Consider the following 72,089-nt stretch of genomic DNA (forward strand, 5'->3'; position numbering starts at 1 on the left):
AGTCCAAACAACTGCAACGACATCAAAATTTAGACCCCAAAAAATAAAATCCTCAAAAATTATAATTTCTAGTGTGTAGTACACAGGCACAATTATTTTTATGTCATAATGAGAACTTATAATTATAAGAACAAAATTTAGATATAGTTTCTCATGTGCAATGTTAGGTTCCTCAATTAAATTCCAATGCATGTCACCAATACAACACAAGTAATATGTTTTTTAAGGAGAATTAAATTCAATCCATTATGTGTTTGAATTTAATTGAAGAATCTAGTATACTATATTCAGGTTTTGGTTAAAAGCAGTGAAATATAAAATGGAAACCCCCAACAGCTGTGGTGTTGAAGACTAACTTTGATGGGGCAATGTTTGCAGACTCTAATCAAGCCAGAGTTAGAGTAGTAATCCAAAATGAGTAGTGATAGGTCATGGCGGCGTTTTCCATAAAAAACACAAAACCACCATCGAGTGAAATCCTGGAGATGTTGGCAGCACGTAGGGCAGTTCAATTTGCCTTAGAACTTGGTTTTGAGCACTTTGTGTTTGAAGGTGATTCCGAGGTCATTATCAAGGCTTTGGTAGATGGTAATTTTTCCCTTGCTAGCATAGGACACCTTGTAAAAGACATTATGTCTATTTCAAGTTTACTACAAACCCAATCCTTCTCTTATGTAAGGAGGCAGAACAACGTTGTGGCCTATGCCTTAGCTTTGAGAGTTAGGCTTTTTTTTTTTTTTTTTTTCCTTTATTGGTCTGGATGGAGGATGTTCCAACAAACATTAATAAATTGTATCTACTAATATACCAGTTAATTAATAAATTGTTGAAAAAAGAGGTTTTGGTTAATTTATAATTAGAAAGTGCCAGTGGGTGAGTTAGAATCATTATTATTATTTTATATATAAAAAATAGCTTAAATTTATGTTTTTATTATTTATTTGTCTTATCTATTTCTCCCAAATTTGTTTTTGTTAGGTCTGTGATCTATGACTTTGTGCATGAGCACTATGGCATTGTTAATAGGCTTCTAAATAGACTTCCTCATATTGTTTTTGTAGAGACACAATTTTGTGCCTAAGCCCAAAGGAAGAAAGGGGCTAGGCCCAAAGAGCCCAATACAATGAATTTGTAGAGAGTGGATCAGAAAACTAGGTTCTAATGAGTTTAAACAACAATCGTAGTGGGTTAAGATCACAATAGAATAAAGATGAACTGAATTTGGCTAAAGAAAATCGTCCTCGGACACAATTTGAGGTGGGTGGTTCTTATATTTTTCTCTTTTGGGACTGATTACAAATATTCTTCTTCACACCACAGTGTTTTCTCTCTTTTTCTCCGATGCCCTCTTCTTTGGATCTTTCCACTATTTTATACTATCTTCCTCCTCTATCTCTACCCTCCACGTGTAGATTAGACTGCTGGTGTTGATCCTTGTCACATTAGCACCTTCCTGAAGTCTTTGGGAGTAGCTGTAAGGCTAAAAAACCACTGTTTAGCTATCACTTCCTCATTGATGCGACTAGAGAGTTAGCTACAGAGCATTTAATGTGGTGGTAGCAGCTTTCTCTTAGTTATTTCATAACTTTCTTTTCTCCTGTATTCTCACGATGTATGTTCTTATCAACAAAATCTCTTGGAATGTTGCTTCTGGGTGGCAGATCGTATCTTCTGGCCTCTGCTTCATTCAGCCAAGGAGATATCTCTCATCGGACCCCCTCCTTGGACCATCGTAACTTGAACTCTATCTTCATTCATCAACGCTAACCTTCCTAACAATATTTACCCTGTCCTCGAACAATTAAGTATCCTCGAATCGGGCCTCTGACCCAATATACACTACTGGGCCTATTCTCCCCGCAATAGCCCCTCGAAATCCTCCGTTTTAGCTCCTCATGAAGAAAATGGGGATTTTGATACTACCCCAAATATCCTATTCTCATCATATATTAGTCTTGTTTATGTAGGTACCTTTTTAACTACCCAACGGATGCTCCTGTTGCTTTGGCATCCGAGACGCGCCTTCATTAAATTTCTGCAGCTCCATGCTCCCCATATTCTACGATGTGATATAGATCCAACGGCCAAGGATTTTCTTGGACTTCGGGCGGGAATTTTCTTGCTTATCTCCCTCCTTGATACAAATATCAGTTAAACCCTTCCTTTCCTTCATTTTTGCACTCATAAATATCAAGAGCTAGTCCAAGGAGAGTTTCTTTGCACTCATAAGTCTTTTCCTCCCTTTCTACTTACTTTTATTTCTACTTTTCTTTATACAATCCTCTTTACTCCTCGGCACCCTCAATTTCCCTCCACCATCCTGGTATCTTCATCCTTCTTTCACATATGGGTAGATTCTCTTACTTGGTAGACTCCGCGGAGAATATAGAGAGCTTTAAAGCTCAATATAGAATCCCGCCAGGAGTCTCCATTAGGTATTATAAGCAAGGGGATTGGCTCATTCAAAGGCAAAAGGGAGAAGTGGTAATCCTGATAATTGCCTTTATAGAAGGAGGGATGAAAATTCCTATGGGTATGATCACTAGGGATTACCTTAGGGCTCACAGATTAGCTCCTACCCAATGTGCCCCAAACATGTTTAGAATTTTGGGTAGCGTAGATGCTCTTAATGAGAAAATGGGCGTAGGTCTTACCCATCACGATGTCAATTGGGTCTATAACCTTCACCACTTAAAAGGGCAGGGATACTACCTAAAAACTAGGTACCCCGAGTTTAGACTCATTTCTTGCCTCCCTAAATCCAACAAAGGGATGAATAAAGACTTTCTTATCGTCTCTAAGGAGTGGCACGATGGCCTCCCCTATCCGACGTGAGAGGGGAAACCAGGTGGGGGTGTAGGTTTAGATTTTCTGTTTCTAATTCGTCTTTTGTTTTTCTTTGCCATACTATGTATCCATCTTTCCTTGTGTGTGCTGTTCTATTACTGACACTTTTTTGTTTTCTTAATGGTTTCACAGATAAGCATGCCGCCGAACCGAACCTAAGCCTCGTCAAGAAGCAAAGTCTAGACCGAATATTTTAAGCCGAGGTGTTTGTCCACACAGACAGTTAACTACAAGCGGCGCACTTGATCCTTGGCTACACCCCGCTCTCATTCGGCTTCCAAGCACCAAAGAATGTGATAAAGGTGAAGGACCTGTGCCTTCCCTTAATCAATGTCACCGTCCCTAGTTTCCTCAACCCAGGTCCGGGATCATAAGGTGTATTGAAGGTAGAACCACTCCTTCAATACAAGGCCGAGGACGAAGCAACACCCTCACAGCCAGCCACTTCAAAGGGAGAAAAAGAAGAAGAAGAAGAAAAAGAAATAGAAGTGGTTGAAGTGACTAACTCTAAGGACGAGTTCACCATCTTTGACTAGCCTCAATCTTCAGAGCCTCAGATCTACGACCCTTGTCACCTCCCCTTGGCTCAAGTAAGCAGCATCCAAGAAGACACAAAAATTCCTGAAGCGATGGGGATTCAGTGCAAACCCAGGGTTAGGCTGATGGAAATGATGAAGTCCTAAGTTGGGGGTAAGGTGCCCGAGGTTGTCGGCCAAGCTAAACCCTCTCCCCACGTCGTATGATCCTCAGCAGGAAGCTGCAGACAAGAGGAGAAAAAGGGAACAGAGGGGGAAGGATGTGGTAGAAGAAAGTCAGGCTATTCCCTCCAAGGAGGATGAGCCCTAAAAAGGGGTCAAGGTAGCCAAGACTACCCAGACAAGGTCCCTGAGTGATGGGGCGCCTGGTGATAGAGGGCGCGATCTTCGCACTAGGTTTCCAATCTGGAACCCTCCCTTGGTGCTAGACGGGTCTCCTTTCCCTGCAAACTCCTCAATCAGGGACTGTCAGCACGGAAAGGCTGGGTATATGGCAGACGCTCTATAACAAGCTCTACTTCTACCTAACGATATGACCGAACTACGAACTCTCAAGAAACACAAGGTGTTTCTAAATCTGAAGCGAGACCTGGCCCTAGTAAGTCATTCAAGCTAAACCTATTTATTCATTTGCTCACTTTTTTCATTATTATTTATATTTCATTTTACTTCTGCCTTTACTTACTCGCTAAATTCTCTTTGTAGGTTGTCTAAGCTGCTTTCAAGGCCGAAGAGTTGGTGGATTATTCTCACCGATAGTATAAGGATGAGGAGAGCAAGCAAATTGCTGCTATTGAGGCTTTCAACGTGGCCGAGAAGAGGGCAAAAAAGCTGAACCCCCAACTCATTGAGGCCAAGAGGGATAGGAAAAGCGCCGAGGCGGCAATGGAGGGGGCGGAGAGACAGGGTAAGACACAGCGCAAACAGCTCCGCCAGACTGAGAGTGACCATGCTGCTGCCAGGGAGCAAATCAAGCAACTAAAGAAAAGGCTAGATGAGGCTGAGAAAGCCAAGGACCAGGCTGAACAAGATGACTACAATATGGGGGTAGCTGAGATTGAAGAGGCCTTTAGGTCTGAGGTTACGGGGGTGTGTGGAATATACTGCCTCCAGTTGTTGAACGAGGCCCTCAACCAGGTAGGGGTTGAGGCCTCCTTTACACTTAGGAGGGCAGAAAACGTATACCATCCCCTTGAAATTAGGGCACCAAGCTCCTCAGCCTTTTAAAAGTATACAGTCCCCAACGTTACAAGCCCTATTGAAGAGGTTTTGACCAAAGACCCTCCTCCTCCCAACAGTCCTCAAAAAGGGGCAGAGTAAACTGGCACACTTGACAAGGAGCAAGAAGCCCCCAAGGAAGCCCCCTTCGAGATGACAAAGCCCTCAGATGCACCCAAGGATTCTTCCAAAGGGGGGTGGTTTCTTAGAGCCATGAGCTGACCCTGGTAACCCTCCTCATCCCTGCCAAGGAAGATCCGAAGGGCAAGGGTGTGGCATCCTCAACAACAGCAACCACTCAGCCTACTAAGACTCCCAAGGACAAGCTTGTAATAAAGATGAAGCCATGAGTTGTCCTTCTTTTGTTTTTTGAACTGTTTTTTTTTTTCTTAAATTTGTAATACAAGCAGTGTTGAAAAATCTGGTTTTGTATCTCATACAAAACACACAGAGGAAGCAACAAATATAGATCTATTTCATTCATGATTAATAACATGCACTATGTAAATTTCAGAATTTAAGAACAAGATAGCGTACCTTGGAGTGATGAAATTCAAAACAAAAGATTATAAGTACTTGGGAACACTTTTAATTTTCACTCCAATTCTACTTTACACCCAAGAAGTGTGGTCTTTCAATCAGTTTCCAAAAGAGAATAATTGAGTGGCTTCACTCACACATACACACCATTTCACAATGATGTCTCTCTTTTTTCAATAAAAATTCTGTATGTTTTTTCCTTTATAACTAACTGATTATCTAATTGGGCTGGCCTATTGAGCCTTTTCAATTGGGGTTTAGTGTGTGGCTTGGAGTGGGACCAATAAGACACTAGCTCCAACGGGCCTTGGGATTTTCTATCAACTCTTGACAAGTCCAAAGTTACCATTAATTATATTTAATACCACTATATAAATATAATTACACTCTAGGCCTTATCAATAAATTATATCCCAAGACTTTCTTATACATGCAACCCCTTTATAAAATATTCGTAGTAATGCAAAGTCATGAATGTAGACTACCACTTTGAAGATTACTACATCTTTATCTTTGAGTACCCGGTTTAATTCTTTAAGTTATTCATCATATATTTATGAAATCCAATTTCATAAATATATACTTTAGTAACTCCTTATAAAAGTGGTTAGGCCTAACACTCTGAATAACCAAACTCATTAAACTTATCTCAATGGAATATTTTATATCTCCGTTAAGAGATTATGAATTCCATCTTGAGAATATATGTTCCATCAACACTAAATGTGGCTACCCAACATACTGAGGTTTTGATCGTGACTTTAAATCTCACTCCTAATATAGCAAAGCAACCTATACCTTATGATCAGGTCCATTAGTCTCTCAGGATTAAGAGTTCATGCAAATAGAAGTCGTGAGATTTATTATTCATTTGACAGTCGTTAGGAAAATAATAAATCTCATAGCGGTCCAGTTTAATATGTCTTAACTCTTAAAACATATCAACATATCAACTAGAAGTCTCCACTTCCATGATCAAGACAAATCATCTTAGTTGATACGTTATAGTCTTTGCAAATGAAATGCCCAATTTCATTACCGACAACGAACTATAATTCTGAGTTTGCAACGAACTTGTGATTTATATCTTCTGTGACTTTTCACATAAATCACATACTATGCATCTCATGGACTATATGATAATGTCCAAATATTCATGTTACCATTATATTAGATAATAATAAAACAACTTTATTTATCATAACATTAAGTCATGCATAATGTCATACATAGCATCATACAATAAGATTTAAGGGCACCTATCTTAACAATCTCTCATTTGCTCTAAAAACTATTGTGCACTAATCTAACTCCCATTCCCTCCAAATGTGACTCAAAAGTCCTTTGGGGGCAAGGTTTTGGTAAAGGGATCCACTAGATTACTTGCACTATCAATCTTTGCTACTTCTACATCTCCTTGAGCAATAAGGTCTTGAATAATGTGGTACTTTATCTCAATGTGCTTTCCTTTCTTGTGATAGGAACTTGCTCCATTCTCACAACACCAAGATCAGAAAGGAATTTTTTGAGACAAACAGCTTCTTTTGCTGCCTCACAAGCAGTAATATATTCAACTTCCATGGTGGAGTCTGCAATACAAGATTGTCTAACACTCCTCCAACTTATGGCTTCACCTCCAAAGGTGAACACACAACCTAAAGTGGACATTCTGAAATCAAGATCTGACTGAAAACCTGAATCTATATAACTAATGGGAATCAAATCCTCACTATGGTAAACAAGCATATAATCTCTCGATCTCCATAGATACTTGAGAATATGTTTTACAGCTTGCCAATGTTTAAATCCTAGATTTGATTGATATCGGCTGACCATGCCAACTAAATAACAAATATTTGGTCTAGTACATAGCATGGCATACATGAGACTTCCCACTGCAGAAGCATAAGGAACTTATCTCATGGTATTTTCTTCCTCAAGAGTCTTAGGCCTTTGGTCATTAGACAGAGGAACTCCATGTCTAAAAGGTAGTAATCATTTCTTGGAGTTTTGCATGATAAACCGTTCTAAAACCTTATCTATATACCCAGTTTATGATAAACCTAACATCTTATTCTTGCGATCTCGCCAAAGCTTGATCCTTAGAATTAAGTTAGCTTCACCCAAGTCCTTCATTTGAAATTGGCTTGACGATCAAACCTTTACGGATGACATTACCCCCACATCATTTCCAATGAGTAGAATATCATCAACATAAAGCACTAGGAACATTACTACTTTGTCTCAATGTCTTTTGTACACACATGGTTCATCAAGATTTTGTTCAAAACCAAATGATTTGATTGCTTGATCAAATCTGATGTTCCATGACCTAGATGCTTGCGTAAGTCCATAAATGGACCTTTTCAACTTGCATACCATATGTTATTGGTTCTTTGCTATGAAACCTTCCGGTTGCATCATGTAGATCTCTTCTTCAAGATTGCCATTAAGAAATACAGTCTTGACATCCATTTGCCAAATCTCATAATCATATTGAGCAGCAATGGATAAGAGAATTCTGATAGATTTAAGTATGGCTACTAGCGAAAAAGTTTCATCATAGTCAATACCTTCTTTTTGTGTATACCCTTTTGCCACTAGTCTTGCTGTAAAGGTTTCAACCTTTCCATCTATCCCTCTCTTCCTCTTGTAAACCCATTTGTAACCAACATGTTTAATGCTGTTAGGTGCCTTTACAAGATCCCGTACTTGATTGAAATACATAGAATCCAATTCAGATTTCATAGCTTGGACCCAATGATGTGCATCTATATCATTCATTGCCTTTTCATAAGTGTAGGGATCCGATTCAGCTTTTTCTGGAATAGCTTCATAAGTTTCTCCCAAACCTATAAATCTTATAGGAGGTTGAACAATTCTCCCACTACGACGAGGCACCTGTGTACTTGTCATCTCATGAGTAGTATCTTGTGGTGTATCGAATACAATCACATCATCCCTAGTTTCATCTAAGTGTTTTTCACTTACAGGTTCATTCATTGCAGCCAATACAACTCTACTTTTAGGAGTAAAATTATTTATATAGTCATTTTCCAAAAATTTAGCATTTGTGCTAACAAAAACTTTGTTATCATTTCGACTATAGAATAAATAACCTCTAGTTTCTTTTGGATAACCCAGAAATAAACATACTTCTAATTTTGGTTCCAACTTATCAGGCTTCCCTTTTAGCATATGTGTTAGACAACCCCAAATGTGGAGATATCTCATACTAGGCTTACGCCCACTCTACAATTCCATGGGTGTTTTGGGAACAGATTTTGATGGAACTAAATTCAAAAGATGTATTGCTATGTCTAAGGCATACCCTCAAAAAGAAATTGGTAAAGTTGAGTAACTCATCATGGAGCTAACCATTTTCAAAAGAGTCCTATTCCTTCTCTCTACTACACTAGTTTGTTGAGGAGTTCCAGGTGCAGTCAATTGAGATATAATCCCATTCTGAATTAGGTAATCCTTGAAATCCCCAAGAAGGTATTCGCCACCTCGAGCAAATCGAATGGCCTTTATGCATTTACCCAATTGATTCTCAACTTCAGCCCTAAACTCTTTGAACTTTTCAAAGGCTTCGGACTTCTGTGTGTTGGGGTTTATGCCTTAAAATCCAATTTATTGGCATGTTATAAATAATTAAATTGTTTAATTATATGAGACTATTTATAAATGAACTAATGAGACATTATCTTAGTCCATGAGATGCATTGTATGTGATTTAGTCACAGAAGATGTAAATCACAAGTTCCTTGTAAACTCAAAATGTAGTTCATAGTCGGTGATGAAATTGGGCATATCATCTGTGAAGACTATAACATATCAACTAAGATGATTTATCTTGATCATGGAAATGGAGATTTCTAGTTGGTATGTTGATATGTTTTAAGAGTTAAGACATATTGAACTGGACCGTTGTGAGATTTATTATTCTCCTAACGAATGTCAAATGAATAATAAATCTCACGACTTCTATTTAAATCAACTCTAAATCCTGAGAGAATAATGGACCTGATTATGAGATGTAGGTTGCTTTGATATATCAGGAGTGAGATCTATTAGTCACGATCAAAACCTCAGTATGTTGGACAGCCACATTTAGTGTTGATGGAACATGTATTCTCAAGGTGAAATTCATAGTCTCTTAATGGAGACACAAAATATTCCCTTGAGATAAGTTTAATGGGTTTGGTTATTCAGAGAGTTGGGCCCAACCACTTTAGTAAAGAGTTACTAAAGTATATATCTATGGAATTGGATTTCATAAATATATAATGAATAACTTAAAGGATTAAACCGGGTACTCAAGGATAAGATGTAGTAATTTACAAAGTGGCAGTCTACATTCATGACTTTGTATTACTACGAATATTTTATGAAGGGGTTGCATGTACAATAAAGTCTTAGGATATAATTTATAGATAAGACCTAGAGTGCAACTATATTTATATAGTGGAATTAAATATAGTTAATGGTAACTTTGGACTTGTCAAGAGTTGACAGAAAAGCCCAAGGCCCATTGGAGTTAGTATCTTATTGGTCCCTTTTGGTCCCACTCCAAGCCACACACAAGAGCCCAATTGGAATGGCCCAAAAGGCTAGCCCAATTAGATAATCAGTTATATATAAGGAGAGAAACATACAGAATTTGATTAAGGGTTTTCATGAGAACTTTTCATAAGTGTTTTTCATACAAGGAATGAAATGGTTTGTATGTGAGTGTTGGACACTCTTCTATTCTCTCCTTGGAAATTGATTGAGAGACCACATAGCCAATGGGGTCCAGTTAACCTATAATAACCTGAGGTTAGAAGAAGGATATCCTAAGGAAAATGCATAAAGAAGCATGAAAAATTAGAACTCTTGAACTTACCTCAGAAGTCAACCCAACAAGGTCGACCCTCACTCAAGGAAACTCCCTCAAAATTAGGGCAGTGCTTAGGGTTATGAGGCCATACATAACCACCCACTGCTACAAAAAGAAGCACAAGCCACAAGTTAAATGCAAGATCATGGTTTGCAAGATGGTAGACGCGAGATGACAGTTTTTAAGATAGTACAGTTTGCAAGACTATAAGCTACGAATGAAAATGCGAGAAATGGAAAAGAAAACTTACCTCAAAGAGCTTCTAAGACCCCACAAACTGTCATAAAGTGCCCCAACTGAGAGCGTCGAGGGTGGAGTAAAGGTGAGTGAGACATGCCTGCCCCTAATTGGCCCTCTGTGTCTCTCCAAAGTCTTAAAAGAAGGTCAACCACCTCAAGGACACCATTTGCCCACCATTAGCAAAGAGATAAGCCCCCAACAAGTGAAGAAGGAAAGCCCTAGCCATGCGGACATGCTTCTCTGTAATCTTCTATGGGATAAGCATGTAATCTAATATTAAGTTGAAGTAGTGGATGGTCTCAATAGAGTACTTCCTCCCCAACATGTTGAGACCCAGCTGGATGCCCGACACACCATCCAAGTTGATGATGGCCCCTTCAAAGCTAAGGCCAGTCATGCGGTAGAAATCGTAGGGAATCTTCGCCATCTCCCACTCAGCAATATGAAAGGTGTGGGTAGTATCCCACCACCTCTCAATGAGGCACTGCACCAAAGTGGCACTTGTGTATCTTTTTGGAAGGAGGCCAATGATGGGCTCGAAGCCCGCTTCTTGGATGTAAGCCTTGGTTTCAGAGGCAAAAAGGTTATACCATTCTACCACCTTATTAGTACTTCCCTTCCCAGTATAAGGGGATGATGCCTACAAAAAAGTAAGACAACATTTGATTCTTAAAAATGATGTTTTCAATGCAAGAACAAAGATTAAAAAAAAAAAATACAGTGATATTCAAGTGCAAAAATAACAAAAAGGTGTGTTAGGATTGCATATGGAAGCAAAACAATTGAAAAAGGAGTGAAAATGGGTAGAGTTGGGCTTCTACCAAGCATCTCACGTACACAGGTCAAAGCCCACGTATGCAGACAAGACCCCACATATGTAAGCTTATCCCCATGTACATAGAACCTCAAGAATATACCTGTGTACATAAGGATAGGGCTACATACAAATGAATGTAAGCTACATATGCAGGCCCAAGCCCACGCACCCAGAAGCACAAACAGAAGCAGTTCTTTGACATTTTCAAGCATACATCATCCAAAATCAATCCTAAACATGTTCTTACCCCTCCTAATGTGTCAGGTTTTCATCTAAACCCATACCATAGCAAAACCTAAGCATTTACATGGCCAAAAACACATTAAAACGGATGATCAAAGAGGAACTTGAAAATGAGAAAAGTTTGAAAACTTATAGATTCAGCCATTGGATTCTCTAGCCAGTATGTCAACAATGGAGGCCCCATCAACCTCGTTGCCATACTCTAGTGGGTGAGGTGGAATGCATCAAAAGAAAGGACATAGGAGGCCTTCTTGGACTTGGGTGCCATTGGAGGAGATGAATAGAGTTGGAGAGAAAATGAGAGAATGAGGGAGTTTGAGAGAGTCAACAAGTAAGAGGAAAAGGGAGGAGAATGAGGGTTTTATAGAGAGAAAAAAAAAAGGAGTTCTAGAGAGTGTGAAGAAACGGTTAGTAGTCATTGGAGAAAAAAATGAAAAGGCGGGAACACACCTGATGGCTAAACTACGTGTAGTTTAGGCCTCACTACTAAACTATGTGTAGTTTAGTCATGAACAGTGAAAAAAAAATTCCTTCTTTCAAAAAAGGGAAAACATCTCAAGATTGCTCCAATTAGGCATAAAATCAACAAAGGATTTCCTAATGAGAAGTAAAGGAAGTAAAAGACTCTTCCCCTAATGAAGCACGTACATCCCAAAGCCATTTTCAAGCAGATAACACAAAATCAGGAACATCATCCTTATTGAGGAGGTAAAAGATTCTTCCCCAATGGACCAAGTATACCAAGAACACTATCCCATGAAGGAAGTAAAAGACTCTTCCCCAATGGTTCAAATATATCTAGAACATCATCCCTCTAGAGGAGGCAGAAGATTCTTCACTGATGGACCCCAAGCACATTTAAATAATCCCAGTGAGGAAGTAGATGATTCTTCCCCAAAGTATCCCCAGTGAATCAAGTGATGGAAATATGCATGTGCGCAGCGGAAAAAAACAGATCTACTTCATTCATAAAAGTTAACATGTACTACATAAGTTTCAGAATTTAAGAATAAGAAAGTGTACCTTGGAGCGGTGAATTTCAAAACCAAAGATCAGAAACGCTTGGGAACACTTTCAATCTTCACTCCAATTCCACTAACGCCCAAGATGTGTGGTCTCTCAATCAGTTCCAAAAGGAGAATGTCAAGGAATGTCTAACACTTCTTACACCACTTCACAATAGTGTTCTTACAATTCTCTACAGAAAATTATGTATGTTTCTCCCTTTATGTCTAACCGATTATCTAATTGGGCTAGCCTTTTGGGCCTTTCCAATTGGGCTTAAGTGTGTGGCTTGGAATGGGACCAAAAGGGACCAATAAGACATAACTCCAATGGGCCTTGGGCTTTTCTGTCAACTCTTGAAAAGTCTAAAGTTACCATTAATTATATTTAATACCACTATATAAATATATTTACACTCTAGACCTTATTTATAAATTATATCCCAAGACTTTATTGTACATGCAACCCCTTCATAAAATATTCGTAGTAATACAAAGTCATGCATGTAGACTGCCACTTTGTAAATTACTACATCTTATCCTTGAGTACCCGGTTTAATCCTTAAAGTTATTCATCATATATTTATGAAATCCAATACCATAAATATATACTCTAGTAACTATTTACTAAAGTAGTTAGGCCTAACATTCTGAATAACAAACCCATTAAACTTATCTCAAGGGAATATTTTGTATCTCCGTTAAGAGATTATGAATTCCATCTTGAGAATATATGTTCCATTAACACTAAATGTGGTTGCCCAACATACTGAGGTTTTGACCATTACTCTAGATCTCACTCCTGATATATCAAAGCAACCTACACCTCATGATCAAGTCCATTATTCTCTCAAGATTAAGAGTTCATGCAAATATAAGTCGTGAGTTTATTATTCATTTGACAGTCGTTGAAAGAATAATAAATCTCACACGGTCTAGTTCAATATGTTTTAACTCTTAAAACATATCAACATACCAACTAGAAATCTCCATTTCCATGATCAAGACAAATCATCTTAATTGATATGTTATAGTCTTCGCAGATGAAATGCCCAATTTTCATTACCGACTACAAACTACATTTTGAGTTTACACGGAACTTGTGAATTACATCTTCTGTGACTAAATCACATACAATGTATTTCATGGACTATATGATAATGTCTCAATATTCATGTTACCATTATTTTTAGATAATAATAAAACAACTTTATTAAACACAACATTAAGTCATACATAATAAAATACATAACATCATACAATAGGATTTAAGGGCACTAATCCTAACAATCTCCCACTTGCCTTAAAGACTATTGTGCACTAATCTAACTCCCATCTCCTCCAAATGAGACTCGAAAGTCCTTTAGGGCAAGGCTTTGGTAAAGGAATCCGCTAGATTTTTTGCACCATCAATCTTTGCTATACCACATCTCCACGAGCAACAATGTCTCGAATGATGTGATACTTTCTCTCAATGTGCTTTCCTTTCTTGTGATTCCTTGGATCTTTAGATTGTGCAACCGCTCCATTATTGACGCAGAACAATGTAATAGGAACTTGCTCAATTTTCATAACACCAAGATCAGAAAGGAACTTCTTGAGTCAAACAGCCTCCTTTGCTGCCTCACAAGCAGCAACATACTCGGCTTCCATGGTGGAGTCAGCAATACAAGATTGCTTAACACTCCTCCAACTTATGGCTCCACTTCCCAAGGTGAAAACACATCCCAACGTGGATTATCTGAAATCTAGATCCGACTGAAAATCCGAATCTGTATAGCCAATGGGAATCAAATCCTCACAACGGTAAACAAGCATATAATCTCTCGTTCTTCGTAAATACTTGAGAATATGCTTTACAGCTTGCCAATGTTTTGGTCCTGGATTTGATTGATATCGGTTGACCATACCAACTGAATAACAAATATCTGGTCCAGTACAAAGCATGGCATACATGAGACTTCCCACTGCAGAAGCATAAGGAACTTGTCTCATCATATTTTCTTCCTCTTGAGTCTTAGGCCTTTGGTCATCAGACAGAGGAACTCCATGTCTAAAAGGAAGTAAACCTTTCTTGAAGTTTTGCATGCTAAACTGTTCTAGAACCTTATCTATATCCAGCTTGTGACAAACCTAACATCCTATTCTTTTGATCTCGCCAAAGCTTGATCCCTAGAATATAGTTAGCTTCACCCAAGTCTTTCATATCAAATTGGCTTGACAACCAAACTTTAACCGATGACATTACTCCTACATCATTTTCAATAAGTAGAATGTCATCAACATAAAGCACTAGGAACATTACTACTTTGTCTTGATGTCTCTTGTACACACATGGTTCATCAAGATTTTGTTCAAAACGAAATGATTTGATTGCCTGATCAAATCTGATGTTCCATGACCTAGATGCTTGCTTAAGACCATAAATGGACCTTTTCAACTTGCATACCATATGCTCTTAGTTCTTTGCTATGAAACCTTCCGGTTGCAACATGTAGATTTCTTCTTCAAGATTGCCATTAAGAAATGCAGTCTTGACATCCATTTGCCAAATCTCATAATCATAATAAGCAGCAATGGATAAGAGAATTCTGATAGATTTAAGCATGTCTACTGGCGAAAAAGTTTCATCATAGTCAATGCCTTCTTTTTGTGTATACCCTTTCGCCACTAGTCTTGCTTTAAAGGTTTCAACCTTCCCATCTATCCCTCTCTTCCTCTTATAAACCTATTTGCAACCAACAGGTTTAATGTCGTTAGGCGCCTCTACAAGATCCCACACATGATTGGAATACATAAAATCCAATTTAGATTTCATAGCTTAGACCCAATGATGTGCATCTATATCATTTATTGCTTCATCATAAGTGTAGGGATCCGATTCAGCCTCTTTAGAGATAGCTTCATAAGTTTCTCCCAAACCTATGAATCTCACAGGAGGCCGAACAATTCTCCCACTACGACGAGGCTCCTGTGTACTAGACATCTCATAAGTAGTATCTTGTGGTGTATCTAATACAACCACATCATCCCTAGTTTTATCCAATGGTTGTTGATTTACAAATTTATTCATTTCAGCCAATACAACTCTACTTCTAGGAGTAAAATTATTCATATAGTCATTTTCCAAAAATCTAGCATTTGTACTAACAAAAACTTTGTTATCATTTCGACTATAGAATAAATAACCCCTAGTTTCTTTTGGATAACCGACAAGCAAACATACTTCTGGTTTTGGTTCCAACTTATCAATCTTCCCCTTTAGCACATGTGTTGGACAACCCCAAATGTGGAGATACCTCATACTAGGCTTACACCCACTCCACAATTCCATGGGTGTTTTGGGAACAAATTTTGATGGAACTAAATTCAAAAGATGTATTGCTGTATCTAAGGAATACCCCCAAAAAGAAATTGGTAAAGTTGAGTAACTCATCATGGACCTAACCATTTCCAAAAGAGTCCTATTCCCTCTCTCCGCTACACCATTTTGTTGAGGAGTTCCAGGTGCACTCAATTGGGATACAATCCCATTTTGAATTAGGTAATCCTTGAAATCCCCAAAAAGGTATTCGCCACCTCGATCAAATCAAATGGCCTTTATGTGTTTGCCTAATTGATTCTCAACTTCAGCCCTAAACTCTTTGAACTTTTTAAAAGTTTCGGACTTCCGTCTCATTAGGTACACATAACCATATCTTGAGTAATCATCTGTGAAAGTGATGAAATACTCATAACCTCCTTTTGCTTGGGTTGACATAGGACCACATACATCTGTATGAACTAATTCAAGCAACTCTTGGGCTCTTCTACCTTTTGTATTAAAAGGTCGTTTGGTCATTTTACCTTCCAAACAAGATTCACAAACTGGAAATTCATCAAAGTCCATGGGCTCTAAGAGTCCATCTTTGATCAGTCTTTGAATTCTATTTGAATTAATATGACCTAAACGCAAGTGCCAAAGATATGCATCACTAGAAGGAAACTTTCTCTTTAATGATTTTACATGAGAGTTATCATCTAATTCAGAATTATGTAATTCATGCTTATCAGGAGTTAAAATATAAAGATCATCCGCAATATCGCCAGAACAGATAAACGTTTTATCCTTCTTTATTACAACATTGTCTTTTAGGATAATACAATACCCATGTTTACCCAAATAAGTTGTAGAAATCAAATTCCTACGAACGTTAGGTACAAACAAAAAGTCTTGCAATATTAAAACCCTAGACTCAAAACACAAATTAACAATACCAACAGCTTCAACCGGAATTCTGCTCCCATCAGCCAAAGTAAGAAACAATTCCCTTTCACTCAGCTTTCTGGTCTCCTGAAACCCCTGCAAAGAATTGCAGATATGATTAGTACAACCTAAATCCATACACCAGGAATCCGTAGGATTCTGTACCAAACATATTTCAATAAGAAAGGAAGTTTTCATACCCTTGTTCTTGGCAACCTTAAACTTTGGACAATTCCTCTTCCAATGTCCTTTCTCACCACAATGGAAACACTTTCCTTTGAGCTTCTTTCCTTTATCGGCAACCCCTAAGGCAATTTGCTTACCTTCTTGCTTAGTAAAGTCCTTCTTCTTCTTCTTCTTCTTACCCTTGCCTTTCGACTTAGGTTGAAAAGTAGAAGCTTCACCCACATTGGCTTCAACACTAGAAGTACCAAGGATGCCTTCCACCGCCACTAACTCATTTATTAATTCAGACAAAGAATAAACCTTTTTATTCATATTATAATTCAGTCTGAATTCCTTGAATGATTCCGGTAGTGACTGGAGTATCATATCCACTTGAGATTCTCCATAAATGTCAACACCTAAAACCTCTAATGTATTCAGATTAGAGATCATTGTAAGACAAGCCCATCCCTACGTACACAACTAGGGTTTCAAAAGCATGAAAAAGACAAGTTTTCTACAATAACGGTTGAAGTTTGGAATGAATCCCACATCGTCTAGGAGCCATTCCAAACCCCGTTTTTTCACTATAAAAAGCTTTACTAGATCTTACTAGAAAAACCTAAGATCCACTAGAAAATAGTGAATCAAAAGGGAGTTTTTCACAAAACACCCTCAAGTAAATTTTATATGATTGAGACCTTTTGTGACCCTAATCCTTTGATCAAAATCAAAGCTTGGGAATTCCTTTTTGAGGTATCAAGCTTTTACTCTTTCTTTTTATTTTTTGTTGCTCTTCCTATGTTTTAGTCTTGTTTTTTGCTTAGTTTATATTAATGCATGTTTGTCTAGGTTATTTTTATAGTTCTTCGATGTTCTGAGCATGTTTGACCGCTAGAATTAGGGTTTTTTTGTTTGTGCTCTATTTTTTTGTTTTGTGTTTCTGTGTTAGGGTTTTGAACAAGTCCCACGCACGCATGCCATAAGCATTCATACGTAGGTTAAATCCTGCGTACGCAAGCCTTTAGCTACGTACGCAACTACTTGCCCAAAAACCCTAATCTAGATTTCTTATGTTATTTGATTTGCTTGTTTCACAAGTCTTGTCTCTTTTTAAACCCTTTTCATATGTTTATATGTATCTCAGTCTCTATCTTGTATGCTTGTTTATCTTTAATATGCTTAAATTAGGGTTTTTATGTTCATGCCTTGTTTAAATACCATGTCATACATTCACATGTCCATGCATTAATGTCATAGGTGCTACATCACTGAAAGGTAAGTAAAGGTGAGTCATAGCTAGTATATGTTGTTGAATGTTCATTTTGCATCTTTCAATTCTAATTGTATGCTTTACATGATTGTGTGATTGCCATGATATGCTTGCTGCCATGTTTGGGCTTGCTGCCATGTTTGGTGTTGCCGCCTTGTTTTAGATATAATAAGGTTTTCACATGCTAGATGAATGTTAGGGTTTGTATATGTGTGTGGTTTAACTCTCTCTTGCTTTATGGATAGATATGTTGTTTGGGGATGAAAGATGCCATGTTGTATGCTTAGATGTATGCTAGTATGTGTGTGTGTGTATGTGAGTTAGGATACAAAGTGTTGAAATTGTTCTTGATAAGGTTAAGAAGTAAGACACAATGATGGGAGGCCAACCTTAGGGTTGGACAATCTTGGGTTCTTAACACCTTTCAAAGAGCGTACCTAAACTCCTAATCCATACTTTGGTAGTAAGGACAAAGGTTCTTCCTTGAAAGGATGTTATATATATGGTTCTTAGACCATTGCAAAAACTAGGTGGCGACTCCCCCCTTTTCCCCAATCCTTACATGGTACAGTTTCAAAACACACAGAAATCTCATGGGAAAAACGTAAGACTCACTGGAAAATAGTGAATCAAAAGGGAGTTTTTCACAAAACACCCTTAAGTCAATTTTATTTGATTTGGACCTTTTATGACCCCAATCCTTTGAGTTTAAGATTACTAACCATGTGTTTATTGACTGTGATAAATTTGACTGAGGGAAATGGTAAAAAACAAAGCTTGGGAACTCCTTTTTGAGGTATCAAGCTTCAACTCTTTCTTTTTATCTTCTACTTTTCTTTCTATGTTTTAATCTCATTTTTTGCTTAGTTTATGTTTGTACATGTTTGATTAGGTTAGTTTTATATTTTTGTTTATGTTCTGAGCATTTTAGATTGTTAGAATTAGGGTTTTTTGTTTGTGCTTTGTTTTTTGTTTCATGCTTTTGGGTTAGGTTTTTGAACAAGTCCCACGCATGCATGTCATAAGCATGCGTGCAGAGGTTAAATCCTGCGTACGCAGGCCTCTAGCTGCGTACGTAGGTACTTGCCCAAAAACCCTAGTTCAGATTTCTTGTGTTGTTTGGTTTGCTTGTTTCACATGTTTTGCTTCTGTTTAAACCTTTTTCTTATGTTTATACATATCTAAGTCTCTGCCTTATATGCTTGTTTGTTTTCAATATTCTTAGATTACGGTTTCATGATTGTTTTTTACTTTAACGTAATGAACATGCATTCACATGCCCATTCATGATGCCATAGGTGCTAAGTGGCTACAAGGTAAGTAAAGGTAAGTCATGTTTTAACATGACCATGCATCTTTTGTGATGAAGATTTTTATATGATGTTGAACATAAAGGTTTCCATGACTACGATATGATTTGCTTGCTGCCATATTGATGTTAATGCTTGCTACCATGTTTGAGTTGCTACCTTGTTTAGATATATGCTAGGATTTCTTTTGTGTTTGGGTTTGGCTCTCTCTTGCTTTGGGTTGATATATATATATATATATATATATATATATATATATATATATATGTTGTTTTGGGATAAAGATGCCATGATTGTATGTTAGATGCATGCTAGTGTGTGTGTGTGTGTGTGTGTGTGTGTGTGAGTTTAAGACCCAAGTATTGAAATTGTTTTTAATAAGGTTAAGGTATAAGACACAATGATAGGAGACCAACCTTAAGGTTGGACGATCTTGCTTGCCTAACACCTTCCTAAGAATGTACCTAAACTCTATACCCATACTCTGGTAGTAAGATCAAAGGTCCTTCCCCGAAAGGATGCTATATATATAGTTCCCAAACCATTGTAAAAATTAGATGACAACTCCGAGACCCCTTGCGTCCACAACAGGCTTTTTTGTCGGGTGACATTTAAACGATGTTCTATTACACTATCGTCTATACCCAACATATCCTTATGGGTCCAGGCAAAGATGTCCAAATTCTTCTTCAGAAATTCCACCATCTCTCCTTTTCATCGACGGGTCGAGTTCCCCACCTACCTTGGTGACTGTCGAAGGATCCCCTTCCACCAGTTCTACATCCTCCACATCTTTGGTTGGTTTCACGAGTTCTTCCTCTACCATCTAGGTGTGATTTTCTTTGGAAGCATGCACTGCCTAGTAATATTCTCGAGCTAACAACTGGTCCCCACATATTCTCCCAATCCCTTGAGGGATTTGGAATTTTACTTTGAGTTAGTAAGTTGAAGTTGCAACTTTGAGCCGATTCAGCGTGGGTTGTCCTAAGATCACATTGTATGATGAAGGGCAATTAACGACCAAAAAATCCACCTTTTCAATTATCTATATGGGATATGCCCCTGCTGTGACTAAAATAGAAATGATACCCTTTAGGTAAATGCGATCTCTTCTGAAACTAACTAAGGGTGATTCAAAGAGTCGAAGCTGTTTAGGGTCTAGTCTCAACTACTGATATCAACTAACACCCTCCTTATGTTGAACCCTTCTATTGCCAACATGATGACGAGTGGATCGTCATGTGGCTGCCTGATCCCATTGGCATCACACTCAGTGAAGGTGATGTCGTCATCACCTAAAAGACAGTACTTCACGAAAGGATGCTTGATGTGGCTGCTATTGATCTGTCTCTGGTATGCCTTCTCAAGGACTTGTATGACCCTCTAGTGACTGGCCCTCCAGTGATCATCCTTATTTCCTCCACTGCTTGTTTTGGATGATCTCATTCACCGTCTTTATGGTCGTCATGGGATTTATCCTCTGCCCTTAATCGAGATTGATGGTCTTTTTTTACAAACTTCTGAAGTTTTCCTCTCTAAATTAATTCTTCAATTGGCTCCTTCAAATCATGACATTCATCAATGTAATGATTGTGATCTCTATGGAAGTGACAATACTTCTTCAGATCTCATTTCTTAGAAGACGAGCTTAACAGATTCAGCCATTTTAGGCCGGGTTTGTCTTTGATCTGCATCAGGATATTACCTGCAGGCATCACTAGAGGAGTGAAGTTGAACTTTTTCCTTGAAGCCTCTGGACTACTGTTGCTGGACATAGTGTCCGAAGAGTAATCTTCTCAGTCCTTCTTTTTATTCTAGGAGTCACTACTTTCCTCCTTCTTTCGTTTGCTGGTCAGACCCTTTGTAGTTAGAGCATCCTCCTCATTCATATACTTCTAAGCCTTGAATAACAAATCTGTAATGAAGGTTGGTAGCATCTTTCCAAGCGAAACAATGAGATCAGGATTGTTTAGCCCAGCTTGGAAGGTCATCATGATAACCTGATCATTGACCTCGTCAATCTCGAGAACAACTTTATTGAAACATTTCACATACTCCCTTAGGTTCTTTCCTTCCTGCTGCTATACAGTTAACAGGTAAGAAGTAGGCCTTTTATGACGCTGACCCTCAATAAAGTGTCGGACAAATGAGTCGTTTAACTGCTCAAAGTTTGCGATTAATGATGTAGGTAATTTGATAAACCACACCCTCGTGAATCCTCTAAGGTTAGCGGGGAAAAACCTGCATATTACCTCGTCTGGAGTTTGCTGAAGATTCAGTATCATCTTGAAGGCCCCTATATGGTCGTGGGGATCTTTTGTACCATCATAGAATTCTAGTTGTGGGAGGCAAAACTTAGGAGGTAAGGGGCACTCCAAAACACTGGTGGTGATAGGCGAGTCTGTCCTCCTGAGCATGTCATCAAGGTTCATGGTTGTCTTTCCTTTCATAGCTTTCTTTACCTCGTCTAGTTCCCTTCTCAAGCTTTTCATCATTTGATCAACCTTGTATGTCGACTGCTCTGTGTGCTCGGAAGTGTCTCTTCCTTTGCTATTTTGAGGGCTATTAGCTTCACTGTCATTACGGCAGCGATTACGTCGTTGAAGGGAAGTATTACTATGTTGGAAAAATTGGTTTTCTATCTCATACAAAACACATAGCGGAAGCAACACAAGTATCTTGTTCATTCATGTGAGATAACATGAAATATCTAGAATTTTAGAAACAAAAAATAGAAAGGCGTACTTTGATGAAGTAAAATTTAAAACAAAAGAAGTTCGAACTTGGGAAGACCTTCAGTCTTCACCCCAAATCCACATATACCCAAGATGTGTGGTCTCTCAATCAGTTATGTACGCACTTGTTCAAGAGAGAATAATAAAGAGAAAACTGTATTTTTCTCTATTAATCGTACGTAAGTTTTTAACTATCAAAAAGCAATTACTTTATTTAATAACTCTTATTAAATAAATGATTGACTATCTAATTGGGCTAACCTTTTAGGCCAACCCAATTGGGCTTTAGTATGTGGCCTAGAATAGGACCAAAGGGACAAATAAAACTCTAACTCCAATGGGTTTCGGGCTTATCTGTCAACTCTTGACAAGCCCAAAGTTACCATTAATTATATTTAATACCACTATATAAATATATTTGCACTCTAGGCTTTATAAATAAAATTAAATCCCTAGACTATTGAAGAGGATAAAATTAAGATAGACAGTCAAATTTTACAGAAACTACCATGGATAACTACACTAGGTTGACGAACAAAGAAAGGAGGCAACACGATGACGCATGTAGTAGGTGGACAGATTACCTGTGTAGGACGAACAAGGCAATAGACGGATACAAAGTGGATGGTGGCAAAGCCACGTGATGCCCCCATGGTTTAATTGGTCCTCAAGGAACTTTGAATGGAAATGACTTGTGCTCCACGATTAACCCTAGACAATAGAATCTCTATATGGAAAGGATCCCATAAAATACGTGCATTTATGAGGATCTTCTCTGCAAGGAAATATTCCTCTTCGCCAAAAAACCAAGGTTGGTTCTACATGACAATAAAAACCCAAAACTCTCAAAAACCAAGGTACGCATAATTCACCCCAACTCTGGCACTCTAGAGTTGTGAAAACTTTCTGACTTGACCTTCGGAAGGTATTTGGCTAGTATCACACCGGTACTCTTCGTAGGGTATTCTTCTTCTCTTTGTGTTGTGCAGGTCTTGTCTAGGGCACGTGGGGACTGTGTAACTTACTGACGATTTTCAGCATCATCAATCGACGCCATCTGTGGGAAACCTTGAGGTAAGCCATATTACCGCTTTTTGGACAAAAAGTTGCATGGTGCTTACTCGCTCGATAGAAACCACCAACAATAACCAAGGAGACGAGCCATGTACGACTCAAAAGACACATTCAGACTCTTGCCGCTGCTGTTGAATGCCTCACCAAGCAAAACCATAACTTAGAAGAGCAGCTATGCCAAAGGAACACCGAGCCCCAAAATCAAGAGGAGGAACAGGAGGGCGACAACCTTCAGCGTGCTAACGGTAGGCAGAATGGGGAAGGGCTAGAAGGCAGCAACGCTGTGAGTAGATCGACAGCCACAAATATCGCCCCACCAAACCTAGTCGCAGATATGCAGATGATGAGGGAACAAATGGACCTGATGATGAACGCCCTCAGTGGACGGGTGTCAAGCAATCTTGATGAACTGGTGCATAGGATGGATTCACCCTTCACTGCACCCGTTACTTCGTTCCCTCTCCCACTGAAGTTCCGTATGCCACAAGTAGAAGCCTACGACAGATCAAGAGATCCTTTGGACCATCTAGAGACGTTCAAGACCCTCATGCACTTGCAAGGCGTAGTGGACGAGATCATGTGTCAAGCCTTTCCCACCATATTGAAAGGTCCTGCAAGGGTATGGTTTAGCAGGTAAACTTTATAAGTACCTTCAAGGAGTTGAGCGCCCAGTTTGCCTCACACTTTGTCGGGGGACATAGGTATAAGAAGTCAAACGATGGAAAAATACATGTTTGTATCGCATACAAAACATACGAAACGGAAAAATAACGGATCTACTTCATTCGCAATTGATAACATGTAATATGTAAATTTTAGAATAAAAGAGCAAGAGAGAGTACCTTGGTGTGACGAATTTCAAAAATCAAAGATTGGAAATACTCAGGAACACTTTTAATCTTCACTCCAATTCCACTAACGCCCAAGAAGTGTGGTCTCTCAATTAGTTTCTATGAATTTGTTAAAGAGAGAATGAGTGTTCAACCCTTACATACACACCATCTCATGTTCTTACTAAAATCTGTATGTTTCTATCCTTAAACTGATTATCTAATTGGGCTAGCCTTTTGGGCCTTTCCAACTGGGCTTTAGTATGTGGCTTGGAGTGGGACCAAAAGGGACCAATAAGACACTAGCTCCGATGGGCCTTGGGCTTTTCTGCCAACTCTTGACAAGTCCAAAGTTACCATTAACTATATTTAATACCATTATATAAATATAGTTACACTCTAGGCCTCATTTATAAATTATATCCTAAGACTTTATTATACATGCAACCCCTTCATAAAATATTCGTAGTTATACAAAGCCATGAATGTAGACTACCACTTTGTAAATTACTACATCTTAATTTCTTGAGTACCCGGTTTAATCCTTTAAAGTTATTCATCATATATTTATGAAATCCAATTTCATAAATATATACTTTGGTAACTTCTTACCAAAGTGGTTAGGCCTAACTCTCTAAATAACTGAACTCATTAAACTTATCTTAAGGGAATATTTTATATCTCCGTTAAGAGACTATGAATTTCATCTTGAGAATATATGTTCCATCAACACTAAATGTGGTTGCCCAACATACTAAGGTTTTGACCATTACTATAGATCTCACTCCTGATATATCAACGCAACCTACACTTCATGATCAGGTCCATTATCCTCTCAGAATTAAGAGTTCATGTAAATAGAAGTCGTGAGATTTAGTATTCATTTGACAGTCGTTAGGAGAATAATAAATCTCACAACGGTCTTGCTTAATATATCTTAACTCTTAAAGGACGACACCAATTACCTACTACCTAAAGGATGGCGTGCTGCTTGACGATAAGGAAGCTGCAAGGAAGTTGAAGGTCTATACTACACGATTTGTACTGATCAAAGATATCTTATACAAGAGAGGTTTCTCCCGGCCATACCTGAGGTGCCTTATCCCCGAGGAAGCAGACTATGCCATGCGAGAAGTTCACGAAGGAATCTGTAGAAACCATTCCGAATCTCGGTCGTTGGTGCACAAACTAATCTGCGCAGGATACTATTGGCCCACTATGTAGAAGGACGCCCTTGCATACGTCAAAACTTGTGACAAGTGTCAAAGGTTCAGCAACATTATCTGACAACCAGCAGAGGAACTCACCCCAATGATGACTCCATGGCCTTTTGCTCAGTGGGGTTTGGACATCATGGGTCCGTTCCCGATGGCTATTCGGCAACTTAAATTCCTGATGGTCAGTATAGATTATTTCACCAAATGGGTAGAGGCAGAAGCCCTGGCTACCATCACGGAGAAGAATGTACGCGACTTCATATGGAGAAACATCATGTGCAGGTATGGTATACCTAGAGTGATGGTTTCAGACAATGGGAAGCAATTCGATAATGACGCATTTAGGGACTTTTGCTCACAGCTTGGGATCAAGAACCACTACTCGTCACTTGCCCACCCTCAGGCCAACAGGCAGGTTGAGGTCACGAACCGATCCTTGCTCAAAATCACCAAGACCTGGCTCAAGGGGGCAAAGGGTATCTGGTTGAAAGAATTTCCAAGTGTACTATGGGCATACAGGATGACGATAAGAACGCCTACATGAGAGACGCAGTTTCAACTTGTGTATGGAAGTAAGGCGATCATCCCAGCTGAAGTGGGACTCACAAGCTATAGAGTGGCGAACCATGACGAGGAGAAGAATGATGACACATTACGCCTACAGCTTGATATGGTGGATAAGGTCAGAGCAACAGCTGAACAAAGGTTAGCACGGTACCAAAACCTCATGGCCAAACACTACAACTCTAAAACACAGGGACTTCTAGGTTAGGGACCTCATCTTAAGGAAAGTAACAGGCGCTACAAAAGACCTCTCTCAGGGGAAGTTAGGACCCAATTGGGAAGGACCGTACAAGATCACATCTTGGCATAGGAAGGGCACCTACCACCTCGAGACACTAGACATGCAAAAGATGCACCATCCATGAAACACGGAGCACCTAAAGAAATACTACCAGTAGACAAAGGGAACGAATGACGACACTTCTCATTTTCAATTTATTTCTTTTTAGTTAGTTTTTATTATCTGCAATACTTTTAAGCCCACTAGGCAGTTTGTTATTTTTTGAAAAAAACAATTTCTACTTGCGTATTTATCATAATAAAAGGAGTTATTCAGAAACAACATATGTGCATCTATAGGATTATATTTATCAAGTCCATAAAGCGGACGACACCATCTTAAAAGGATGGCTTATATTTATTAAGTCCACAAGGTGGACGGGTTCGTCTTGATGAGCTATGTTTACTGTCCACAAAGTTGGCAGGATTATCCTGAGAGGATGAATTATATGAAGTCCACAAGGTGGATAGGCTCATCCTAAAGGGATAATCCATATTTACTAAGTCCACAAGGTGGATGAGCTTATCCTAAAGGGATAAGCCTTATTTACTAAGTCCACAAGGTGGACGGGCTCATCCTAATGGGATAAGCTATATTTACTAAGTACACAAAGTGGATAGGATCATCCTGAAAGGGGGAATTATTTTAAGTCCACAAAGCAAACAGAATCATACTAAATAAATATTTATTAAGTCCACAAAGTGGGCAGTTTCATCCTAAAGGGGTTGGCTATATTTACTAAGTCCACAAAGTGGACGGGATCATCCCACAAGGATAAATTATATAATAAAAAAAATTTGGGATCTTACCAAGTCCACAAGGTGAACGGATTCACTCGACGAATAGGTTGTATCTTTTAAGTTCACAAGGACGGGTTCAGCCGTTGAGCACAAAGTAGACGGATATATGGCAAACATATATTAACAAATACATGATCAAAATACCAATATATTATAAAAAGCCTAGTAAAAGGCAAATGTCAACATGTCAGGCCTAAAAAATAATAGGCGACGGTAAAATAAAAACATTGTTCTGCCAAGACATCTTTACAAAAGAAAGAAAGAAAATTTAAGTCTAAGCTAAGACAAATTTAGTTCTAGTCGGTAGGGTTTCCTCTGTCCTTGGTCGTCTGGTCCCTCTCAAGTTGACGGGCATCATCATCGACGAAGGTGGCTTGATCTGCAGGAGTTGTCTCTTCTTCACGTTGGGGTCAATGACAGCGTCATCAGCGAACAGCTCGTTGGTGCTTTCGGAGTAAACGGGTTGGGCTGGTGTCTGGGCCTGGGGGTCGATGGAGATGTGAGAAAGATCCAGGTTAGGATAGGACGCCTTCACCTAACGGAAGTAGTCATTAAAACCATTGGCAAATGAGCTACGAAGCTCCGCTAGTAGGGGTCGAAGTCACGATAATCCTATATCACATCCTCCTTAGCCTGACGGAGCTAGTCTTTAATTTCCTTTTCCTTCTCCTCAAAGACCTTTCCCAACACCTTCGTCTGTTTCTCCAGTTCGCCCCGAAGTTGCGCTGATGCCAGAAGTTTTCTCTCTTGGGCTACCTTCCAGCCCTTCAACTCCTCCAACTCCACTGCTGTTGCCTTTGCCTTTACCCTCACCTGGTCCAAAGCTATCTCAGGGGAGAGGCAACGGTCCATTAGACCCTTCATCATTACCACCCCTACTAAACAAAAAAGGGTGAAAAAGAGGACAGAGATAATTTAACTAAAAAGAAAAGGGCAACGGATGGGAAAATTTACCTGTGCAATGTTGAAGAGACCTGTTTCCCCCATCGCCTCTGTTGTGTGATTGCTTAACTCCTCGTAGTCATTAGCTTTGATGATGGACGACAGCTGCTCGAGGGCATATTTGGGGTCCTCGCGAAGGAGGACGGGTGGCTTTTGGGCGTCGGGGACATGACCTGTCATCAAACCCTTGCCCTTCCTCGGACCAGGCAGAGTAGCCATTTTCTTTGTTTCAACTCTCACATCGATGGTGGACTCTGCCACCTTAGGCTTTTTAGGGGGACGGTCAAGCTTCTCTGGCGGTCTTTCCTTTGTTGTATAGACGGGTAGCTTCGCTAAGTTTGGGACCGTCGCAATACCAATGGATTGTCTCCAAGGTGACGAGCTTAGCCCATGTCCTCTTCTTCAACTTAATTGCAAAAAAATTCTCCAAAAAGCTCCACTGCTCTAAGGTCACTTATAGACAGTCTCAAGCTGCAAAGAAAGGGATGGTTAGATTAGAGACGGTAAATAAAAGTTAAATTTAAAGAGGATGGATTCTCACTAGACGGAGGCATTATGCCCCAAGTTTTGTCTACAGGTATGAACTCCTGTTCATTAGGGTGACACATCCAGTCGTCACTCTACATAAAGAAATAACGACTCTTCCAATTCTTGTTGGAGTCAAGAGTGTCACAAACCAGCCTAAGTACAAGCTTCCTTGGCAGGAAGTTGTACATACCTTTAGACTGGATGATCTCTGGCAGACGGTAACAGTGGAAGAACTCCTCCACCGTCATCCTTCGCTCCATGTCGCTCAAGACTCCATATAGAACTTCAACACCAAGGAAGACCCTCCAAGTGTTTGGAGAGATCTGGGTGATGGCAACTCCGAGGTACTGAAGAAGGCAATGGTGAAGAGCACTTAAAGGGAACCAAAGTCCCTCTTTAAACATCTGTTCATATACCCCGACATCCTTGATGCCATCGTAGTAACATTTTTCAGATTTACGAGGTAGACAGATGGGTATGTTGGCAGGGATCTAGTACCTCTCCCTAAGGGTTTCGAAATGTTTTTGCTTGACGGATGAATTAAAATCATTTACCTTCCATAATGGAAAGAGGATGAACTCCTTAAGGCCATCTAGACCTACGATAGACTGAATAATGTTGGAACTATTTGAATCACCACCTGAACATCCCTCTAATCGAACCATGTCCACATCCTTATCCTCCTCCAAAGGACCCTTTCATCATGGGATGTGCTAGGGTCATCGTGACTAGACGGGTACACCTCATCGTAGCCCACTCCTTCACGGACCCATGATTGATCACTCGACGCCTTACTAGACATTTGTCACCTACACATGATGGGTAAACCCCTAAGACTCTACAGGTCTATAAAGATGACGAACTAACAATATTTAAACTAAAGGAAAAAATTAAAAATAAGTGAGAGGCAATTGATGCTTACCATTTGACGATTCGAAGAAGAAACGGACACAGCGTAGCAAACAGACACAACTAGTGAACGATCACCAAGAAGCGACGAAAAAGGCAAAGCTAAAATGAAAAGTAGACGATATCGCTCTGGATTTGAAAATTTGTGGAAAGCAAAAATGAGAAGGGCAAGCAACAGATATATATAGAGGGAACGGCACGGAAGACGAAGGGACGCTTCGGTATGAGCAATTAACCACTAGGAACATGCCACGTGCCCCTACTGCATTAATGGCACCAAGCTAGCCTGCCAAATCAGAACACATTTCCTAAAAAAGTTGTCTTAAACCCGTCACTCTACTGGTAGGTCTAAGAAACATGGCACAGACCCATAGAGTGAGGAGGCAACTGAAGAGGATAAAATTAAGATAGATGATCAGATTTTACAGAAACTATCATGGATAACTACACTAGGTTGACAGACAAAGAAAGGAGGCAACACGACGATGCGTATAGTAGGTGGACGAATTACCTGTGTAGGACGAACAAGGAAGTAGATGGATACAAAGTGGACGGTGGTAAAGCCATGTGATGCCCCCAAGGTTTAATTGGTCCTCAAGGAACTTCGAATGAAAATGACTTGTGCTCCACGATTAACCCTAGACAACAAAATCTCTATATGGAAAAGATCCCGTAAAATACATGCATTTATGAGGATCTTCTCTGCAAAGAAATATTCCTCTTTGCCAAGAAACCAATGTCGGTTCTACACTGCTATAAAAAACCCAAAACCCTCAAAAACCAAGTTATGCATAATTCACCCCAGCTGGTACTCTAGAGTTGTGAAAACCTTCTGACTTGACTTTCGGAGGGTATTTGGTCGGTTCCACACCGGTACTTTTCGTAGGGTATTCTTCTTCTCTTTGTGTTGTGCAGGTCTTGTCTAGGGCACGTGAGGACTGTGTGACTTACTAACAATTTTCGGCATCATCAACTATATTATCTAAACAATTAACCCTTTCATGAAAATATTCGTAGTAATACAAAGTTATAATATATAACTAACACTTTGAAAAATACTATCTCTTGATCCTTGAGTACCTAGTTTAATCCTTTAAGTTATTCATATATATATATATGAAATCAAATTTCATATTTAGTAACTCTTTACTAAAGTGGTTAGGCCTAACAGTTTAAATAACCAAACTCATTAAAATTATCTTAACGGAATATTTTATATCTCTACAAAGAGACTATGAATTCCACTTAAAGATATGTGTTCCTTTAGCACTACGTGTGGCTGCCCAATATACTGAGGTTTTGACCGTTAAATTAGATCTCATTCCTGATATATCAAAGCAACATACATTTCATGATTGGGTTCGCTATCCTCTCAGGATTTAGAGTTTATGTAAATTAAAGTCGTGAGATTTATTATTCAGTTGACAATCGTTAATAAAATAATTAATCTCACAACGGTCCAATTCAATATGTCTTATACACTTAAGACACATCAACATATCAACTAGAAGTCTCCACTTCCATGATCAAGACAAACCATCTTAGTTAACACGTTATAGTTTTCATGGATGAAATGCTCAATTTCATCACCGACTACGAATTAAGGTTTTGAGTTTACAAAGAACTTGTGATTTATATCTTTTGTGACTAAATCACATAAATCACATACTATGCATCTCAAGGACAATATGATAATGTCCAAATATTCATGTCACCATTATTTTAGATAATAAAACAACTTCATTATTTATAACATAATGTCATACATAATATTATACATAACATCATACAATAGAATTTTAGGGCTCTAATTCTAACAATCTCCCACTTGCCCTTAAAGACTATTGTGTACCAATCTAACTCCCATTCCCTCCAAGTGTGACTCAAAAGTCCTCTGAGGTAAGGCTTTGGTAAAGGGATCTGCCAGATTATTTACACCATCAATTTTTGCTTCTACCACATCTCCTCAAGTCACAATGTCTCGAATAATATGATACTTTCTTTCTATGTGCTTTCCTTTCTTGTGACTCATTGGATTGTGCAACTGCTCCACTATTGTCACAAAACAATGTGATTGGAACTTGTTCCATTCTCATAACACCAAGATTAGAAAGGAATTTCTTAAGCCAAACAGCTTCCTTTGCTGCTTCACAAGCAGCAACATATTCAGCTTCAATGGTGGAGTCAGCAATACAAGATTGTTTAACACTCCTCCAACCAATGGCTCCACCTCCCAAGGTGAACACATAACCTGAAGTAAACTTTCTGAAATCAAAATTTGACTAAAAATCAAAATCTGTGTAACCAATAGGTATCAAATCCTCACAATGGTAAACAAGCATATAATCCTTCGTTCCCCTTAGATACTTAAGAATATGTTTTACAGCCTCCCAATGTTTTGGTCTTGGATTTATTGATACTGGTTGACCATGCCAACTGAATAATAGATATCTGACCTAGTACATAGCATACGCATACACGAGACTTCCTACTACTGAAGCATAGGAAATTTGTCTCATCATCTTTTCATCTTCAGAAGTCTTAGGCCTTTGGTCATCAGACAGAGGAACTCCATACCTGAAAGGAAGTAATCATTTCTTGGAGTTTTGTATGCTAAACCTTACTAGAATCTTATCTATATATCCAGCTTGAAATAAGCCTAACATCTTGTGAGAGACCTCACCAAATTTTTGGGTTGCCTCTCAAAAAAGAGATTTTTATGTTGTGCTTTTTAGGACACCTCTCTTTTTGGTTAATTGTGGTGTGGAGTCGCCACTTATTTTTGTGTACAAAAAATTAAAAAAAAAACTAAATAAAAAAAAATATGACTGAGAACGACTTTCGATTCTGCAATATTTTGTTCATTAATTACTCCAGATTCTTTCATTTCCATGTAAAGATCATTTCCTTCACGAGTACGTTCACCTACTCTGCCAAATACAGATACACCCTCATGAGCTTTGGCAATGTTGTTGATCAATTCCATAATAAGTACTGTTTTACCCACTCTAGCTCCCCCGAATAGTCCTATTTTTCCTCCACGGCGATAAGGGGCTAAAAGATCTACTACTTTAATTCTTGTTTCAAAAATAGATAATTTTGTATCTAACTGTATAAAAGTAGGCACAGATCTATGAATAGGAGATGTTGTGCGAGAGGTCCTATACCTCGTATTATTTCTATTCGACCTTTTTTTTTTTTAATATTTAATTTTTAAGAGCTAGGACATGAGTGGAGGCTCTTAATATGATTTCGTAACTAGTTTGTTTTGGTGATTATGCCTATTGGATAGAATCAAATGCAATCAATTTGTTCCTTTATCATTGATTGAATAAAGAAGATACAAGTTTGAAAGTTTGATCATTGCATGGCTTTGGGTCCTAGTTACAATCTACCAAAATACATGGCTTTTTGTCCTAATTACAATCTACCAAAAATAAATAAAAATAAGACTAAATCTACTTAGCCAAAGACCTAAATCCGAAGGCTAGGTTACGGAATGGGAAGGTGTTAGGCACCCATTCCGCCCAGACAGAGTTTGGTCTTTTAGATTCTTGTGACCAATATACCATTTTTATGCATGACATGAATGATATGTTGAACACATGAACAAAATTAAATCACATGAATCTACTTATGAATGCATCCTCTTCTTTGTAAAAAAAAATTCAGATCTATTTTTATGATAACAAAATTGATTTTGACTTTAAAAAAATCATATATATTTTTGTATGTGTAAAAAAAATGGTTTTTGGAAGAGAAAATTCAAATCTGTTTTTATTTAATAAAACACAAAGTCATTTGGTTTGTTAAAAAAAATTAAGATCTGCTTTTATATTTGAAAAAGATTTTTTTGTGGAGAGGATCTCATTCACAAAATAATTTTATGCTACATAGACCAAACAAAACAAACAATAATCACAATCAATACATGATCTCTTTCTTTATTTCAAAAATCTGCATGCATTAAAAAAATCAGATTTGTATCTAAAGAAGATACAAATCCGTTTTTGTTTTAAGAAAATTTCAGATCTACATCTAAGGAAGATGCAGATTCGTTTTTGTTTAAGGAAAAATTTATATCTACACCTAAGGAAGATGCAGATCTGTTTTATTTTTAAAAAAAATTCAAATCTACATCTAAGGAAGATGTAGGTCCGTTTTATTTTGAAGAACAATTTAGATCTACATCTAAGGAAGATATAGGTCCGTTTTATTTTGAAGAAAAATTCAGATCTACATCTAAGGAAGATGTAGATCTATTTTATTTTGAAGAAAAAGAGTTAAGTACATGCAGATCTTTAAAATTAAGAAATAGATTATAGTAATGATAAAAGAATCAAGAGCATATTTTTACAATCTAAACTAACAAGTCAGAATATGAATAATAAAACATCCATCATCATGATGAGAGAAACATAAAAACAAAAGGGTTAGAAAACAACCTCTTGCATGAGTACTCCTCCAATTAAGAGGATGTTTTAAGATTCAAAGAAACTTATTCAGTTATCTTTGAAACCTAAAAACCCTAATTCTTGTAGCAAATCACAAAGAGGATCAGCCAATATCAGCAATTTGGGAGTCTCAAAACGTATGCCTCTCCTGGCGTAAAAAAAGATGTTGAATTATGAGACCCAGCCTTTATTTATAGGGACTGGAGTGCTTAAAAAATAAGCAACAACGCTTAAAATACGAATCGGGACGCATCCTTCTGCAAAAAGGTCGAAAATGATATGCCTTATCATCACCCGAAGGCCGTTGGGCCAAAACCCAAAAGATGGGAATTCGGCACATTTAAAGTGCCGTTCGGCACTCCAAAAGTGCCGAATGGGCTCTTGGACACCGAACGCACTTTTGTGTTCTAATGCCATTTGGACTCCTTTTCTAGGGTTTTTTGACCAGTCCTTGCACCTAGACGTGTTTTCATCCTCCGTCTATGATTTTTTGTCTCTTGCACCTAGACGTCCTTGCACCTAGATGGATAATTCATGCTTTTTAAGAACAATTATCTTGTAGACAAATATCCTAAAATAAATCTTGATAAAGTTCAGATTATCTACAATTTTATTGTTATCTAATCATCCCTTTTATTCTTATGCATGCAACCCTACTTTAAACACTAATTATCAACCAATCACAAAATGATTTTATTAATTTTAATTATTTAACCAATCAGAATTAATTTAAATTAATCATGTGTGGTCGACTCTACCTAGACACAATGCATATGGACCGTGCAAACTTGATCATACAATATCTTTTGATCCAATGGTTCGATTTAGAAACCGGACTCACCGTTGTGACCGTTAGAATATTAAGATCATAGTTATGATATGCAATGAATAGACTGATGCATGCAATGCAAGAATAAATTGATGCATATGATGCAAGAACAAAATGATGCATTTAATGCAAGAATGATTTTTTTTTAGTACATGGATGGTCACTCCAGTCATCTTCCTCAATTCAATCATGAGTGCAAAATCGAGTGTCTACAGAATGCCCTTCATTGACGGAGCTTGGAAAGCGAATGTCAATGTAAAACAAAGACACTAATTTTAGCGACCATGATTTAATTGAGGTTGAATTTTCAAAGATTACCTAGCCTTAGAACCTAAAACTTTGGAACATAGAACTAGTGCTTTACCTTTTTGACAAAAAAAAAATGAAAATTGTGACTATTCAACCTAACTGATAGCTGATGAAGTTTGAAACGATTATTGACAATTGATGTGATTAAGAGACTTTTTCATTCTGACTTGATAATGGAAGTGTCTGCGACCAAAGGGGCTTGATCTTGACAAAGGTAGTGTCTGCAATCAAAAGACTTGATCTTGACGAAAGAAGTGTCTGCGACCAAAGGACTTGATCTTGACTGAGATAAGTTTCTGCGACCACAATATTGATCTTGGATACGTAAGTTCCTGCAACCAATGATTTTGATCTTGACTAAGGTAATGTTTGCGGCCATGACATTGATCTTTAATATGCCGGTTCCTGCAACCAATGATTCTGATCTTGACTGAGGTAATGTCTGCAACCACAATATTGATCTTGGATACATTGGTTCCTGGGACCAATGATTCTAATCTTGACTGAAGTAATGTCTGCGACCACAATATTGACCTTGGATACGTAGGTTCCTACAACCAAAGATTCTGATCTTGACTGAAGTGATGTCTGCAACCATGATATTGATCTTGGATACGTAGGTTCCTACGACCAATGAATCTGATCTTAACTAAGGTAAGACCATGATATTGATCTTGGATACATCAATTCCTACGACCAATGATTTTGATCTTGACTGAGGTAATGTTTGCGACCATGATATTGATCTTGGATACGTAAGTTCCTTTGATCAATGAATCCGATCTTGACTGAGATAATGTTCATAACCACAATATTGATCTTGGATACGTCAGTTCTTGTGACCAATGATTCTGATATTGACTGAGATAATGTCTACAATTATGATATTGATCTTGGATACGTAAGTTCCTGCGACCAATGAATCTGATCTTAATTGAGATAATGTTCTGCGACCACAATATTGATCTTGGATTCGTCAATTCCTGCGACCAATGATTCTAATCTTGACTGAGATAATGTCTACGACCATGATATTGATCTTGGATACGTAGGTTCCTTCGACCAATGAATTTAATCTTGACTGAGGTAATCAAGGGCTTCTCGTCCTTGAAATGAAGTTGTTGCCTACAAAAATCAAATTTTGGAATTAGTCTTTAACTAATGAGTGTTTTATTGTCCCTTTGTTTTTTGAGATGTGTGATCTTCATTTATTCCTTCTTGACTTGAACTTTATCAAGAAAAGCTTTGATTGAAAAATATTTTATTTTTTTGAAGCTTGGAAGTTTTGAAATTGACATTCAAAATTTTGAGACTTTGAAACTTTGAGATTTTGATTTGAAATTAGGAATCTGAAATCTGAAATTTTGAGATTTAGAATTTTGAAAATTAAGACTTGAAATTTTAAACATGAAATCTAGGGTTTGAATTTTTTTTTTTCCTTGAAATATTGAAAACTGGAGGTTTAAATTAAAATTTGGCATTGAGAAAGTAAATTTCTTTTTGCTTCCCCCCCCCCCCTTTTTTGAAGATGAAGATATTTGGAAAACTTGAAAAACTTTGGGGGGGGGGGGGTGACTGAGTCAACTCAATTTGACTAAGTTGACTCAGCTTTGAGCTGAGTTTAAGTGTGGGGGCCGAAATTCCCCCCCCCCCCCCCCACTTTCCTTCTCTCTCTCTCTCTCTCTCTTTTCATCCTTCTCCACCTCTCTTCCTCCATTGTCACTATTCACTTTCTTCTTCCCCTTGATTTTTCTTTTTCATCTCACCATTTCTTCTCATAAAAAACACTTTTTAAAGCTTTTCAAGCTCCCCTCATCCATCTCTATCAATATTTCTTTAAATCCTTGTATATTTTCATAACAAACCCATTTTGGTGAAACCCATTCTCTAAATCCATTTATCTTTGCATCAAGATGGCTTCTTCTTCCAAAGGACCTTCTTTTCTTACTTTTCATGGTAAGAAATATGACCTAACATTTGATTCGCATGAGGAGGATGGACTTCTTCAAGACCCTAGGACCCATGCTCCATATTGTCATATAGACACCAATATGAGTTTTTCTTTGGTTTCTATGCTTGGAAAAATGTTGTTGCATGTTTCATTAAAAGTTTCATGGTGAGATATTGTCATTTGGTTATTTGAAATTTGAGGCATTGTGTGATTGGTTTTGTTAGAAAATATTGGCTTTTGAGCATTCTTGAAGTGTTTTTTTATTTATTTTATCATGGTGCAATTTGGACAATGTTGGTGGCTTATGGAATTTTGACAATGTAGGTAGATATTGTGATGTGATCAGATGAATTTTGGTTTGGACTTTGGGAGTATTGGCATTGTGAAAAATTTGTGGTAGGCTTATGGGAATGTGTTCATGTTAAATATGGAGAAAGTTTATTGGCATATGTGTAAACTTTGTTTTATAGACATGGCAAAATTTTGTGGGTAAATTTGTAGGTATGGAAAATTTTTGGGCATGGGAAAAATTTTATGGGGCATGAAATCTTGAAAAATTTTGTTGGGCATGTGATGTTGATTCTTGGAAAAAATTTTGTGATTATGATTTTGGCCATGTGGGAATTTATTTGTGCATGGGCATGAATTTGTGGAATTTTTTGTTATTTTGGAAGTATGGGAACTTTTTATGGCTATGGAAAAAATTGGTAGTTGTGTATGGATATGTGAAGAATTTTGGTTGTGATGAAATTTTGGTGGGGCATTGGCTGTTTTTTTGTGATGTGGGTTTGGTCATGGAAATTGATGAGCTGAACTTGTGTATTGCAAAGCCTTAAGAATCGAGGCAGTCTCTAAATGCTTAAAAAGTGCATGGGCAGCATTGTCTCCTAGCATCAAAAACATCATTAATGAAGCGGGCTTTGGCACTTTCTTCGAAGCTTTGTTGAATCATGAGACGTATGAATACAAAGATCTTCAGTTACTTCTCACCTTGGCAGAACGCTTCTGGGACATTACATGTACCTTCCACCTTCCATGTATTGGGGAGGTAATGTTGACACCTTATGACTTCTCTGTTATCATCGATCTGAGGTTAGGTGGTAAAAGAATTCTTGTCAATGATTCCTTTACTTCAGCCGAACTCAAAAAACTTCTAGGTATAGTGCCTTCTAGAATAAGGAGTAGCAATATCCCTTTGTCTTGGCTATGTGAAAATATTATGGCAAAAGGTGCTCGTATGTTCATGTTTCTTTTTGTTAGGACTTTCTTGTGTCTGGATTTAGGCAGTACTGTGAATTTGTGCTACCTAGAAAGCTTGAGAAAAATTGGACAAAACCGAAATTATGATTGGGGCGGCATGGCCTATGCTACTCTGATGCACTTCATGACCTAACTCCCTAGGCGAAGTCTTTCAAGCTTGGGTGGGGCTCCATTTGTATGGCAGGTGAGGTTTGGAATTTTTGGCTATTTGTAAGCTTTGGAAAATTATTTTGGTTTTGTGGTAATGATGTTGTGACAATTCTCAAGTCTGGATGTATAAGTATTTTGGAGTGGGTCATGAAACCCGGGAGGAAGTTGCTGGCATTTTTCCTAGATTTCTCTGTTGGTTGCCCCAGTATCATTCGTCAGTGAACTCTAGGCGTTCTTTGGAAATTTAGCGCTTGGTAATTGACAATTTGACTGTTGATTATGTGAGTCATTCTTTTTCTTCACCTCTTTTTCTTTTTGCGGGATCTTTGGTGCTTGATTATGGTTTGATTTTTTCTCATTCTGGGTTTCTTTGTGATCTTTCAAATGTCTTTAGACCCTTGGGCTTGGTGTGAGGGGTATGCAGAGTGTGAAAGGGCTTTGGAGCTAAATGGTTGTCAAGCATTGTTTGAATGTGGGCATGGAAGGTATTGGTATCTTGGTGATCAGGTGTTACCCCAAGTTCATCATGTGTATCCTCCTACAACAATTCCAATTCCTCCTTGTCCCTCCATCCAATTAGCTGACTTTCTGACTAATAAAGAGATTGCACAGGCCTGTGCGGGCTTTGTTGTTCCAGGAACAGCAAGATCTTATTTAGAATTTATTGAAACTCATCTGCAAGGTTGCTTGGTTGGCCGAACGGTACTTCTTGGTGACAAATTCTTTCCATATTTCTGCTTGGTGACAAAATTTGCATTTGGATTTTCAACCTCCACCTTCTGAAGGAGAGGAAGAGGGAGATGAAGAGGAAGAAATTCCTTCTCCTCATCATGCTGGTAGTTCTTCTAGTTCCTTTGTGAAGACTTATCCTCATTTTCTGGCATGGCAGTATAATGTGATGAATCCTGATGGAAGGTATAGTTTCATACCTCTGAATAGGCCAGAGCATGTGCCGAATGTTCCTTGGCCCGATCCTGGGTGTTCTTAAATTTTCAATTTTCTGTCTTTAATTCTTCTTGGCTTATTGAATGGTTCATGATCTGGCAGATTTATGTTTCAAGTTGATGTGGATCTTATGGAGGAAAGCATTGGAGGCTTGCAATCATTGGCTCGTACTCAACCCTCCCAATATGTGCTCAATGATTCGAGCTGGGTATGCCTTGTCATTTTCTAAGTATCTCTTGCTTAAATTGTGCTTGATGGTGTAATTAACACCTGACTCTACTGACTTTTCAGGCATATAGAATGGAGGCTGCTAATGCTACCAAAAGAACTTTAAAGGAAAAGATTAGGAGCCTTGAACTTGAAAATTGTCAATACGATCCTTGCTTTTTTCTCAAGTCAAGAAGGAAATACTGAGGGTGGCTCCTCTAGAGGTGGATCAAGGAGATCCTCACACAGGCAGACTTGAAGTCCCAGTGATGTATAACTTGTATCTTTATTTTTCCTGCAAGACAAAAGGAAGTGTTTGCTAGACAATCTTGAATTAATTCCCATGTTTAGTGCCTTATCCTTGGCATCACCTTAGATCATGAAGAAACTTTAACTAAGATAAGTTTAGAATTCACCTGATGAGGTCTTGTGGTATAAATTCAAACTTATCTTGATTAACTTTGTTGGAATCTGCACTTGCTTGAATGAGGCAGAGCCGAATGCCCTTAGTTTAAAATGAATGCATGATTTTTGAAACTCTTAGTGATGAAATTTTTTTATATAGATAAATGATGATGGCGCCCCCCCCCCCCCCCCCTCTTTTTTTTTTTTAAAGATAAATGAGCCATGGGCTAGTTAAAAAAAAATGCATGAATTTTGGAAATCTTGATGATGATTTTTTTTTTTTTTTAATGATGATGATCTCTTTTTCTTTGAAAATTGCAGGTATGGTCGAATGCCCCTAGTTTGGAACATAAATTCATAAGTCTTTGAAAAAAAAACTTGATTTGATCAACTTTTTGAAAACAATGATGCAAGTGATGATTTTTTGAAAACAAGTGAGTTAGACACGTCAGAGTGTCCCAATTTGACTTAAAAAGAATCTTTTTAAGTGTCAAATGATCTAAAAAAAAGTTCTGAGAACGTGAAATTGCATGGGCGTACGATGGAGAGGCTGCGTGCCACTTGGCACGTGAGGAGTGCCATTCAGCACTTTTGGAGTGACGAATGGCACTGGGCCACGTTATGATGTTTGTGCCATGGTGGGCTGATTTCTTACAATTTTCCAATGCATGCTTCGCTTTTTTGAAAAATATATACTTCGTTTGTGACCATGAAACACTCTCTTATTCAGCAACAAACTCTCTGAAACCTATTTCAAACCTGATTGGGAATTTATGTAGCTCATATAAATGAATCCTCCTGCAACAATTCTCTGCATAAAGTTTAGTAAAACACAATAGCCACAAGTAAAAGTCATCCATGGCTAGCAATCAAAATTTTTCTCATCCAACAATTCATGATATCAACAAATGGGTCGTAGCTTTGATTTCAGCACCAAAACCACACAGCCTTTAAACTAGAGGGAATTAAGGCTTTAAGGAATGTCAAGATCAAGTGGGACTTTCTTCGTGCTGCTGTGAAATTTTAGGATCTGAAAGATCATGTGTTTTGGTTTAACACTGCTGAACTCTGTCCGACAATTGAAGAGTTTTCCGCTATCCTGGGCTATGATCCAAGCAGAAAATCTATAGCAGTTTCTTGTGATCCTAAGCATAAGGAATCTTTGGCTGATGCTATCGGTCTTCCTACTTCCATTACTGATAGTATGATTGAAGGCCATATGGTGAATCTTCGTTTAATTATCTCTCAGCTAAAGAACAAACGCACCTATGGAGTGACCGACAATATGCAGAAAAACTTCAGTTTGGCCTTATGCTTCGTGGGAGAATTTTTACTTTGCTCTAGGAGACACAGTGTTGTGAATCAAATTAAGGATGGTGACAATCCTATTTCTTTGATCTTGGCAGAAACTCTTCTAGGACTTGATTTTGTATTTCATGGTGGAGAAACTCGGAACTTCCTAAGGAGTCCTTTAACTTTACAGATGTGGCTGGCCAAAAAATACCATACACCAAATTATCATACACATCCCATCAAGCGTAAGCAAACAAACAAACAACTATATCGTGCAAGACCATGCAAAACAATGGTACACATTTGGTCACTTAAGTGTGATACGAAGCTTAGCCCTCGACATCCCTAGCGGAGTCGCCACTGTGAGAGACCTCGCCAAATTTTTGGGTTGCCTCTCAAAAAAGAGATTTTTGTGGTGTGCTTTTTAGGACACCTCTCTTTTTGGGTAATTGTGGTGTGGAGCCGCCACTTATTTTTTGTGTACAAAAAATAAGAAAAAAAAAACATGATTGAATTGTTCCTCTATCATTGATTGAATAAAGAAGATACAAGTTTGAAAGTTCGAACATTACATGGCTTTAGGTCCCAGTTACAATCTACCAAAATACATGGCTTTTGTCCTAGTTACAATCTACCCAAAATAAATAAAGACAAGACTAGATCTACTTAGCCAAAGACCTAAATCTGAAGGCTAGGTTACGAAATGGGAAGGTGTTAGGCGCTCATTCTGCCCAGACAGAGTCTGGTCTTCTAGACTCTTGTGACCAATGTACCATTTTTATTCCTGATATGAATGATATGTTGAACACATAAACAAAATAAAATCACATGAATCTACTTATGAATGCATCCTCTTCTTTGTAAAAAAAAAAATTAGATCTGTTTTTATATAAACAAAATTGATTTTGACTTTAAAAAAATCAAATCTGTTTTTGTATGTGTAAAAAAAAAGGTTTTTGGAAGAGAAAATTCAGATCTGTTTTTATTTAATAAAACACAAAGTCTTTTGGTTTGTTAAAAAAAAAAATCAGATTTGCTTTTATATTTGAAAAAGATTTGTTTATAGAGAGGATCTCATTCACAAAATAATTTTATACAACATAGACCAAAAAAAACAAACAACAATCACAATCAATACATGATCTCTTTCTTTATTTCAAAAATATGAATGCATTAAAAAAATTAGATCTGTATCTAAAGAAGATACAAATTCGTTTTTGTTTTAAGGAAATTTCAGATCTACATCTAAGGAAGATGCAACTCCGTTTTTGTTTAAGGAAAAATTTAGATATACACCTAAGGAAGATGCAGATCCGTTTTATTTTGAAGAAAAATTTAGATCTACATCTAAGGAAGATGTAGATCTGTTTTATTTTGAAAAAAAAAATTCAGATCTACATCTAAGGAAGATGTAGATCCATTTTATTTTGAAAAAAAAGAGTTAAGTACATGCAGATCTTTAAAACTAAGAAATAGATTATAGTAATGATAAAAGAATCAAGAGTATATTTTCACAATCTAAATTAACAAGTCAGAATATGAATAATAAAACATGCATCATCATGATGAGAGAAACATTAAAACAAAAGGGTTAGAAAACAACCTCTTACATGAGCACTCTTCCACTTAAGATGATGTTTAAGGGTTCAAAGAAACTTATTCATTTATCTTTGAAACCTAAAAACTCTAATTCTTGTAGCAAATCTCAGAGAGGATCAGCCAATATCAGCAATTTGGGAGTCTCAAAACGTATGCCTCTCCTAACGTAAAAGAAGGTGCTGAATTATAAGACCCAGCCTCTATTTATAGGGACTAGAGTGCTTAAAAAATAAGCAACGACGCTTAAAATGCAAATCAAGACGCATCCTTTTGCGAAAAGGTCGAAAAGGATGTGACTTATCGTCACCCGAAGGCCGTTGGGCCAAAGCCCAAAAGATGGGAATTCGGCACTTTTAAAGTGTCGTTCAGCACTTTTAAAGTGCCGAATGGGCTCTTGGACACCAAACGCACTTTCGTGTTCGGGTGCCATTTGGACTCATCTTCTAGGGTTTTTTGACCGGCCCTTGCACTTAGACATGTTTTCATCCTCTGTCTACGATTTTTTGTCTCTTTTCTGGATAATTCAGGCTTTTTAAGAACAATTATCTTGTAGATAAATATCCTAAAATAAATCTTGATAAAGTTCAGATTATCTACATTTTTATTGTTATCCTATCATCCCTTTTATTCCTATGCATGTAACCCTACTTTAAACACTAATTATCAACAAATCACAAAATTATTTAATTAATTTTGATTGTTTAACCAATCAAAATTAATTTAAATTAATCATGTGTGGTCAACTCTACTTAGACACAATGCATATGGACCGTGCAAATTTGATCATGCGATATCTTTTGATCTGATGGTTCGATTTAGAAACCAGACACACCGTTGTGACCGTTAGAATCTCAAGGTCATAGTTATGATATGCAATGAATATACTGATGCATGCAATGCAAGAACAAATTGATGCATGTGATGCAAGAACAAAATGATGCATGTAATGCAAGAATGATTTTTTTTGGGTACATGGATAGTCACTCTAATCATCTTCCTCAACTAAATCATGGTTGCAAAATCGAGTGTCTACACATCCTATTTTTTCGATCTCGCCAAAGCTTGATCCCTAGGATATAGCTTGCTTCACCTATGTCCTTCATATCCAATTGGCTTGATAATAAAATCTTGATTGATGACATTAACCCTACATCATTCCCAATGAATAGGATGCCATCAACATAAAGCACTAGGAAAATTACTACTTTATCTTGATGTCTCTTGTACACACATGGTTCATCAAGATTTTGTTTAAAACCAAATGATTTGATTGCTTGATCAAACCTAATAGTCCACGACCTAGATGCTTGCTTAAGTCCATAAATGGACCTTTTTAATTTGCATACCATATGCTCTTGGTTCTTTGCAATGAATCCTTCTGGTTGCTTCATATAATTTCTTCTTCAAGATTGCCATTTAGAAAAGTAGCCTTGACATCCATTTTCCAAATTTCATAATTAAAATGAGCAACAATGGATAAAAGAATTCTGATAGATTTAAGCATGGCTACTGGCAAAAAAGTTTCTTCATAATTAGTGCCTTCTTTTTGTGTATACCCTTTCGCTACTAGTCTTACCCTCTCTTCCTCAAAAAAGTTTCTTCAAAAAAGTTTCTTCATAATCAGTTTCTTCAACCTTTTCATCTACCCCTCTCTTCCTCTTATAGACCCATTTGCAACCAACAAGTTTAATGTCATTAGGTGCCTCTACAAGATCCCAAACTTGATTGGAATACATAGAATCCAATTCAGATTTCATAGCTTTGACCCAATGATGTGCATCTAAATCTTTCATTGCCTATTCATAAGTGTAAGGATCAGATTTAGGCCCTTCTAAAATAGCTTCAAAAGTTTCTCCCAAAAGTGTAAATCTTATAGGTGGCCTAATATTGCTCCCACTACAACGAGGTTCTAGTGTATTAGTCATCTCATGAGTAGTGTCTTGTGGTGAATCTAATACAACCATATCATCCCTAGTTTCATCCATTGATTAATCAATTACAGGTTCATTCATTTCAGTCAAGACAACTCTACTTCTAGGACTAAAATTATTCAAATAGTCATTTTTCAAAAATTTGGCATAGGTACTAACAAACACTTTGTTATCATTATTACTATAGAATAAATTACCCTAAGTTCCTTTTGGATAACCTACAACCAAACCCACTTCTGATTTTGGTTCCAATTTATTAGGCTTCCCTTTCAGCATGTGTGCTGGACAATCCCAAATGTGGAGGTATCTCATACTATAAGCTTATGCCCACTCCACAATTCCATGGGTGTTTTGGGAATAGATTTTGATGTAACTAAATTTTAGAGGTGCATTGTTGTTCCTATGGAATATCCCCAAAAAGAAATAGGCAAAGTTGAATAACTCATCATGGACCTTACCATTTTTAAAAGAGTCCTATTCCTTCTTTTCACCACACCGTTTTGTTGGGGAGTTGCAAGTGCAATCAATTGGGATATAATCCCATTTTGAGTTAAGTAATCCTTGAAATCCCCAAGAAGGTATTCGCCACCACGGTCAGATCAAATGGCCTTTATGTGTTTACCTAATTGATTTTTCACTTCAACCTTAAACTCTTTGAAATTTTCAAAAGTTTCAGACTTTCGTTTCATTAGGTACACATAACCAAATCTAGAGTAATCATCCGTAAAAGTAATGAAATACTCATAACCTTTTTTTACTTAGGTTGACATATGATCACATACATCTGAAAGTACTCACTCTAGCAGTTTATTAGCACTATGCCCTTTTGCATTGAAATGTCATTTTGTCATTTTACCTTCCAAACAAGATTCTCAAATTGGGAATTCATCAAAATCCAATTTTTCTATAAAACCATCTTTCACCAATCTTTTAATCCTATTTGGATTAATATGACCCAAATGCAAATGCCAAAGATAGGCATCACTAGTAGAAGTAAACTTTCTCTTTAATGATTTTACATGTGAATTACCATCTAATTCAGAATTATACAATTCATGCTTATCAGGAGTTAAAATATAAAGACCATCAGTAATAGTGCCAAAAAAAAAAACACTTTATCCTTCTTTATTACAACACTATCTTTTAAGATAACACAATATCCATGTCTACCTAAATAAGTTGCAGAAATCAAATTCCTACAAACATTAGATACATATAAACAGTCTTCCAATATTAAAACCTTAGAACCAAATCACAAATTAAACACCCCAAATGCTACAATTGGAACTTTGCTCCCATCAGCCAATATAAACATTAGATACATATAAACAGTCTTCCAATATTTCCTCTTCATTCAGCTTTCTGGTCTCCTAGAACCCTTGCAAAACATTGCATACATGATTAGTACATCCTAAATCCACACACTAGGAATCTATGGGATTTCAAGAAGGAATGATCTTATCATACCTTTGTTCTTGGCAACCTTTGTTCTTGGCAGCTAAGAATTTTGGATAGTTTCTCTTCCAATGACCTTTCTTACCACAATGGAAATATTTTCCTTTGGTGTAGTCCTTTGCTTTCTTCTTTCCTTTATTGGCAACTCCTAAGGTAACTTGCTTACCTTCTTGTTTGGTGAAATTCTTCTTCTTCCAACCCCCCTTGCCTTTTGACTTAGGCTCAGAATAAGATGTTTCAGCCATATTAGTATCAACACCGGCCTTCACAAGGATGCTTTCCGATGCCACCAATTCATTCATCAATTCAGACAAAGTATAAATCTTTTTGTTCATATTGTAATTAAGTCTGAATTCTTTGAATGACTCTGGCAAGGATTAGAGTATCATATTCACTTGGGATTCTCCATCAATGTCGGCACCTAAAACCTCTAGCGTATTTAGATAAGAGATCATTTTAAGGCAATGTTCTCTAACTGGAGTCCCTTGAGCCATCTTGGTATTCAGAAGAAGCCTAATAGTATCTTGCCTAGTAGAATGACCTTGCTCACCAAACATCTCCTTCAAACTAAACATTATGTCTGAAGCTAGTTCCATATCCTCCATTTGATGCTGTAGAACATTTGAAATAGATGCTAGGACGTAGCATGTAGACATCTTATTAGATTTCCACCAACGATCATATCGTTGCCTCTCCTCAGAAGGAGCATCTAATGTAGGAATGTCTAGACATGGTTCACTAAGCACAAATTTGTGCTCTTCAACAATAAGAACAATGTCTAAATTCCTTTTCCAGTCAACATAGTTAGGTCCAGTCAGCTTGTTTTGATTAAGAATAACAATAAGTGAGCTAAAAGATACCATGATTAAATCTGAAAATAATAAACATGAATACAATAAGTAAACAGGACATTATCAATTTAGCATATAAGCACATAGTATGGAACCTTAACAAAACCATAATATAAAAATATGTAACGACAACCCAATCTCATATTTAAAATTCCTTGGTAGCAGTAAATAATAAATATTATAATTGATTTAGAACTATTCTCATTACTAGTGTTATCTTGATAACTCTTTCCAAACACTAATAACATGTTGTTTTTCCCTTTAGCCTCTTAGTAATAATGACATAGTTTCGTAGGGAGTTTAACATTAAACTTAGTCTAGTGCACACCATTGCCTAGACTCTATGTGAGTCACCAAGCAACTCCATGGTAGCATGGTCGTTCTCAATATAAAAGCACATATCATCCATCATGAAGAAATTTAATCTGTAGTACTATGAATTAAACACCATCCGTAGGGAGCAAGGCATATACGCCAAGGCGAGGTGCCTAATCACACTACTATAAACCGACAATGGAGGTTGTGAGATTCAATCCTTGAATCTCTCTCCCATTAGAAATTTTAAAAGAAAGGTTTTTATTTAGAAATCAAAAACACCTTTTGATTTTATAAATGAAGATTTATAGATCAAACATTAAGGGTTTCAAGATGAAGATCAAGAACCCTAATATGCTAGAAACCCTTGAAAATAAAATTCTAATCCCATTAGGAAAAAATTTCGTTAAAGGATTTCAACAAGTAAACAAAAATACTTTAATTCTAGCATTAACATAAAGTGTTGGACTATAAATATATAATGCAAGGCAAGCAACAATACACGTTCATCATTCCTATCTTAATATATATATATAAATCAATTCATGAAGTTAGGCCTTGCATCCTATTTAATATCATAAATCCTATATAAACAATGAAAGTCGGCACCGTCAAAAAAGGATATACTTTGGGCCACTTCATCCTATATAAACGTTTTACATATGAATCCATATATATATATATATATATATACTATATACGGATTCAATAGAAATAAAGTACTTCAATCCTTGATGCATACGAATTCTATGAATATAAAAGCATGGCACGGCACCATAACTAAGAGACATAACCATGGGCTTCATTGATAATACGAACCAATATATAAATCTCATATATAAAACATGGAACATATTAATCAATTCACGCAGAATTTATTGCACAATAAATCTAAAACAAAATTATGCAGAAAAATTATTGCAGAATTTTCAAACACCAAGAAAACAATTTTCTTTGATTCTAAAACTCAATCACATGTTATACAAGCATGATATCATAAACCTGCCATTGATACCAATTGTTGGAAAAATTGGTTTTGCATCCCATACAAAATGCACTTCGGAAGCAATACAAGTATCTTGTTCATTCATGTGAGATAACATGGAATATCTAGAATTTTAGAAACAAAAAATAGAAAGGCATACTTGTTCCAGAGAGAATAATAAAGAGAAAACTGTATTTTTCCCTTTTAATCGTACGTACGTTTTTAACTGTAAAAAAGCAGTTACTTTATTTAATAACTCTTATTAAATAAACAATTGACTATTTAATTGGGCTAGCCTTTTGGGTCAACCTAATTGGGTTTTAGTGTGTGGCTTGGGACATGACTAAAGTGACAAATAAAACTTTAGCTCCAATGGGTTTCAGGCTTATTTGTCAACTCTTAATAAGCCCAGAGTTACCATTAATTATATTTAATACCACTATATAAATATAATTGCACTCTAGGCTATATTAATAAAATTAAATCCCCAGACTTTATTATCTAAACAATTAACCCCTTCATAAAAATATTCGTAGTAATACAAAATCATAATATATAATTGTCACTTTGGAAATTACTACCTCTTGATCCTTGAGTTCCAGGTTTAATCCTTTAAGTTATTCATATATATATATATATTCATAAAATCAAATTTTATAAAATATAAACTTTAGTAACTCTCTACTAAAGTGGTTAAGCCTAACACTCTGAATTATTAAACTCATTAAACTTATCTCAACGAAATATTTTATATCTCTACAAAGAGACTATGAATTCTATCTTAAGGATATGTGTTCCTTTAGCACTATATGTGACTGCCCAACATATTGAGGTTTTGACCGTTGAATTAAATCTTACTCTTGATATATCAAAGCAATCTATATTTCATGATTGGGTTCACTCTCCTCTCGGGATTTAGAGTTTATGTAAATTAAAGTCGTGTGATTTATTATTCAATTGACGGTCGTTAATAGGATAATTAATCTCACAGCGGTCTAGTTCAATGTATTTTATACACTTAAGACATATCAACATATCAATTAGAAGTCTCTACTTCCATGATCAAGACAAACCATCTTAATTGGCACGTTATAGTCTTCACAGATGAAATACCCAATTTCATCACTGACTACGAACTAAGGTTTTGAGTTTACAAAGAACTTGTGATTTATATCTTGTGACTAAATCGCATACTACCCTTAGGATGTGCATGTCGCCTCAAGTCTTCATTTTGTTTCATTAGCTCTTGTACATTAGCTATCAACGCTTGGATTTGCTGGGCCATTCCCACTGGATCTGGTGGTGCTGTCATAGTTGAATCCATCGGTCTCAAAGAACTTTGTCAATAAAGATACGATGACTTGCTATATTGCATTCCAATTCATCATCTCCACAGACGATACCAAACTGATAAAGCACAAAATAGCCTCATTGGTATGTTCCTTGCTGGTGTTGATGGACGAACCTGATTTCCTATTTAGAACAAAGAGAATAGAGGTGAAAGACACCGGGTGGTGCCAGCCAAGGGCCCTCCAATACTTAAGTTAGACAATCTCTCTTTAGGAATCTACAGCATACACTGCAAAACGATGTGTGTTCACTTACTTGAGCTAGCTGGCTTTATATAACCAGTACTCGGGTAAATGCATTTGTCCGTTGATCTCTCCCCTGGAAGATGCACCTAAGTGAATTACTTCATTAATTGCAATGAAGTCTCTCCTTAACTGGGCATTCGTAACGTCTGGACGGTAGCTCATAAAGAACTTTGTAGCAGTCTTCTTGTCGTTACTCACTGCTAGCTGGATTGGTGGAGTTATTTATGACTTTAATGTGCTTACAGTCATCCATTGGAACGGACGACCATTTAATCATTACGCGTTAGAAGCTGTTGCATTTGACTCCATAGTACTTACTAGAAAAGAAGGATATGATTAGTTCCACTATCTTCTGCCCTAGCCTTTATTTTCTATGCTAAAGCGCAATTTGCACTTATGATTGGTTCCATCCATCCCTCAGCCTAATGAGTCGAGTATAGCATGAGAGGGTCCATTATTCGAGCGTTCTAGTTCTTAGTTGGTTCCCATTTGCTTGCCCCCTCCCTCATAATCCATTATTAAAATACACCCTACTGATTTCGTTGGTTAGGGCCAAGAGCAAATTCGCTCACTACGGGGAGGATCAAGATTGGAAGAATGACGACTAGGAATAAACAAAGAAAGGATGATTGATTTCAAATCCTAATATCTTCTCATGATGGTGGATATATATGTTATGAAGAATATAAGGATATAAAAAGCGAAATAAAAAATGAAGTAATCCTTTTACAAACTTACGAAATTCTAAATGTCAAATTGGAAAATGAGGCAAACTATAAGAAATAAAAATTGGATCATTTTACATACTTTAAGGATTTGATTGATTGCTAGTTTTGGAAGTCTAACAGCTTGGAAAATGGGCTAGACTTACGTTCATTTTAAATTTTTATTAATGTTAATCTAATAGTAGCAATCAATTGTCCATTGGCTTAGAGCATTTGCATCCATATCCAAGGTTGTGAAATCCGAAGCTGACCATACGGTCCGACCCGGTTACTCGTGACCTGGCCCCCAACTCAATTCTTTAGCAAGTGAAAACGAGTCCTGAAATTAATTGAGAAAAATGCATGCTCTAGGAATAGAACCAGTGACCTCCTAGGAGTTGCTAACCACTAAACTAATAGGCTTTCTTGGGTCCTTCTTGAAATTTATATTTTATTTATTTTAATTTTACAAGATCAATAGTTTTGGATTTAATTTTATCACTATTCACTTAATAGTATTTTCTTTTCTTTTTTTGTTCAAGAATTATTCTTTCACATCAATAAATATGAATATGAAAATTGTAAATTTATGTTAAAAATGATTTTATTTTAAATTAAAATGCATTATTTATTTGAAAGATTAATAAATACAATTTTTTAAAGCTTGTTTATATTTATTATTTTCTATTCACTTTATAAAAATAACAAAAATACATTTGAAAGTTGTTTTAATTGCTTAATATTTTTTTAAGAGTAATTTTTCATATTTTTACACATTAATACATTTATTTGTATTTTAATTAATATTAAATTAATTTTGACGTCATCACGATTCGACCTCAATTGGACCTCGGTCCGTCGTCAAAAACCTTGAACCTCTCCCTTCTCCGTTTCTTTGAACGGTCCGGGTCTGAAAACCATACTCATATCTTCAAATTGTTCTTTTTACTATCTCAAAAAACTACTTTATCTATTATGCCATATCATTTTACAATACACCCAACATCCCAGCTTTTATTTTAAAATACAACACATTAAAATAATATAAATTATACAATAAAATAATAAAAAAGAGAGTAGGGAGGGAGAGGAGATGAGAGGCTGAAGAGAGAGAAAGAAGAAGATATTTTAAAAGAAAGGAATAAAAAAAATATTATTTTGGTTTTGCAAGTTACGACAGTAGAATCTAAATATAGAATACCACTGTAGCTCTATTGTATATATTTTTTACCATTTTGCAATTTTACAAGCCAAATGTTGCTTACTTTTAATGCCTTAATGCTAAAATCCTCTTACCTATGGCATTTGCAAGTCGGGTTGTGAATACTCTTAGAGCATTTTTATCAAGCATTTAAAAAAATTTAGCATTTACATCTCAAAACCTATATTTATAACATATAACACACCACATTACAATACAACCTATATCAAAACTTCTATTTTTTTTTACAATTTCATTTAAAGATTGTTTCTTTATTATTTTCAATAATTTTTTATTTTTCCTCTCTCTCCTTTGTCTCTCTCTTTCTCACAGCACCGCCGGCACCACACAACCAACCACCCACAAAAAACCCACCACCCATACCACAACCACCACAAACAAAAAAAGAAAAAAAAATCACAGCAGAAAGAAACCTCCACATCCACTCACCACCACCAACCACAGCAGGAAAAAAAAAAAAAAAAAAAAAACCTCCATAGGTGATGCAAACCTCAATCGACACGCTTTGAGACCCAACAAAAATATTGGAATATTTACCCAAGAAAGCTAAAATTCAGATTTTTGATAGAAACCCTGACCCAACGTTTATAATCGAAACGTAAACCAAATGTATAAGTTGACATTGATCCAATGATTATAAAGAATCACGAACCGAATGTATAAAGTTTAAACGCCACAAGGAAGAATCCTTGATAAGTTCACAGTTCTTGAAGAACCAAAAGAAGAGCAAAGCCTCACCTTTTCTGATTTTTATTCAATAATATTATGAAAAACGTTTACAAACTTCAGAGCCTATTTAAGGGCTCCATAAAACTTGACAGATAAGAAAATATATTCTAAAATAACTCCTAATTGATACCTTACCATATCAAGAATCAAATTTGACCTAAAAAGCATTAAATGCACCTAAAAACAAGGAATTAAATCACCTAAACCTAAAATAACGTTTTTACATAAAAATACCAAAAATAATAAATTACAATAATTAAACTGAAAAATTGTGTCCCACATCAGACCCCTCCACTTGAAACAAACTCGTTCTCGAGTTCATCTTTGAAATCTGAAATCTTCCGCTCCAAATAAACAAATACTTCGAATGCTTTAATGACTTGATCCGGTTGTGAAATTTGAATCCTTCATAAAGTGTAGCAGAAAATTTCTTCTCATCTACTTTCAATTTATTTGCAACATCAATCAACAAAGGGTTGATAATAAAATTAAAATTTTCTACTCCAAGAAAATCAACATATTGTATAGTCATCTTTAACAAATCAACTGAGACTTGACGATTGTGAGTTGTGGACTCATCCTTATATTTGACCTCAATTGAATCTTACACAATGTTCTCAATAATTACCATCTTTTTTTCTTTTTCTTTTTTTCAAGTTTTTTTTTCTCTTTTTTCACTCTTTTTTTGGATGATAACAGGAAATAAAAGATAAAAGGATAGAAAACTGATTTTAGAACCTGTGCTCTGATACCAAATGATGTGAACCTCAATCGACACGCTTTGAGACCCAACAAAAATATTGGAATATTTACCCAAGAAAGCTAAAATTCAGATTTTTGATAGAAACCCTGACCCAACGTTTATAATCGAAACGCGAACTAAATGTATAAGTTGACCTTGACCCAATGATTATAAAGAATCAAGAACCGAATGTATAAAGTTTGAACGCCACAAGGAAGAATCCCTAATAAGTTCACAGTTTTTGAAGAACCAAAAGAAGAGCAAAGCCTCACATTTTCTGATTTTTATTCAATAATATTATGAAAAACGTTTACAAACTTCAGAACCTATTTAAGGGTTTCATAAAACTTGACAGACAAGAAAATATATTCTAAAATAACTCCTAATTGATACCTTACCATATCAAGAATCAAATTTGACCTAAAAAGCATTAAATGCACCTAAAAACAAGGAATTAAATCACCTAAACCTAAAATAACGTTTTTACATAAAAATACCAAAAATAATAAATTACAATAATTAAACAGTAAATTGTGTCCCACATCAACAGGTAAGGGCGAATCGGAACCCATAACCTGCAAATCTGAACATGAGAAAGAGATAACCATAGATCTATGCCGGTGGGGGTGAGTGGGAGGGCGAATCGGAAGCAGCGGCAACCTGGCGACGTTGCAACCAAAGAGTAGAGATCGAGTGACTGAGAGCAGAGAGATCGGCGACGAGCAGAGATCGGCGACGTGCAGAGACCAGCGGCGAGCAGAAATGGGCGACGAGCAAAACAGAGAAGAGAGAACATGAACCACGGAGAGAGAGAGGAGAGAACAGAGAAGAGAGAACAGAGATGAAAGAAGTGAGAGAGAGGAAAGAGAATGAAAAATCAGAAGGTACGGTTGGGAATAAAAAAACTATTTTTTATTTTACAATACAGCTACAGTGCCCTCTCAAAAATGAGATTGCATTATAGCAAGATTGTAAATCTGATAACACATACCAAATTTGATGGAGATGGTTTTTTGGGGTTTAGATGCTAAAAAATAAGATTTATAGCATATGAGAGACTTGATGAGAATGCTCTTATAGCCTAATGGTAATGGTATTTTTACCTACATTGTGAATGTGAGGTCCTTCTCCCAGGGTTCGATCCCTCCTTTCCACATGGCTTGTCCATGTTTTTATGTGAAAAATATAATATAAATTGTTATTAGTATATAATTTTAATTTTAATTAACATTTTTAACAAATAAGAAAAAATTAATCCAGCTTCTCTATAAAGTGACGGTAAATTTTTATTTATTTTTGGTGAAACGCAGTTTATTTCGTATTTTTAATTTGTTGTATTTCATTCGATTTCCATCAAAATTAAAAAGCAAAGCCCTAACTTAAGCGGAAGTACCCAAATTCACTCACTTGGACACTACACATCTCATTTTTGCGCACACGGATAGGAATGGAGGACGTAAAGAAGAGAAAGGTAGGAGAAGGAGTGGGAAATGGAGAGACATCTGAAGAAGAGATGCGTTTGTTGCTTGACCCTCTCCCTAAGCCCCAGCTCGTCCATATTCTCTCTAAACTGTACATAACATAACCTCCCCCTTTTATCAATACTTGTTCATTCCTATATATATATATGCCTTTTCTTTTCTTAAATTTCTGGGTTTCTTTCCAATACTCTTACCTCCCTTTAATTGCCCTGCAATATTGAAAACTGTATAGATTTAATGGTTTAGTATACCCTTTTTTATTAATATCATGAACCCATTGTAAAATCAAGAGTTTTTTTAATATTTTAAATTTGAGATTTTAGCTTCAAAGAATTGGTAATACGTAGTCAATTTCAATTTTCTAGCAACCAAATGTCACCTGGGTTTGTTGGGAAGTTGTTTTATGGGAAATTGAAAAGATTAACAGAGTTCCCAGTGGGTTTTTTTTTTTTTTTTTCCCTTGGTCCAATGGAAATCTTTGGATATCTCGTTTTGGAATTTGGCTTGTATGTCATAGTAGTAGATTTAATGGTTCATAAGAGAAATACTTGCAGTATTATAAAATTTTAGTACAAACGAGTTACGAGCTGATATGGCTGCTTAGAGGTCGAGTCACGCCAACCACACCCTCCACCCTGTGAACTTGGCGCTCGGAGTGTGCAAATAATTATCATCATTCCCAATGACAGTTAAATTCAATGCAATCATATGTTTAAATTTAAGTGGGGAGCACAAGCTGTAACACCTAAGGAATGGTAGCTAAGTTTTTCCCATTGTGTAACCAAGTCATGAGACTGTGTGAGTCAGACCTCAATCCCAGGTGTACCATAAATCCGTACTTCTTTCCTCTCACATAATAGTAGGTCTTATTAATTAAATTCATTGTGGGATCCACAATTCATGTGAGAGGGATGGAGGTATGCATTTATGGTACTCCTAGAAGATTCTATAATTTTCCCAACCCCAGTGAGCCTTGCATCAAAAACTGGCCTCATCTGAAACATCCTTGCATTTGTGCATGCATGTACTTGTCAATTCATGTTGCATGTGAGAATGTTGTGCTTGTGTCATGTGAGAAGGGGCCATATGAGTGTTGCTACTGACTGTACGCTGTGTGATTGACCCTGTGCATGGGTGTTTGTTTGCATGTTGAGGCATAAAGAGGCTCCCAATATCCTTCAATTGCAGAAGAAATTAGAAGTATTGCCAGTGCAGATCCCGTCCATCGAAAGCTTTTTGTTCGTGGCTTGGCCTGGAATACCACTTCAGAAACCTTGTGTGCTGTGAGTGCATTGCTGACTGCTGATTGTATTTTGTGTGTCTTGCTTGTGATTGCCGGTAAAATATGTTACTGGAAAAAAGTTATTCACTCATAGATACTTAATTCGTTCAATACACTTACATTTTTTAACTTGACATCTGGTGTTTAGCTATTTTTTCTGTTGAACTTCTAAGAGAATCTGAACACTGAACATTTAAAGTTATGTACTTGTCCAGGCATTTCAAGTGCATGGAGAAATAGAGGAAGGTGCTGTGATCTCTGACAAAACAACAGGAAAATCACGTGGTTATGGTTTCATTACTTTCAAACATATGGAATCAGCTCATAATGCATTGAAAGCACCTAGTAAAATGATTGATGTGAGCATTAGCCAATCTAGCATTTTTGCACATGAGACTTCTCATTTAGACATGCATGTAGATCTTTCCTTCTCATTTAGACTCTCTCTCTTTTTCTCGAAGAGAGTGCATGTGCATGTATTCTGCTTAGAAAATATGATTTAAGCTTTGTTACCAGTAATGCTATTCACAGGAGCACCTTTATTTTTCAATTTTATATATAAACAGTATGTTTCTAATAATTGTTGACTAGGACATGCAGGATGGATAAGTATTGAGGTACTCAAAATGTGTGCATAACACCACATACCCTTGAATGCTATATGAAATATGCTTGTTTTATTTTCTAGCTTAGGACATAAATTATAGTTTAGAATGCGTGTTAAGTTACACTCTTCATAGGTGCATGCAGTTGCACTGCTTTTCATTAGTTTATGGTCTTGACATGCAAAACTGATATCTAGTTGAATGGGGAGAAAACATTCAAGGGAAAGAGACAAGCTATCAATTAAACTATATATGGAAGATGCATTACAATTTGAGAGGTTGCACAACTGCAGAAGGGAGCTAGATAGTTGGTGTGCTTGCTAGATAAGCATCTCTTCGTTATATGTCTCTGTTTGCAGGGTATTGGGCTTCTTAGGGTATTAATTATGATCTTCACACATTTTTACCTCTCTTGCTCTCTCTCAATGATATGCATAAACACACAACACACTCAAGCATACACATTGTCCATACTGCGTGTACAGAATCATATTTTCCCCATGCTGCATCAAGGTTATTTAAATAACTAGGCTAAGATCAACAATTCCATCTTTTTACATGGACTGTTTGGTACCTTCATAATAATTAGTTTCTTGTTTCTGTTTCCTGGTTGCTTGAACATCTTCATTTAGGGTCGATTAGCTGTTTGCAATCTCGCTTGTGAGGGCTTAAGCGGAGCAAGTACAACTCCTGATTTGGCCCAGAGGAAGCTCTACATTGGGGGCTTGTCACCAAACATTACTAGTGAGGAGCTTCTCAAATATTTTGAGAAGCATGGTGACATAGAAGAAGGTTCAGTTGCATATGACAAGGATACAAATGTGTCTCGGTAAATAATACCATGGCCATCTCATGTTTTGTTGAGATATATATATATATATATTGTGATACTTAATTATGCAATCATCATTCTCAATGTTTATGTGTAGTGGGTTCGGTTTTGTTACATACAAGACTGTGGAGGCTGCGAAGAAGGCCATAGATGATCCAAACAAGATCCTTGGGGTAAGTAACTATGTGCTTTATGTCTATTCATGATGTTCAATATAGCTCTCTTCATGCATGACCATTTGGGCCTATGCCCAAAAAACAATTATGTTTTCAAAGCCCATAAAAGAGTTTATATATATATATATATATATATATATATATCAAAAGTTGCCTATTGAAAGGTTATCACCATTCAAATTGGATATACCAAAAGGTGTCTATTGAAAGGTCATAACCCTTCATATTAGATATATATTAAAGGTAGGCTGGAATGTGCCTATTGAATGAAAAGTTTCCTATTGATTGAAAATGTGCCTATTGAATGAAAAAGTGTCTATTGACCGAAAATGTGTCTATTGAACGAAAATGTGCTTATTGACTGAAAATGTGCCTATTGACTAAAAATATGTATATTAAACGAAAAGGTGCCTATTGACTAAAAATGTACCTATTGAATGAAAATGTGTCTATTGAATTAAAAAGGTGCCTATTAACCGAAAAGATGTATATTGAATGAAAAGATGCCTGTTGAAGGGTCATAATCATTTGGATATAAATAGTGGTTCATATTCATTTGGTAATTTCTTCTCTTTATCTTTTTTAAAGATACAAAAAATTGGATTAAGATCTTATAGAGTTCCTAGGATACTCTACCACATGGAGTTATTAAAATCTTGGTATTTTATTCTGTAATAGATAAATCTTGGTCTTTTATTTTGTAATAGATGGTTCAGATTATACTCTACCACATGTATATTGAATGAAAAGGTGCCTATTGGCCGAAAATGTGCCTATTGACCGAAAATGTGCTTATTGAAAAATGAAAGTCACAACTGTTCATGTTTTGAAATGTATATGTGTCATTAATTTATGTAGCCACGTGGTGCAATGAGGAGTGGTCAACAAAAAATCAAACGTTTCGGCTATTAGTTATTACTAGTCGCTACACCGTGCGATGCACAAGAAAGCTATTGGAAAATAGATTAATCTTTCTTTTATTCTATTAAATGTTATATATATATTGCTAAGTGTGTTTAGGTCTAATGATAAAAAGCAATCATTGTGTAGTAAACACCATAAATTAACATTATTTTGAAATTAAAAAATAAAAAATAAAAAGAACAAAAGAGATATAACATCATTTTGATTTGTAAATCTATAGTTTTATAATATTAAATTTTTTTTTTAATGGTATAATGTGCTTGGCTCCAAGGGTATGTGTAAAACATAATGTATTTGTGTCATAAAAGCAAGCACCTCTCATAGCAAAATGTGAAAAATACCTAGAATTTTTTTTTTTTGTGGGGGAGGGGGCGGCAAAAGCCGGTTGGGGAATGAGTCATGGGCAACCTTGTAATCATTGTGGATTTGAAAATCATTTTCCCTTCTTGGCCTATGTTTGCTCCACTGCCTTTCTCTTCTTATCTAATAACCCATACAGCAAGCCAAATTAAAAAAAAAAAAAAAAAAAAAAAAAAAAAAACAGAATATGAAACTGAAAATCATGAAAGAAAAGGAACAAAACCCAGAAATTGAAAATTCCTAATAACCATTCAGAAATTGATCTTCTAGGTTGTTTCCCTGATTTCAACGAAATCCCTAAATTGACAGCAAACCTAATTCAATTTCATATTGCTACTACGCCAAACACCTCTTTTGATGTGTACTTAGAAGTGTAACATCCCATAAAAAGCACTTGCCCAATTGACATTTGGCGACAAAAGCAAACAGCCCCCAAAAAATCTGCAACTACTTCACACTCATGGCTTCAGTATTCTTGGAACCAAATGTTTACTAATCATCAGATCTTGTATAGCAAATTGTTGCACACCCCGAATATTTTTATTCATCTGATTACAATTTCCACAATTACAACAATAGGCCATTGAAAAGAAAAAAAAAATAGCAAGAGCAACTACAAAAGCTAACAAAGTGATGTTTAAGGGAACATCTCATTAAGCAGAATGCAAATCAAGCTAAACTCTTTATATAAATCAATGCTATAACAATGCATGTCCTCCCATTACCACGATTGCTCAATGCTAGAGAATTGGGATTTACCAAGATTCCTTCTTGCATAACCTCAAGCCATTTTTGAATTCAAAGATGTTCCAATTTTCTTTTTTTTTTGATAAGTAAGAAGAGAATATTATTAATAAAAGAATAGCAAGAGAAACACAAAGAGTTCACAGTAGTGAACAAAGGAAAGAAATGAACAAAAAGATAGAAGCAGCCCCTAATCTATTCTAATAGATGAAAGAAAATCCAAAAGGATAAAACAATTCGAAAAACCCCAATATCGAGACCAATCAAAGAGGGTCTACTGGCAGAACTCTAATAACTGAACCACAGTTTTTCCCTCATCGTCAAAAGATCGCTGATTCCATTCAGTCCAAATAGTCCACATTAAATAGCTTGGAACCAAATCCCAAATATCAGAGCTATGCTTCCCAAGCCAATGATACCAACAAACTAATAAGTCCACAACTGAACCTGGCATGACCCATTCGATCCCAAACAACCGAAGCATATACATCCACAAAGAATGAGTTATCGGACAAAAAAATAACAGGTGATCCACAAATTCTGCATTGTAGCAGCACAAACAACAACAATTCGCCAAAGGGCGACCACGAAGCATAAGATTATCCAAAGTTAGAATCTGACCATGGGCTGCTGTCCACATAAAAAAAGCCACCCTTTTAGGAACCTTAACTTTCCAAATTCCCTTCCAAGGGAAAGTAGAAGGAGCTGCATTTCGAATCTTATGATAAAAAGACTGAGTATCAAACTTCTCACTGCCATTAAGATCCGAACAAAGCCTGTCACACCCTCCACCCCTAGGAATTCGGGTTTGGATGAAATGAAAAAGAGAGTAGGAAGCTGCCAACTCCCAATCATTGAATTCCCTATGAAATCTTAAACTCCACACCCTGTCATTATCACCCATCGGAGGGCTTAACACATCAAAAATACAAGCCTTCTTATTAGCTAAACGCAAAAATAACCGAGGATAGAGAAGTTTAAGAGGAACATCCCCAGTCCACTTATCATGCCAAAAAAGAATACGAGAACCATCCCCCACCACAAAAGAGAAATGCTTAGCGAAAGTTTCCCACCCTTCACTAATACTCCGCCATAAGCCACAGCCATGAGCCCTACTACAAGCTCTAGTGCACCAACCCCCTTTTCCCTCCCCATATTTCATGACAATGACCATTCGCCACAGATGCGAGGTTTCATGACCATACCTCCAAAGCCATTTTCCTAAAAGGGCCTGATTAAAAGGCACCAACTTCTGAATTCCTAAACCACCCAACTCACGCGGTAAGCAAACCTTTTCCCAAGCCACCAATGGATATTTGAAACACTCAATTGATGAACCTCACAAGAAGTTCCTTTGAATGCGTTCCAATCTAGTCGCCACAGCTTTAGGGATAGTAAAAAGGGAAAGGTAATAAGTCGAAAGGCTTGAAAGGGTACTCTTCAACAAGGTGAGTCTACCACCCTTTGACAAATAAAGCCGCTTCTAGCCTGAAAGCTTCTTTTCCATCCTCTCAAGGATCGGATTCCAAATAGAGGTTGTTTTCTACAAAGTTCCCAATGGCATACCCAAGTAAATCATAGGCAAACTACCCACCCTACACTGAAGGATATTAGCCAAAGATTGAATGTTATACACCTCCCTAATAGGGACAATTTCACTTTTCCCCACATTCATCTTCAAACCAGTAAAAGTTTGAAAACAAGTCAAAATCAACCTAATAGAAAGAATCTGCTCTCTAGAGGCATCACAGAAAAGAATGGTATCATCAACAAATAAAATGTGAGAAACACGAATACCAGTAGAATTAACAGGACCCACATGAAAACCCTAAATGAAACCACCTTCCTCAGTTTTCTTCAGGATATGACTTAAAACCTCCATGATCAAAAGAAAGAGAAAGGGAGACAAATGATCATCTTGTCTGAGACCTCTAGAGCTACCAAAGAAACTAGTAGGAGATTCATTAACCAGAATTGAGGAGCGAATGGTAGAGACACAAGTCTTATCAAAACAAAATTAAAAATCTTTTGCTAAAATCCACATCATAGCAGTAAAACACAAAAAAAGTCATTCTATCCACTACAGTGACAATTTGTGAATGCAGTATTATACAAAATATGAATGGTTTTGGTTCATGGGCAGCTAAACAGGCCTAAGAGATGTGCCTAATGAGGAAAACATGTAAAAAAGAATCAATTATCAGGTTTAATGTCTAATGTTATTTGCCTTAGGGCATTTGGTTCAGCTCCTTCAAGGCGCATTTGGCCAAGCATTTGTGCCATTAGTCACACTTTACTGGCTAATCAGCAAACATTTTAGCAACAACCATGGAAGTTAACTTTCTTCCATGGAGTTAGAAATTCCAGCCATTTTCCTTGCTTCCCCTATAGTTAATTTTTTAGTATCATGGTGGTGAGAATTCATTGAAACTACAATTTTCAAAACTCCTATAGAATTATTGTCTCCTCCCTTGTATGTGAAGTTCTTGCCAACAATATGCTTTTTCCTCTGAGTGATCAAGGAGAGAAGGCTTGGCTACCTTGAATCAGCCATAAATTTTTTTCTTTTCTTTTTTGTTTCTTTTATATCTTTGTCATGGGTGGTTCTTTCTTTTTCTTTGTTGAGTCAAAATCTTTTGAATTTTCTGTTGAAGAAGGGGGTTCTTTCTTCTTATTACGTATTTTTGAGAGAAGCAGAGACTCATTACGATCAGTGTTCACGGGCAAAGAGAGTGCAAAGAGATTGTTATCTATGTTGGAAAATTTATTTCCTCTGAGCTCCCTGGACACTTTGCGCGAACTATTAGAGATGGAGAGACAGTTTTCATTCTACAATCGGGTTCCAATGCACATGGCTCGTTTCTTATGATTTCTGAACTTATACATGGCCATCAAAAAGGTCTCTTAGTTGTTCCGGAAGGAAAATTGGGAAGTGGTTGGAGAGGATTTGGATTTCACCTAAGGAAGGCTATTGCTCCGAGGACTCTTGCCTTTAAACCGCCACCGAAGATTTTTCCTGGGTTTGAATATCAAGCCTCCAAATCTTTTGCCGCAGCGGTGGTGAATGGCAATGAGTTGAACCCAAAAGTCACAGGCAGGCAGCGGCAGTGAGTAGTCAGATCGATGGTAGAGGAGGACCTAAAGGGAAGCATTTAATGCTGGAATCTCGAATTTCCAACTCAGCAAATCCTGGTATTCAGTCTAGGATTCTCGCGAAAGCACCCTTGGGAAGGAGTATTCTTAGTTGAGGGCGAAGATCTCGCCGGTCTTTTCAGAGGATTTTGAAGATGGGGTGAAATTGGACCTATATATTAGGTTGGAACGTGGGCCTTATGGTAAGTGGGGGATTAGCTGCTCCAATATTGTTGAGGTAGACCCTTCGGTTGGCCAAGATCCAATCTCTAAGCCCTTTGACTCTATTAAGCCCAAACATAATCCTGTCCCTTCTTCTGGCCTAGTTATGCACCCAAACCCGAAGCCCATTGAATATTTTAAGCCCAATCATAATTCTGTTATGCCCAAACAAAATTGCCATGTTACACACCCAAACCTGAAGCCCATTCAAAAATTTGTTAAGCCCAATCTAGATCTTGCCCCTTCCGTTGGCCAGGTTACACACCCAAACCCAAAGCCCTTTGAACATATTAAGCCCAATCAAAAACACGTTTTTAAATGGAAACCCAAACCTTCCCAGCCTTTTATTCCTCACACCTCGGCACAATTTTAGACCCACCCACACTCTAAGTACGCCTCGCAGACCCACCCACACCCTCACCTAATCTCTTTGGCATCTTCTACAGCTGGTAACGATAAGACCGAGGCGAAGCCTTCTTCGACCCACATGGAACCAGCTTGTACCGAGAAGTTTCTCTCGATGTCCGACATCTCTGATGTTTCAGCGACTGAGTCTTGGTGTTCGGATGCTTCCGTGGATGAGTCCCTATGTTCTGATGGTGATGTGGCCTTGCAACATGACATCCAACGGATCATCCATGAGCACACAGACAATGTCATCAAGAAATGGGGGAATTTTGAGTAGTGGGTTCTTGAATTACGAGATGGGAAGAGGGTGGCAATCCCGATTCAAATTTCTTTGCCACCGGGAGATGTCTTCGTCGGAGTGGATGACTCGAATAAGTTGGTGATGGTATCGAGGGTGTCATCGGAATCCAAGGAGATTAATTCAGAATGGGTAAAAGGGGTTGAGATTATTGTGGAGGATTAGGTTTCTGATATTTGTTCCGAGGATGCTTTTCAGTTCACTGAATCTTCGACACCGCTAAATGTCGAACCACTGGCTTTCTCTTTGCCCGTGGGTGTCATGGATAATTCTGAAGGGTCAGCAACTTTGGAGGTGGAGAAAGTGCTGGGTAAGGACAATTACTTAGAATGGTGGCTGGAAAAATTTAGTGGTTTTGAGGATTTTCTTGGGACATCCCTTAAAGGTTTGGAAGAGCCAGCAACCAATTTCCAGTTGGCTGTTGAAGCTGAGTTACAACAGAGGGCTATTAAGGAAAAAACTGAAAAAGTCATGAAGGGCTCAGGGAGAAAAGGAATAAGGGAATTGAGGGGTTTATTTTCCTCTGTCAATTATGGTTCAGCTCCTTCAAGGCGCATTTATAATGGTAAGGAAAGGGCTCTAATTATTTCCCAATGAATTTGAAGATTGTATCTTGGAATGTTAGAGGTTTGAATGGGAAGGATAAATAGCTCATGGTTTGTAATTTTTTACGTTCTTGGAGGGCTGATATTGTTTGTTTGCAAGAGACAAAATTGGAATGGGTTACAAGAGGTCTTGTTAGAAGCATATGGAGTTGCCCTTACATAGGTTGGTTATACTTGGGTTCAAAGGGTGCTTTTGGTGGAATTCTGCTTATGTGGGAGAGAAGGGTGGTTGAAAAATTAGAGGAAGCAGTGGGGCCCTTTTCGATTTCTTGTAGGTTCAAAAACGTCAGTGACCAATTTGAGTGGGCTTTCACAGGTATCTATGGTCCAAATTTGAACAGGAAGCGCCAATTTATGTGGGAGGAATTGGCAAACTTAAACAGTTGGTGGAATTTGCCATGGTGTTTGGGAGGTGATTTTAATGTAATCCGCTTTCCATCGGAGAGTTTAGGGGCGAAGAGATTAACTTGGTGCATGAATGATTTCTCAGATTTCATATCTCTTCATGGGCTAATGGATAATCCTTTGGAGGGAGGTCTTTACACATGGTCTAACTCCACCTTTGCCTTTAGAATAGATCAGTTTCTCTTCTCTTTGGTATTGGCAGAATACTTCGCTCATTTCTCCCAAAAAAGGCTTCCTAGAGTGTTATCCGATCACTTCCCAATTCTTTTGGAGAGTGGGAGTCATAGAAGAGGGCAAATTCCTTTTCGTTTTGAAAATATGTGATTGAAGGCAGAGGGGTTTTTAGATAAGGTGAAATCCTGGTAGGAGAATTACCATTTTCAAGGGACCCCTATTTACATTCTTGCCAAGAATTTGACTGCTCTAAAAAAGGATCTAAAGAAGTGGAATGAAATAGATTTTGGCAATATCACAGCCAAGAAACAGCAATTTTGGAGTAAGTTGAATGCTTTAAATGTAAAAGAGGACAATCAACCTCTATCAGAGGAGGAAAAATTGGAAAAAGCAACCTTTTGCGCGAATCTTGAGAAGGCAGTCTTGTTAGAGGAGATTAGCTGGAGACAAAAGTCCAGAGTTTTGTTTTTAAAGGAGGGCGACTCTAATATGAGGTTTTTTCATAGGATGGTTAATTCTAATAGAAGAAATAATTGTATTGAAAACCTTATGATTGATGGGGCTTTGTCTTCCAACCAGGATAGGATTGCTGACCATATTGAACAATTCTATATGAACCTATACTCTGAGCAGCAAGTGCAGCGTCCTTTTCCGGATGTTTTGGATTTTCCAAGGATTTCTGGGGATAATGTGGAGTGGTTAGAGAGACCTTTTGAGGAATCTGAGATTTTTGAAGTCATCAAGGAGTTTAAGGGGGATAAATCTTCTGGGCCAGACAGTTTTTCGATGGCGTTCTTCCAAGCTTGCTGGGGGATTCTCAAACCTGACATCATGGTGTTCCACCATTTCCATGTTACTGGTCAGTTTGAAAAAAGCTTGAATGCCACTTTCATTACTCTCATTCCTAAAAAAGTTGCAGCAGTGGGAAGTAAGGACTTTCGGCCTATCAGCCTTGTTGGGGGGGGGGGGGGGGTTTATAAAATTCTTGCTAAAGTTTTGGCTATTCGTCTTCACATGGTTTTAGGAGAGATCATTTCACCTCCTCAGAATGCTTTTCTTCTAAATAGGCAGATTCTTGACTTCGTTCTCATTGCTAATGAATGTCTTGATAGCAGATTGAAGTCTGGTCAACCAGGGTGGTTGTGTAAATTGGATATTGAGAAAGCCTTTGATCATGTGAACTGGGGATTTCTTACTCGCTTGAGCGTTGTGGATTTTTTGATAAGTGGAGGCGATGGATTTCCTTTTGTTTATCTTCGGTTCGTTTCTCTGTACTTATTAATGGTTCTCCCCATGGGTTTTTTGAAAGTTCAAGGGGGTTGCGGCAAGGTGACCCTTTGTCCCCTTTGTTATTTGTGTTAGTTATGGAAGTCGTCGGTAGAATGTTGGATAAGGCCGTCCATGAAGGTCGTTTGTCAAGTTTTAGTGTAGGTAACTCTGCTGGAAGATCTTTGGTGGTTTCCCATCTCCTTTTCGCTGATGATATTCTAATCTTTTGTGATGCTAATATTGATCATATGCTGATCCTCCGTATGGTGCTCATTTGGTTTGAGGCTGTGTCTGGTTTGAAGGTAAATTTGGGTAAGTCTGAATTGGTGGCTATGGGGGTAGTTCATAACTTGGATATGTTGGTGGCTGTCTTAGGTTGCAAGCAAGGGTCTCCCAATGAAATATTTGGGTCTTCCTTTGGGAGCAAAATTTAAGGACAAGTCAATTTGGAATTCAGTTCTAGAGAAGATGGAAAAAAATTAGCAGGTTGGAAAAAATTATATTTATCCAAGGGAGGTAAAGCCACTTTAATTAAAAGCACTCTCAAATCTCCTTACTTATTTTCTTTCTTTATTCCCTATTCCTGCTTTTGTGGCCAATCGTATTGCTACACTTCAATGGGACTTTCTCTGGGGTGGCCTAGGGGATGAGCCCAAATTGCTTTCTTCAGGTGGGTTGGGGATTAGGAACCTGAGATCTTTCAATGTAGCTTTATTAGGGAAGTGGCTATGGAGATTTGGGCAAGACAGGGATGCTCTATGGCGTCAAGTAATAGAGGTGAAGTATGGTTGTGATTGGGGTGGTTGGTGTTCTAGCTCTTTCTCTGGTCCTTATGAAGTTAGTTTGTGGAAAAATATTAGAAGGGGGTGGCCCTTTTTATCTCAGTTTATTCTGTATGAAATCGAAGATGGATCAAAAGTGTAGTTTTGGCTTGATCGTTGGTGTAGTTCTTCTTCTCTTGCAAACCGCTTTTTTGAATTATATAGGATTTGTCGTATCAAAGAGGCAAGTGTGGCGGATCGAATGAGGTTCACTAATGGAGTCCTCCATTGGGAGATTCATTTTTGTAGGGATGTGCATAATCGGGAATTGGAAGCTTTCAGGAGCTTCATAAACACCATTTATAGCACTCCTGTAAGGGGATTGGGGAGGATAAGAGATGTTGGCTGCCTGGTAAGAGTAAGGAGTTCATAGTTAGTGCATACTACCATCTTTTAGTTGGCCATAGTGAGTAGTTTTTCCCTTGGAAAAACATTTGGAAGCAGAGGATTTCCTCTAGGGGGCTTTCTTTGTATGGACCGCTGCCTTGGGGAAATGTCTGACAATTGACAATTTAAGGAAAAGAAAAGTTTGCATTTTGGATTGGTGTTATATGTGCAAGCCTAATAGTGAAACTGTTGACCATCTTTTCCTTCATTGCCCGGTTGCTTTGAAGTTGTGGGATATGGTTTTTGGTTTATTTGGAGTTTGTTGGGTTATGCCTATGTCTATTGTTGGGCTATTTGCTTGCTGGCAAGGTTGATTTGGTCGCCATCGTAATGGAGATATTTGGATGGTTGTTCTCATTGTTTGATGTGGTGTATTTGGAAGGAGAGAAATAGTAGGTGTTTTGAAGACATTGAGCGTTCCATGCCTGATCTTGAGCTTCTATTTTCTAAAACCATTATTGGACTGGTTCTCCGTGTGGAGAAACCATCCTTTTTCTTCCATTTTGGATTTGCTTGATGTTTGTAATGTTTGTATTTGATTTGTTTCCCCCCTGTATACTCCCTGTGTACTTGGGTGTCTCTCTCTTTTTGATTTCAATAACGCTTTATTACTTATCAAAAAAAATAGTTCGATAGTCGATAGATTCATAATTTCTCTACAACTAAAAGTAATGACTTATAGATATTTATCATGACTAACTCTAGAATGTGACAGAATCTAATTTTACAACAAAAGATTTGCATTTCTTCTCAGCGTCAAAACCAAGGTTATTGTTTCAAATTTGTTGTAAATTAATATAACACCATGGTATCATCCAAACTCATTCAAGCCTCTAACAGGTGGATTTGACACAACTTAAGAGAAGTGTTCAGTTGGTGAATGGTGATATCCTATTTGATTTCTATGTAGGCTCTATAAAGTTAGAGGGAGCACTAAACATCTATACCTGTGTTCATTAACAGCAAGCACTTCTCATAGCGTGAAAATACCAGCAATTTTTTTTCCAGGGGAAATACCTGTTGGGGAATGGGTCGTGGGAAACCTTGTAATCATTGTGGATTTGAAAAATCTTATCCCATCTTGGCTTGTGTTTGCTCCACTAATGTCTCTTCTTCTCTAATAACCTAGATAGCAAGCTAGAAAAATAAAAATAGTAAACAAAACGAAACAGACCATGAAACTGAAACTCATGAAAGCAAAGGAACAAAACCCAGAAACTAAAAAAATTCTAATAACAATTCAGGTAGAATTTGATCATCTAGGTTGTTTCCCTAAATTGATAGCAAACCTAATTGAAGACTATAGGATAAGTGATTAGTTGAAGACAATAGGATAAGAGATTAGTTGAAAATTACTGAGAAAGAATGGTCTTAATTATATCAAGGCTGGGTCGGACATTAAAAAGATAGAATCCATGGTCGTGCCCTAGCACCTATGAAGCAAGGGTGTGTTTCCAAATTGGGGTGGGGGTGCGGGTGCGGCGGGATTAAAAAATTATTAAAAATATTTTTTTTAATATATTTTATATATTGCTAAGCATGCTTTTTTTATTTAATAATAATAATAGAAAACTCATATAATAATAATTAAAAAAAAAAAGAAAAAAGATAGTCATAAGTATACAAAAGTTTTTGACACTTGAATTATTGACAGATGTATTAAAATAGATGAGGCTTCTCATAAATAAATAATTAATAAAAAAAAGATGTGGCTTAGTGGCTCATGTATTTGGTCAGCCCAAAAACAAAATAAATGATATATGTGGTAGATATTAAAATAGGTGTAGCTTCCCATTAAAAAAAAAAAAAAAGGAAAGATGTGGCTCAATGTGTGGCTCACGTGTTGGTCAGGCACAAGAAAACAACATAAAACCTTCACGTGTTGGTTAGGCGCAAACAAACAACATAAAACCTTTTAAGAAACAAAACAAAGGCATTAACAAAATAGAATGGTACGAGAGGAGTGGAGCTGGAAGCGCGACAGGACAAAGCCTTTTCTCAAAAAAAAAAGAAAAAAGAACAAAGCTTTTTAACAAAACTCATCAGTTATCAAGTGGTGGAGGCATGGAGCTGGAGGCGCGACGAGTGTGAGAGGAGCTGAGCTGACAGGTATCAAACAGTGCGTTTTGCACTTTTTTTTTGTGAATTTCGGCCTGAATCGACGCCGGTACTGACTGATACAGATCGAATCGGCGCGAATCGGCCTTAGTTGGCACCGAATCAGCACGAATCGGCCCTAGTCGGCGCCGAATCAGTGCGAATCCAACGCGCGGGCAGCAGCATCGCAACGCGGGTGCGGCACCCATTTTGCCGTGTCGGTGCTTCATAGTTCATAGCCTAGCACCATCCTCAAGTTTTCAAGAAAATAAAACTTACCGACAACTATGTGGAATCAGAAGATGGAGGGAGATCGGTCTGACAGTAGTGAAAGGCCTCCCTCAAATCTCTCTCTCCAACTCTCTCTGCATCTTATTAGATTTCTATTTCTATGTCTCACGGTCACAGATGCTCTCTAGTCTCTATTGATTTATGTTTGTTTATATCTCTTTCTCTGGCATTCTTTTTAAATATATATCCTATGCCAAACGGTTAATAGACAATGAAACTTGATAAGCATAACAAAAAGATACAATTGTTAGTGTTTTCTAATCATAGATGTGGCAGTAATTTATGTGGCCATGTGGCGCAACAAGGCATGGTCAACAAAATGTCAAACTTTTCGACTATGAGTTATTACATACATATATATATATATATATATATATATATATATATATATATATATATAAAATTCTATAGTTGGGGAAAATCCCATAAAAGAGTTAAGAAAGAAAGAAAAGACTTTCTTATAGTAAAGTAAGAAATTGTATCAAAGGAGATGGTAAGGAGTTTATGGGGGAAGGGGGGGGGGGGGGGTTCTTTTGTTCATGGTAATTGTTTAATTGGGACTATTGGTGGAATCCTCATTATGTTGGATGAATGTGTGGTTGAAAAAATAGACTGCTCAGCGAGGAACCTTTCAGTATCTTCCTTATTCTGGAATGTGGATGATAGTTTTGAACTGGGGTGTTCTGGTGTCTTTGGACCAAATGATGATGTTAGAGCTTAGGTTTATGGTAAGAGTTGTAAGTAGTTAAACGGAGATGAGAATCTCCTTGGTGTGCAAGGGGGACTTCAATGTCATGAGATTTCCAAAAGAAAGATGAAGTTATCAGAATTTTTTGCAGGCAATGCAGAGGTTCTTGGGCTTTATCACGGAGCTTGAATTGTCTTTCCACTAGAAGGGGGTTCTTTAAATGGGTTGAGAATCAAGATCAACCCTCACTCTCCCACATTGGGCATTTTTAGCCTTGATGGAGGAGCACATCCCAAATGTAGTCCAGCTGTTGATATCATGATATGTTTTAGACCTGCACCCAATTTGTGGGGGCTTGTGAAGTAGTAAAAGTCCATTCAGATTTGAGAACACTTGGCTCAATGTATCAAATTTCTTTGACAAAGTGAAGGAGTGGTGGGAAAGCTGTAGTGGGAAGGGCTCCACCAGTTCTCCCCCCGCTCCCCGCGGGCGCATCTTTTCTGGCCAAGAAACTCCGTAAGCAAAAAGGTGATTTAGAAAAGTGGAATAATGAGGTTTTTTCGGATGTAGGTGTGGGAAAGAATAGAGCACTTTTTGAGATATTGAGGCTGGATTTGAAGGAGGATGGGTTTGGTTTAGATGATGAAGACTGTAGTAAGATGCATTAAAGACAAACTAAAAGAGATTGCCCTGATGGAAGAAACAAGATGGAGACAAAAATCTATAGCACTCTGGTTGGAAAAATGGTATGGTAAGACAAATTCTTTCATATATTGGTAATGTATGTGGATGGAACATTGTTAATTCCAGGAGAATGAGGTTAAGGATGGGATAATTTTTTTTGATAAGTGATTTTATAAGGAACTTGTTGACTGGCACCCAAGGGTAGAAGACATTGAGTTGGCAACACTTAAAGAGGAGGATGACAAGTGGCTTGAGAGTATGTTTGAGGAATAGGAAGTATTTTTAGCTGTCAAAACCATGAATGAGGGTACAAGGCTCTTGGTCTGGTTTTGTCAATGTCTTTCTTCCAAAGATGTTGGCTAGTGGTCAAAGAAGATTTGATGAAATTTCTTTAGGAATATCTTGTAGAGGGAACCGTTGAGAGAAGCCTAAATGCATCATTCATAGCTCTTATTCTGAGAGGGCAGGCGAATTGAATATTAGTGATTTATAATGTTCAAGTTTGGTGGGAAGCATTTACAAAACTTTAGCAAAGGTGCTGACTAATAGATTGAGGAGAGTAATGGGCAAGCTGGAATCTGAATCACAAAACACTTTTGTGTAAGGGGGGTGTTTAGACTTTGTGTTGATAGCAAATGAATGTCTAGATAACAGTGTTTGTCATAAGATTCTGGGAATAATTACAAATTTGACATTGGGTAGGTATATGACCGTGTAAATAGGCCAGCCTTTGTTATATATAGAGAAAAATATGAGTTAGGGAGAAATGGAGAGTGGGGCTATGCTAGAGGTGGAAGAGCTAGCAGTGGTAATGCAGGAGCATAACCAAAGGTTATTTCAATATTTCATTTTAGATTTTCAGTGGATAATTTCATATTGTAACGTAGTTATTTGTTTAGTTTGGATTGGTACCTGAGTTTGTTTAGGATTAGTTGTTTATCATTATCATTTGTTTAGGATTATCAGATTCATATTTGAGATTGTTTAGGATTATCAGATTAGTATTTGAGATTGTTTAGGAGAATTTATCCTTATCATTGTGATTCTTAGAAGTTGCATATAAAGTTCTAGAT

General features: G+C 37.3%; 3 protein-coding genes across 4 annotated transcripts in view; 2 read left to right on the forward strand and 1 right to left on the reverse strand.

Moving 5' to 3' along the window:
* The first annotated feature begins 25,274 nt into the window (after positions 1-25,274).
* On the forward strand, positions 25,275-25,721 carry LOC142608971 (uncharacterized). Its single transcript, XM_075780620.1, has one exon. It carries the CDS (start codon positions 25,275-25,277, stop codon positions 25,719-25,721), a length of 447 nt encoding a protein of 148 aa, XP_075636735.1.
* A 20,644-nt stretch (positions 25,722-46,365) lies between these two features.
* Positions 46,366-49,463, reverse strand: LOC142608972 (uncharacterized). Its single transcript, XM_075780621.1, has 2 exons — positions 49,337-49,463; positions 46,366-46,859 (listed from the first exon to the last, which is right to left on the reverse strand). Exons 1-2 carry the CDS (start codon positions 49,461-49,463, stop codon positions 46,366-46,368), a joined length of 621 nt encoding a protein of 206 aa, XP_075636736.1.
* A 5,030-nt stretch (positions 49,464-54,493) lies between these two features.
* Positions 54,494-72,089, forward strand: part of LOC142610594 (UBP1-associated protein 2C-like) — a 24,840-nt gene continuing 7,244 nt past the window's right edge. Inside the window, exons 1-5 of one of the 2 annotated variants that reach the window (XM_075782442.1) lie at positions 54,494-54,703; positions 55,775-55,895; positions 56,110-56,253; positions 57,132-57,328; positions 57,429-57,504. In XM_075782442.1, the coding sequence (XP_075638557.1) occupies positions 54,579-54,703; positions 55,775-55,895; positions 56,110-56,253; positions 57,132-57,328; positions 57,429-57,504 (663 nt within the window). In that variant the 5' untranslated portion in view covers positions 54,494-54,578. The remainder of the gene's footprint in view (positions 54,704-55,774; positions 55,896-56,109; positions 56,254-57,131; positions 57,329-57,428; positions 57,505-72,089) is intronic. The other variant, XM_075782443.1, reaches the window with a different exon arrangement.

This window comes from Castanea sativa, chromosome 9 (genome assembly GCF_040712315.1).
Source record: "Castanea sativa cultivar Marrone di Chiusa Pesio chromosome 9, ASM4071231v1".
NCBI classification, from domain to species: Eukaryota; Viridiplantae; Streptophyta; class Magnoliopsida; order Fagales; family Fagaceae; genus Castanea; species Castanea sativa.

Coding starts and splice junctions, on each gene's coding strand:
- LOC142608971 (XM_075780620.1), top strand. CDS start 25,275: ATGACTCCATGGCCTTTTGCTCAGTGGGGTTTGGACATCATGGGTCCG.
- LOC142608972 (XM_075780621.1), bottom strand. CDS start 49,463: ATGGATTCAACTATGACAGCACCACCAGATCCAGTGGGAATGGCCCAG. Junction 46,860..49,336: donor GCGACATGCACATCCTAAGG/GTAGTATGCGAT, acceptor TATTATTTTCAG/ATTTAATCATGGTATCTTTT.